This window comes from Mus musculus, chromosome 10, assembly GCF_000001635.26.
Source record: "Mus musculus strain C57BL/6J chromosome 10, GRCm38.p6 C57BL/6J".
NCBI classification, from domain to species: Eukaryota; Metazoa; Chordata; class Mammalia; order Rodentia; family Muridae; genus Mus; species Mus musculus.
This window is the reverse complement of record NC_000076.6, coordinates 46,191,238-46,263,326: the sequence shown is the minus strand read 5'-3', so window position 1 is coordinate 46,263,326 and position 72,089 is coordinate 46,191,238. Positions and strand designations below refer to the sequence as shown.

Here is a 72,089-nt window from a genome sequence, read left to right as displayed (position 1 = left end):
ACAGGGAAATTACATTGAAAGTTATTTCAAAAGATATTTAAGTAAAAATCAAAACATGACATCTTTCTTCCTTCTTTGAAAGCAACTTAAAACCTAATTGGGAAAATGAAACTGGGTATCAAATAACTGAAGGAAAAGAAACCTTGAGGTGGTAAGTCATAGTGTAATTATTTTCTAAAATTATAAATTCTAACTTTGAAATAACCAGAAAGTAAGGCATGTGATACAGGACTACTTGTGTGAGACAACCTACAGGTATAAAATAGAGAAAGTGCATCAAAGTTAATCTTCATGCACAAAACTGCTTTTAAATGTTTTGGGTCTCTGGAGAGATGGCTCAGCGATTAAGACAACTGGCTGTTCTTCTGAAGGTCCTGAGTTCAAATCCCAGCAACTGCATGGTGGCTCACAACCATCCTCATAACAAATCTGACTCCCTCTTCTGGAGTGTCTGAAAACAGCTACAGTGTACTTACATATAATAAATAAACCTTTAAAAAGTGTAAATGAAGAAAAAAATCTAATAAAAATTGTTTTTGAAAAAAAAATGTTTTGAGACTTGGAGGTCATGAGGCTTCTGGTAACTTGCAAAAAAAATTGTTGATATTAGCCAATCATCTGGACATTAAAATATTGGTTTACAGAGATCTGTGATCTGTTTTTTTTCTTTCATGCAAAGATCAAACAAGTCTGATTTGCTTACATAAAGTTGATACAATGTCTTAGATTCCCAAAACATTGACATGAGCAGGTCCTTTTCTCTGCAGAACTGAACCTGCAGGTACAGAACAAGAAGAAAAATGCATGATCTTCCCTCTAGTTATTTCTCTGACTAAAGATGTCACCCGTATGTTACACCTCCAAGCTGTCTTTGGGAAGTGTTAATACGCGGGTTATGTTTCTGTTGAGTCACATACCACATGGTTTACTGCCTAACTGAGACCAGTAATCAGCACTCCTGTATTTTCTTCCCCTCTAGCTTAAGCTGAAAGACATATTATCAAGACCCTCTCCCTGCTGATCACACTCACCTGTGTGTGCCCTACCTCATTGATCCATTTTTGAAAGAGTGATGCCCAGATTGAATAAAATGGCCAGGTGCTCAATAACAGCTCAGCATATTTATACCAAAAAATAAAAATAAAAATCCAGAAGCATCTCCTATAACTTGTCTTCCATAGTAAAAGCCTAAGTTGCCACTACCATATATTCTCCTTACTAGACCACATACCACTACAGAGTCCTTATCTTTTTCTACACTTTTGCACAGTGGCATATGACAGTGGGACATGGCCCCTCCACAGTTCAATTGCCAGTTGTCACTCATTTTTCACAATGTCTGCTGCTTTGTGTGCTAATTTAAAGAGCAGAAATGTATAAATATAGTCTCTGTTTTAGTTTGATTAGCACATTTATAAAATGGGCAACTTTGATGTAGATATGCAAATAAGAACACCACTTGAACAGAAAACCAGTGGGATGAAGAAGCCAGAATCAGATCCCTCCTTTAAGCTCCCAGAAGGAGCCTATCCCATATTTCAGCACCAATATTTCCAACATCCAGCTTCCAGAACTATAAAAAAGTTTCTCATACCTAAGTGACCTAGTCGCTAGTACTTTGTTATGACGGCCCTGGATAGCTAGAAGATCACTTTAATTACTTTCCACAACAGCATTCTATCTCCAATGAGTGAAAATATCAAGATTCATCAGCTGGGTATGGTGGTGCACACCTTTAATCCCAGCACTGGGGAGGCAGAGACAGGTGGATTTGTGTGAGATTGAGGCCATTCTGGCCTGCATAGCTAGTTCCAAGACACCCAGAACTACATAATTAAGAGACCCTGACTCAAAAAAAGAGAGGAGGAGAGGAAGAGGGGGGGGGAAGAAGGGAGAGGAGGTGTGGGGGGGAGAAGAGATAAAGAGAGGAGAGGATGAGGGAGAGGGAGAAACAGTACCCCAAATAAGCAGTTTAAAACATAACCATTTCTTTATGACAGAGTTATGCAGAGCAGAAATTGAACACAGCTCAATTTCAGCTACATGGTTCCTCAAGGCTCCTCTGTTTTCGGCAGGACTAGCCTAATGAAGTGTCAGCCAACAGGTTTACAACTTTCTCCTAGCTATGATGTCTGAGAGAGTAACACCTCTCTGTATGTATGGTCTCAGATCCCCTAACTGGCTTGTTCAAGGCCTCCAACAAGCAGGAGTGTCAATATGAGGGATTTTCTCAAGTGTGTCTTTGTGGGTTTTTGTGTGATGCTTTTGCCTGTATGCATGGGCACCTTTTGTGTGACTGGTGTCTGAGTAGGCCAGAAGGGTGCATGAGATCTCTGGAACTGAAGCTAAAAGCCAGCGTGAGCTGCTGTGTGAGTGCAGGGAACTGAAAGCAGATCTTCAGGCAGAGCATCAAGTGTTCTTAAAGACCAAGCCACCTCTCAAGCACCCTTTTATGTGTCCCTTGCTATTGCTCCATTAATCTAAGAAAGTCACAAAGCTAAGCATCTAAGCCTGATCCCAGCCAATAAAAACAGACCACCTCTTTCTGAGAGGAGCACGAGCTTACATCCCGATGTTGTGGATAAAGGGAGAGACCTGTATCCATTATTATGACTTCCAACTTGCTCCTTGTTGGATTCTTATAATTAGACCCACGTGGTCTGGGACACCCTGAGTACAGTAATTACACAAACCAACACACCTCTATCAGATATGGTCTCTGCTTCTGTTACAAGGCAAAACTAATAATTGTCTAAGATTAAGTAGTAAAATCTAAGCACCTTATGTATATAAATGTATATAGTCAACAATAGAATGTGTCAGCAAGACTGGGAAGAAAGCTACTTAAACAGATGATCTGAAAGTGTTATTTTGTCTATATCCCAAAGTATAGTAGAAAACATCTGCAAAGAATTTTGATGAGAAAGGGGAGCTGAAACTGGTACTCAAGTTAGGAAAATCTGGAGCTGTAACTAAGCACCTTCCAATTCACAGGAAAGCTCTTCATAGTGAGTTCTCCACCACAAATTAACCATCAATGGGTATCAGTATCAGTATCATAATATAGTACCAGTATCCATCAATAGGTGGATACTGAGCATCCTAGTTTTCAGCTTACCAGGCTTCCTGACGTTGACAAACCTGGGCATGAAAGTGTCCTTTTGTTTCTCTGTAATCATTCCTTTTCTTGAGACTATTAGTAGGAAAACAAAAACAAACAAACAGAAACAGGTTTTGTTCAGAGCCTCACGCAAGACATTTCTTTTGCTTGCTGCCTTCTCTTAAGCACCAGAAGGGTAAAAAGTTAAAAGGACTCTTCCTCTGAATTTTAAGAAACCAAAGTCCAGGAGACTCCATCTTTTTGTGATGCCACTAAGGCTGACACCTCCTTTAGGGATAGCTTTTGTGTAGACCCCTATTTTGTTCGTCAGATTCCCCTTGATGTATGCACATCCCTCATAGATTTCAAGCTTCTGGAGAGGAAAGATCCTGCTCAGTTCATCTGTGGAGCCTCTGGATCTGGAGGCAGTGTTGAATGAAGGACTATATCTTTCCCTCTCCTCTCCTCTCCTCTCCTCTCCTCTCCTCTCTTCTTTTTTCTTTCCATTTTTCCTTTTTCCTTCTTTCTTCCTCCCTCCCTCCCTCCCTCCCTCCCTCCCTCCCTCCCTCCCTCCCTCCCTTCCTTCCTTCCTTCCTTGTTTTCTTTCTTTCTATCTCAAATGCTGCCCCACTTCAGGTTCTCCCACTCACAGAGTTCTTCCCCCATCTCCCCCCCCCATTACTCTGTTCTGAGAGTCCCCCCTGGGTATGTTCCACCCTGGCACATCAAGTCTCTGTAGGATTAGGCACATCTTCTCCCACTGAGGCCAGACAAGGCAGCCTTGTTGAGAAAGGATACCACAGCTTTAGGGAAAGTCTCCCATTTCTGTTGTTGTTGAACCCACATGAAAACTAAGCTGTGCATCTATTACATATGTGTTGGGGCCTTAGTCCAGTGCATGTATGCTCTTTGGTTGGTAGCTAAGTCTCTGAGTATGCCCAAGTGTCCAGGTTAGTTGACACTATTGTTTTTCCTGTGGAGTGCCTATCCTCTTTGGTGCCTTGAACCATGAAGGACTAGGTCTTCAGGTTTGCTGAACACAGCTCACAAGATCTTCATAAAACGGTCATTATATGATGTATGTACCCCCCAAATATGTATAAAATAGAACAAAAGGTCCCCTAAGGCTGCACTAACTATTCTTAAAGATAATAAGAAAAGAAGGATTGTTTTCTTATTTTCAAGTAAACTGAAATGAAGGTGGTCCCTATGAGTTACAAATCCGAGAATTTGACACTTGCTCTAACTGCCCAAGGCTATTTATAGGCATAATTAATAGTTTTAGTTCATGGAGATATTTAGCTACCACTTGATAAGTGAATTTTTTAAACCGAAGCTCTTCTTTTTTTCCCCAAAGTTAATCTGCCTAAAATTATGTTGATTTTTTTACTATTTGTTTGAATGAATATTCTTCTAATATTTCACTCCCACACAGTTTAATAGACTTCTAAAAGCTGTCATTTAAAAATGCATCCTGCATGTGCAAACATCTGGCTTATCCACTTAACATTTTGAAGTAACTAGTAATTATCTAGACTCTGTTTGGCATGATATTGGGTGACAACTTCACACCCCAGCCTTCATTCCCAAACCTGCTTGCTATTTGTTACTGAACAGAACTCATTCAGTGGGAACTTTAAAGTTTAATTGAAAATGGCACTTTGCCTTCCAAAATTCATAATTAATTGCTTGATACTGCTTAACTACATGTTAAGTAAATTTGAAAAATGTAAAAATGGGCCTCGCTACTTAACAACAAAAGAAAATTTTACAGTTCAAAGTCTAAGATTGTGTCACCTTTCTAGAAATATTGCTAAGTAAAGATGTATGGTAGATAGATAGTGATGATGATTTTAATAAAGATAGATAGATAGATAGATAGATAGATAGATAGATAGATAGATGATAGAGGATAGAAGATAGATGATAGATGATAGATGATAGATGATAGATGATAATAGATAATCAGATAGACATATATAAATATATAACAGCAAAAATCAAAGAAGGAAAAATGATTATTCAATCATTAATGAAAATTCTCTTGTAAGCTGAGGTCCAGGGCATGGATGAAGCTGTCTCCTTAGTGATATATCCACATCACCCCATGGGATAGACCTTCACTGAAATGAATTTGCCTAGTTCAGCAATACTTACTCAGTTTATAAAGTTCCTGATTGAGGCAGAGACTGGTTTGTTGGTTGTCAAGCATGTTTTGCCTACCTGGGACCAACAAGAAGTGAGTTCTGTACAATAGGGTGTGGAGAGGTACTGTGCCATTACTTGTGATCTTTCCCCATCTACTGACTTATTCTCTAGAAAACTGTTTCTGAGTAAAGAAACAAATGATGAAAAGGGTAGATAAGGGCCATCAGGTAATGGTGAATACACATTGTAGATTTTTAATGAAGTCTTTTGGAAATCATTTGTGTCGACTAAGTGACATTAGGAGCTTTATCTGCTACTGCAGCTACCAACACTTTAACTAACTCTCTTAGAAAAAAATATAGCTAGAGAAGTTCATTGGTAAAGGTGTTGCAAAGTAGAGCAATAGACAACAGTTCATTCTTTCCACAAATATGACATTTCTGCTCTTTATAGTTGATACTCTTGGAAGTAAAGTTAAAGGTATGAACAAAACCAGCATCAGATCAGTTTACATGGACCCTGAAATCTGACTGAGGGAAGGGAAACCAGATGAAGTGATATGTAAGTGGTAAGTGTATGCTATGAAAGATATCAAAAGGGGAGTAAGTTCTGGTGATAGAGTGAGATAGGTAAGAAAGATGAGCAACTGTGGTAGAACAGTGTCTGTGTGGAACCCATAGGAAAGCTATTTACTTTCTAACAGACATGGTGGCAAGAAAAAGTGTCAAGACACACTCTATGGCAAGTCATGGGTGTGAGGACGGGGATGTTTTGTGAAGAAGACTTATCTTTTAGAAGCACTCAGAAACTCTAGAGCCATCACCCTAGAATTCAGGGTTTTATAAATATAATTAGACCCTTAGTAATATGAAAAATATGTAATTATATCAAACACAAAAGCTTGTAAGCAAAACAGTAAAGAGAACCAACTGAATAGAAGTTTAAAACTGAAATGTTTACATTCAACTTTTGCCCATCACCATGAAAGAAATCTAAAAAACGATGTCGAACTGGAGGGTAGAACATTTCAAAGGAAATTTTAATTAGAATTCAGAATGGCATTAAAAATAATAGTGCTGTGGTGGGGACACATTAGTCACAGTTTCTACCCAACAAAGGAAAAGAATTAAGGTCAGAAGCAAAGGAGGGAGACAAGTCATACTTAATATTCATGTCCACCTGCTTTAAGAAAGCTGAATATATAAAAACGCAGTCTAACAAATTAGATGATAAGGAATGATTTTTTGTGGTAAAATGAAAGGATTCATTACTCTCAAAAATTGCTTCAGGTTTACTTAAGGTACAGAATTCAGTGGGTGATTCTCCCAAATAAAACTTTGCCAAGACACAGACTTTTCTGAACCCAAAGGGCATGTTTCTTAGTATGAAATGCTTAATGAGAGGATTAGAAAAGCAGTAAGCAGAAACATATTGCAGAATTAATCACAAGCTTCATTTCATGAGCAGGCAGTGCTGATAGAAAGGTGTTTTCTAAATTTTTTCAGAGCAACAAAATATGATGAAAGAACTTTTATAGAATGTGTGTATCTCTGTCTCTCTCTGTCTCTCTGTCTCTCTGTCTGTCTCTCTGTCTCTCTCTGTCTCTCTGTCTTTGTCTCCACCCCCCCCCCCGCCGTGTGTGTGTGTGTGTGTGTGTGTGTGTGTGATATAACTGCTTCTGTGAACAATTTTAGGAACATTGGGAGGAAATGAGATTTGAGAAAAAAGAAGAAAGCAAAAACTTAAGAGAGAATTTCCATTTCCAAATGCAATGAGAAGTCCCTGGAGGGGTTTATTTAGTAGTGTGATGGGAACTGGATTCCATTTCAAGAGCATCCTACAACTTTGTGGACAGAGATCAAAAATAAAGAGTGGGGGGCAGGAATAGTATTAAGGACAGTTTGTATAAATCCACATTGATAAATGATTACAAAGATATGGGCAGAAGTCATTATGATGGAAAGCAGAGTAGTGGACTGGGAAAAAAATATTTGGTAACTGGACTGTATACAGCTTATTGATGTGGTAAACAAGGAAGAAAGAATTGGGGATAAGTTTTTGACATTATCCAGAGTTCACACAGAAAGAAAGACAAAAACCAAACAAACAAAAAGCAAAAAATAATGTGCTTAGGGTAAAAACACATGTCTGAAACATATCCAAATTATACAGAAAAACAAATAGTCATCACAGGAAAGACATATGTGGTTAGAGACCCAAGACAACATAATAGCCATCTTTAGAAAACCATTACATGTCTGCTATGCTTGTCTTTCAAATGATGAGTACAGACTGTGACCATGGAATTCAGATGAAAATGTTTGCAGGCAATGAATGCAAGAGCCTTTGCAGCAGTCGGAACTACAGGCATGGCTTAAGATAAAAGAAGACTTAGCTCAATCAAACCACATTGAAGCCTGTTGATTTCTATAACCATTTAATTGTATTACTTTATGGATATTATTTTGGAGGGTTTCCTTGTAGCAGATGGTACCTGTTAAATGAGTATTAGCCCCATCAAAATAATTGCTATGGAGTATAATGTGCTATCATGATGCTTCTATTGCTCAGATATTTGGGAATGAGTGCTCTATGAGGTTTACTTTCAGAGCCAACAACAAGGTCTTGGAGTAACTTAGCTGTGTCCTTTGCAGATGAAGCTGAATTCTGCCATTGTGATTATGTGGCATGCGCATTAAGGTCTCCATGTGGGAGTGTGTACTCAGTAATACTACGTTTGTCACTTGCACAGAAAAGCTCCGATGTAACAGAATTTCTACATGGTAAGCATGATCGACAGGTTAAATGATGGACCAGTTAACAGTATGGGTTGAATATTTTATAAATATGGAGATGTATATCAAAGACTCAGTCCACATTGTTCACAAAGGCCATTTTCTGCAGCTCTTTCTGCTCAGAGCAGGAATAAGCAGTATGTTCAAACTAATGGCTGCTTTTAAATCATCCTAAATATGACATGACTTGCTGCTGGTATCTGTATCTTAATATAGCACATTACCCCATCTGGATCAGGGAAGGAAAAGATTTCAGAATAACCCTTTCAGAATTTCCTTAATTTCACTTTCTTTTTTAGACTAAAATGTTAGCTACAATTCTCAAACTTGATTGTTCATTTGAATGTTCCAAATCTATAACCTTTACAAAGATTCTGTGCATTATGGTATCAATGGATGACTGCACCCAAGATTTTTGACACATTTGACTTCTGGGATGGAAAAAAAACATTGTTTGTTTTTTGTCATAAACATTTTGACACATACAATGTTTCACTTGTGCATTGTTCAGTCATACATGAAAAGAAAAAGACCAGAATTATTTGCTTTTAAATATTGACACTAGTTCATACATTATCACAGGGAAGATCTAATTCTACCCATTCCTAATGATGACACAGAAAGCCAGATATGGAATCAGCACCTCGCTTGATGAAACAGAGATCTTTATAATCCTTTGGGAAACCTTTTTAGTAGAACATATCCTGAATTTAACTTCAGAGCATAAAATATATATTTATTACCCTTTTGTCATACTTGATTTCATAGAGATTTTACTTCCCTAAAGACGACCTTTTAAGAGAATGGAAGCATTATGCTGTTTAAATGAATCTGAGAACAATCCCTCTCTAGGCATTGATTCATTGCAGATTCCTCTTCCTTCGCCAAACAAATACCACCTGCTTATGAGACTCTCCCCACTGCACGGATATCATGAAGTGCTTATGTTCATCTGAAGGCAAGATTTATTTTTGAATGCTGTAAAAGTCTAGGCTTCCACACAGGATGGGAGTTAAAATGGATGGCATTGGGGTAAAAGTGTCACAGTCCTGGGCCTCGGTGTAATCATATGTGCTCTGTAACATACAGAATTGACTCTGAAATGGATTTGTAAGATATTCTATATGTGAATGTTTCTTACACTTTTAATATATTTTAAACAATATATTCACTTACGACAAATGGGAAAAAAACAGGAGAAAAGAAGGAAACTCTTGAAGGACAATCAAAAAAATTTTTTACTTTCATTGTTAATATAAATGTATTTGTTTGATACAACTCAAAATAAATTTAAAATTCATTAAGTTGTCTTCTACTTTAAAGACAAGCAAAGCAAATTTAGAATACATTATACTATGGTTTCCAATGCTATTTCTGAAAGAAATTAATTCCAAACATAAAAATTAAGACTAGTTATAGCTTTATTTCAAACAGAATCTATTGGAGCTGGAGAAATGACTAGGTAGTTAAAAACACTGCTGTTCTTCCAGGAGATAGGCTTTGATTCCTGGCACCCACAATTTGGCTCAGAACATCTGTAACTCCAATACTAGAGAGTCCAACTGTTTCTTCTTGCCTCTGCAACTACTACATGCACACGATAGCAGACATACATGCAGGCAAAACAGCCATATGCATAAAATAAAAGCAAGCACACGAATAAAAACTGAAAAGTTTGAACCTGTCTGCAAACACAAACTAGATATTTAGATGTGGTTTTAAAAGATAAGACATCAATTGCATTCCGATATAGTCTCCCAGAGGAAAAAAAAGGATCTAGGCTAGGTATAGACAAGAAACTTTAAAATCATTAACAAAACAGGAAAATAAAACAAAAATAAAGAGGAGGAGGAGGAGAAAGTATATAGGATAAAGGCTGAGATGACAGTGATGGGACACAAGGAACAATGTACAGCAAGATACCATGGTATCAATGGAAGAGCAAGGGAAGTAAAAGGGGGTGGAGCCTGGGAGACTACTAAGGCTACTTGTTTCCTCAGATGGAGGATGCAGATGCCTTGCCTTTAGACAAGCTTTCCATTTTATATTGCACATGGAGTGAGATCAAGAAGGGCTGAGTTATTCCTCTGAGATTCAAACTGATTAGATAAGAAAAGTGATATATGCTGAGCCTTGATCTCTTCTTTCCAAGGTATGTGATATTACAACCATGGGTGGGCTTTATTCTTGCCAGTGTTTTTTGCATCTGAATCTGGCCACATGGAGAATTCTCCTTCTAGCAGTTGACTTCTAACTTCCCAGTCAGATGTGTTCTGCCAGTCACACAGAAGCTGGAAAATCCATGAATATGGTGAGTTTCCACAACATATTTCTGGTTATCATTCCCAAATTTATGGAGCAGAGGATGGTATTAAATGTCTCCAATCTGCCATTTTCCATCCTTGGCCAAACATCAGTCTTTAACCTCCTATATTCTTTACATCACACCCCAAAGTTAAACTTCACCTGAGTGTCAACACACTAACGATTATTTCTCCATTTATAACTAAGAGCATCTTGTAATCTAACTTTCTACATTTTCATATTCAGAAATTACATATTTTACTTATATTCCTAAATAACTTTCTCAATTTCATCTGCCCTGATTACTTCAGGTTATATCACTAATGCTTAATCCTTTAGTTCCATGTTCTATGTCCCTAATAACACATTGTAATGAAAACAACATAAGGGCATCAATGTCACAGCCCTTCCTGGTAGATAAATTTGGGAAACCAATAACCTTTGAAAGACCCATAAAACCAGCTACAAATATGAAAATGTATATTCACAAACCGACATAAATTCCCCTGCAGTGGTGCTGAGTGCTGTTTCTATGATTTACTGTTTCATGACTGATCTATGAGAAACTATCCATTATTTAGGTCCTGACCTGGCTGTAACAGAGCTAATGTTTTTCCTTATGAGACAGATCAAACAGTATACTCCTCAGGATGAACACAAAGCTGTATAGCAACGGTCATCATTTTTATTAAACATAAATACTATATTATTCGATGATATTGGGCTGGGAGGAGTTTTGCTTCTGTCATTGTGTGTGTGTGTGTGTGTGTGTGTGTGTGTGCCATAAATCTGTTTTTTTGAACTGTAATTTAATTACCAGATATCATAGCAGCCATTAAGTGTCAGTGGGCTAATCTGAAAGGTTTAAATTCTTCGATGTTTGCCCAATGAAAACAGCCTTTAGTGTATGTCAGGCTTCTGAACCCTAAATTCAACAAACTGTGGATTTAAAATATGCAGAATGCCCTCAGACTTAACCCTGCCCTTGCCACTCTGCTTCATAAGTGTGTGCCGCTATTCCTGGCTTGTGAACATATTAATAGACCCAGGACAAGTCACAGAAGGAACAGCTGGCCTGTCGGTCTGCACAGAGCAGCGGATATTAAGAAAATTGCTGAAGCAAGGTTAAGAGAGCATATCCCAGGTACTGGCCTGACAGACTACAATAGGATGCTATGCACAAAAGCCAAATGTGAGCTTCTGATCATTAGAAATAATTTTATTTAACTAAACAAAGGTCAAACGGAACAACTGGTACCACTGATTTACTGATTTAAAAAAACAAAACAAACAAACAAACAAAAGCAACAAGAAAGAAAGAAAGAAAGAAAGAAAGAAAGAAAGAAAGGAAGGAAGGAAGGAAGGAAGGAAGGAAGGAAGGAAGGAAGGAAGGAAGGAAGGAAGGAAGAAAGAAAGAAAGAAAGAAAGAAAGAAAGAAAGAAAGAAAGAAAGAGAGAGAGAAAGAGAGAAAGAAAAGAAAAGAAGCAATTCAGAAAGATTTTTAATGGGACAGCAAACAGGTACAGTGGATCTGTATTGGTAGACAACAGGATTTGAGGGAGACAGTAGCACAATTAGCAGAAAGCCATCAAAATATCTGTGTGGGGAACAACATAGGTCCCCATCCATAGGGTGACTGAGGCCGCAGAGAGGAATATGTCCTTGTGTCCCCTGGACTTTACATCTAATTGAAATAATATTTCCCAGCCACTTTCAATTTCAAAGTGTGCTGCCAGCTTTTATACTGGAACCAGCATTTGGCTTCTTAAAACCATTCCTTTTTCAGCAGTCTGTAGCAATGGCTGTACTGTGTTTAAAACTGGAACCTTGAAAAGGAGAAGTCTGAGGCCAGCCACCCCACTGCAGTTTCCCCATGGGGGCTTGCCCTGTCTATATGCTCATTTTATTTTGTTTTTTATTTTATTTCATTTTATTTGAAATCTACTTCACAAAACCGTTTCATTTATAATTCATCTGTATTTTCTGTAATTTTTATGGGTAGGTTAATCTATTTTCACTAGTATTTAGAATTTGCTTTGAAATTTTGTTGCTTTGTTAGAATTCTTTCATTCTGCCTAAAACACACAGCTCAAATCCTACTTTGTCATGAACACCAATGTGATTTTAGTAGTAACATATTTTTCCTACCCCTCTAATTTTTATGTTGTTTCCATGATAACTCACTTTGTTTGTTTTTGAGGACCCCATATTCCCTTCATTTTGTCTTCTGTAGCGTGTGTGTGTGTGTGTGTGTGTGTGTGTGTGTGTGTGTGTGTGTGTGTGTTTGAATTTAATACTGAAAAATAATACATTTTTTTAAAATCTCCAAACAACACACAATCATCTCTTTTATGAAAACAGGATACTTAGAAGTATGCTATTAGATTTGACCTGCTCCTTTGTTCCTTTGTTTTATATCATGCTTTGCTTAGAATTGCTAGCAATTATTCTCTTTTTATTACATGTGTTTTAAAGGATTTTTTTTTAGTCCCTGTTTTGAGGAGGCATATATAGGAAGAGGCTTTTTTGGACTCTTTTCTTTTAACTGTTATTGGGAGGCAGTTGGTTGATCCTTCAGGTGTCCTTTCTAGGTCCTGAGAGTTGTGGCAGCTCCTGTGCCTCTCTACTCCTAACTTCAAGTACAAAAGAATGTTCCTTCATCTTCTGAGCCACAGTCTCACTGATTGTTTATTTCAGATAAAGATTTCATTGTGTTTCCTAGGATTTATTGTTTGTTGTTGTTGATAACGATGATGATGAATGATACTTTAAGGTAGTTTCCACATGGTAAGGATAAAATGATATCTTTCAATTCTCAATTTTATATCAAAAGCATTCACTTTTCCCACGTTTGCTTGGTAAACTAAAGAATCTTTTACCACCTGTGTCAGAATCATCTCTCTTCTTTAATCTTTCTTCTGACTATTCGAATTACCCTTGTCTTTGACTCTCTTTAACAATTTTATTATTTTTAATTTTGTGTTTATGTGTATTGCATGTATGTATGTATATATATTCATGCATGTGCATGCAGGTGAACACAGAATTCAGGAATGGGTATAAGATGCCCTGAAGCTGGAGTTGGAGTCAGTTTTGAACTACCTGACTTGGTTGCTGGAGTTCTCTGTAAAAGGAATTTATGCTTTCAACCATTGAACCTGATCTCCACCTTCATCATTCTCAAGAAATTTCAGTGGTCACCTTTCTTCCAACCAGAGAACGAGTCTGTTACTATTATGACGTCATGTCAACTTCTCCAGGTTTTTCCCAAGAAGATGGAGTCAGCACCTACCTTTCTGGAGTAATGTATCTACCCATGTTCTGAGATTTGCATGTTTGCTCTACTTTTCCATATTTCCCTTTAAAAATACTTCACAAAATCTTTTCCTAAAGTCAATTTAATTCACATGAATATGATCTTTGAACATACCATAACAAGAGCCTTCTTCCAAGGAACCTCATTTGCAATAGCTGTTTGAAGTTTCTTCAGGAGAACATTTTATGGAGACTTTTGTTATGTGTGCTGTCAATAATACCATATGTCTATCAAGTGATATTTATATTTAGTGTCCAGGAAACTAGATAATTTAGTTATTTAACAAATCTCACAATCAATAAGCTTTACTATTTTCTTACATGGTCAATAACCTAATGCCACATTATGCCATGCTGATCTTCTACCATTTTCCGTATCCACATTTGTAATCCAAGTCTGTTCTGCCTAGCCAATTTTGCCTTAATGCTTGTTGTTTTATACATCTATCAACTTTTGCAAGCAAGCCTTCTTTCATAGTACAGTTCAAATGGTACCACATCTGTAAAGATGTTTCTGTTATTCTCTCAGTATAGGAGAGATGTTAGAGTTCAATGCTAACATTTCAGTTTGAAATTCCTTTGTTTTTCACCTTCACGTTCATTAAGAATGGAGAGAAGAGGGCTATGTCATTAACCCAGGTTTGTTTTGTAGCTATAAAGATTTGTCATAGGTCTATCTGTTTCTACCTCTTTGTGTTGTTATCCAAGCATACCTTGGATAAAATGATCATTACTAAAACTGCAAATGCCGACAACACTGTGGCTTCCTGTCTGAGTTACTAATGGAAGAAAGCTAATAGTGCTCACAAGGAGCCTATTTCACACTAGGAAGGTGTTAATAGATAAAAACTGTGCAATTTGCTGAAATCAGTATGATATCTTTATTATACCCTGTGAGCTCAATTGGGCCAAATCTGACACTCTAAATTGCTATAATTTGGAGCTCTCTGGCTTTATTATTAAATATAAGCCTAAAATTGTATATATATGCAACAGGAAAAGATAACTTTCCTAATATTTTCTAGTAATTAGTTATAATATAAGTGGTGCTTGCAGTATCATTAGCTTCGTTGGAAACTAACTGACAGAGGTAGCTTTTCAAAATGGCTGGAGCAGAAGGCACAGAGGAACCAGCTTGATAACACCTAGAGATGGAGAGGTCAAAGTATGCTCAGGGCAGTGGCAAACATACGTTAGCAGAATCAGGGAAAGCTAGAGATAAGATTGGAAAGATAGGTTGGTTCCAATTATGAAAGTCTTTGAGTGGCAGGCCGAGGAAATTGTATTGTATTCTGCAAGCAATGAGGAGATATTAAAGGTTAAGACAGGGGAGCGACAGAAGAGCAGCAGTTTTCAAACTCTCAAAGCAACGAGGCATCAGAAATCCAAAAGCTAATAATAAAGGTAGAAAAGCCATTCAGGAAGCAATTGTGAGTCAGTAAACATTATAAATATATACTCTAAAACTATAAATGCTATGGGTGGCTTGTTTTGTTTTCTACAAAGAAGCAGGTCACTCATGGTTTAAGGTGTGATGTGACTGATGACTACAGAGCCTCACTCAATATAGGTGAGGAACTATATTAACCAAGCATTGCCTTTCTTCACTCCATTTACCCAAATACCCATACTATAATTTTATAGAAATTGTTCTGTAAGAAATCAGGTAAATCTGTCATCAGCTAGTTGAGAGAATCATTCATGTGGCTTATGTGTAATCTTGCTTCTACTCTATGATAATGAAATGGATGATCGCAACAGGGAGAGTGATGATCCGCCTGCACTTTTCCTCACTGGTCCTTCATAGAAACAGGTTGCTAGCCTGACTATTCTCTGTTTCTAATGGGTCTTCTTCCTTAGACTCTGGAGAAGCCACCCTAGAGACATCTCACATTGTCTTGCTAGTTCATGCCTCTTTAAGTTTCTAAATCCTAGTTCCAATCAGTCTTAGGGCAACTGTTACTCCCCAGGCCACTGCTATCCTGCCATCTAGGATTGGCCACTAAGCATGGCATCCTACATTACTACTGTAGTTAGTTACCTGTGAACATAAATCAAAGGGCACACAGATGTGTGGGTGAAGCAGAGGAACATTCATGACCACAAAACTGTGTGATGAGAAGGCATGTTGTCTAAGCCCCACATTTGCAGCACTCTTTCATGCTGCCCACTTGACACTACTCTAGAATGTTCCATGTTCCTTCTTTAAAGCAGTACAGCAAAGCCTTTGATGAAATTCCCAATAAGACAGAAAAATATTAATAATTCTATAAACACCGTTCAAAACTAATTATAAAAATACAAGAAAAACAGTATGTGTGTGGTCAAAAGACTTGTAATTGCCATTGGTACAACTTCATGTTCTAACAAATGACCTAGTGAAATCGATGCTTTATGACAAAGTCCCAGAAGCTGCAGTGTTCTCCCCTCCTTGCACAATGAAGACATAAACAAAGCACTCTCATCGAGCCTGAGCTGACAGCTAGGCTGCAGTTTATTGCCATAAGCAGGCAGAGAGTTTCAGCAGTGTGCAGTCATTGGTAAACTGAATACTCATCGTGATTGTGTACTTAAAGATGATCTTGGCTCATGTCATTGCATGTTTAAAGTATAAAGTCGGCATGTGAAATTTGAATCTCCCCCCCTCCCACTTTCCCACTGTCAGACAGGCAGTGAGGCCAGACACTCCTGAGGTCTGCATTCAGCGTCACTATGAGCACCTCAGTTTAAACCATGATTTGAATAAGCAGCAATAAGCACATGATATGTAGGCCACATGCCATGCATGTGGGAAGGCTCTGGATCCAGGAAAAACTGAGGAAATGTTACAATAACTGGTTTCAGCATTTCTTCATATGTTCATAATGTTCCCTTTGAAATGCAATAGAGGGAAAACATAAGCCAATATGCTTTCTGAAACTCTAAAGGCAACAGATAGATTGAATGGCACTTGACAGCATGTTCACAGCACAGTAGATCTGCATATAGTACAAGAGATTACGTGGACTACACCTTATCCAATGGCTCTGGCTGGAGGTCTGAGAAAAAAAAAAAGGCTGCATGACTAGACAGAGTAAGTTGAACACAAAATTTCTAATGGAATGCTTTCACTCAAAAGAGATAGACTTTAGATGGTTGTCGAATGTTCACGCTGCTCAGAGTGTAACCTGTTGATTGTTTCTCTGGAAGGAGCTATCTTAATTTAAAGATGTATAATTCTTAAAACTGTTCTCCAGAATTTGTATAGCCTATAGTGTATTTACTGATTAATAATCTTTGCACATCCATAGGTATCTAGGCAACATAGAAGGGACATTGGTTTTGAACAGGAACAGTAGGAATTCTGGCCATTCCACTCACTTTAGATAGAGTCCCTGGCAAGCCACCTGGCCTCTCTCAGCTTCACGTTTTCACCTGGATTTAAAACCATTGTTGAGACTATGGTCAGATACCAGGAAGAGTAGAAACAGGTCACAAAAGTCTCATCTGCCTAAAATAAATGCAGAGCCAACTGTCAGCAGGAGACATAGTAAGGAAGTCGTATTTTACAAATGGCTAGCAAAGGATATATAGTCAAAATGCACAGAGAAGAGTTTGACGAGAAACGCAAACTGCAAAAGGAAGCCTAATATGTTAAAATTTAAATAAGGAAGCTATAATGCCATTTACAATTAGTCTATTATTTGATCGTCTGAAAAATCTAGCTAGCTAGAGGGGTCATTTTATTTTGTTTGGTTTTTACTCTATGTCATGTGTCTATTCAAAGATAGAAGTAAGAAGCAACTGAAAATGAGCCTTCCACAACTTCTCCCCACTCCCTTGACATGTTCCCTGCCACACAAATACTCACATACTGTAACACTAAGATTACATCACTAAAATGGCTGTAAAATATACTACCAGGTAAGGAGTAAGCAGATTAGCCATGGGTTTTTCATGAGTTCACCAAGTGGCCACATATGTTCATGATACCAATTATTACTATATGTATATATATATATATATATATATATGTATATATATATATCTGTGTGTATGATATGTTAATTAAATAATTGTGATGTCTCAGTACAGAAGAAGGGATGTTTTTTGCTAAATATTAATATGTTTACTGAGATACACAACATAGAAAGAGGACTATGGTCAGATACCAGGAAGAGTAGAAACAGGTCACAAACGTCTCATCTGCCTAAAATAAATGCAGAGCCAACTGTCAGCAGGAGACATAGTAAGGAAGTAGTATTTTACAAATGGCAAGCAAAGGATATATAGTCAAAACGCACAGAGAAGAGTTTGATAGGAAACACAAACTGCAAAAGGAAGCCTGGCTGAAAGTAAAGGGACAAAATTGTTTGGAGTGGTTGCCAAACACATTATTAATTTAGAAAGTTCACCATCTTGGCCTTCAACAATACTCTTTACTCACTGAAAAGATGTAGGGCTTTGAAGATAGAATTAGGCATAACTACAGATGTTTCAAACACAGGACACTGGACATAGGAAATTGGTTATCCAGTAAAACCAGATGTGGAAGAAGGCAGCCAAAGACCAGCAGCAAGAAGAATGTCATCTCCACACAGGGAGACAGAGTAAGGGGCAGAAGAGCCAGACTCCTCAAGTCAGTGTCATTCAGAAAGATTTACAACCACACAGCGCAGTGTGCAGAAGCTGAGACATTGGCACCACCTGATTCAGAAGATGGTCTCTAGCTGCAGCAGCTACAGGAAACAACTTGAAGTGCCACACTCTGTCACTGCCCAACCCACCAGATTTTCTTTACTTGCTTCCATTAACTGAAGCCAGATACAAACCAAATGACTGTGATACAGAGACTCAGACAAGCCAGGTCCTCACGGTGTATAACAGTCTACAATTGGGAACTGATAAGTATATTGAAGCAACTAGCCAACACAGCATCATCGTGAAAGTTTCTGTCCACCGAGCTGTCCCTTCTTACTCTCATCTCTTAAGTTAAAAGTACATTAATTACATCTAAGTCAGTATTTAACAAAAAGAGTTAAGCAATTCATACCCTACATCTCTATAACATTTTGTTAATATTTGTACCCATTGTTCTGTTTTGATTCTTTTCTTTGTTTTTTCTTAGGTAATTCTCAACTTAAAGCAGCTGACAAACATTCTATTTGTTTTTTTTTGTGTGTGTGGGGGGTCAGGTGCAGTCTCAACATGTTTTATGAATTTAAAGAGGTAGAAATGTTGTGTGTAATTCTTTAAGTTTATTCAAAGTAAATACAAAGGGTTTATTCATAGTGCCTCTAAGGTCATTTAAAATAAAAATAATGAGTAAGGTAAAGACATTTAATAATAAAGCTTCCAGGAACATCTTAAAATCCTAAAAATTTTCAGAGAATATCTATGTAAAATACAAAACTAATTAAATCCAAAAACAAATCAAGTTCCTCTTTGTTCACATTGGACCTCTCCTAGTCATCTTGAAGCGCCAGGCATTTGAAACTTGGTTTCTAGTCTGACTTAGTTCTCAACTGTCTTTCTCCCAACTCTGCATCTTGAAATGCATCCATGTAGAGAAGGGAGAGACTATAAAAGTAATTGACTGTTGACAAGACTTTGATATCTTCTTGAGCACTGCAGTGAACAGTGGGGAAAGAGCCACTACTCACCTCTGCTCTCCCATGAGCAGAAAGGTCACTAACCCTCCTCGACCAAATGAGGTTCAGCAGAATTATCAAACCAAGAAGAATGGCAGAGATGCTACACCCAGATTCTCCCAGTTCTGACTGCTCCTTCAGCCCTGATGAGTTCCTGAAAAGATACTGCAAGATTCACTGTGTGAAATGCTACTTGTACAACACTGGTGAGATTAGTTAGGGGAGCTTAAGGAAATTCTGTTTCCCTCAGATTCCTGCCTGCTCATTCATGGGTGCTGTCTTAGTACATATATGTTTTATGTATGCATATGTATACATAAAATGAATAAAATGTATACATATATATTGTACTCAACTGTCAGCTCTATGGGGACAAGGGTGGGATGTTTCATTTACCTATCAAAATGATGCTTAGAAACTACAGTTAAACAAATGTGGCAAAGAGTCCTATACTCAGGAAGAACTTCTAGACTCTTCTTACTCTATATTGGCATAAATGTTTATGCTATGTGTTGTTAAGAATAATCATGAGGATCTAGGGGCTTAGCTCAGTTCAGTTCATGAAGGACTTGGCATACAACCATAAGGATCTAGTTCAGATTTTCTGTACTCAGGAAGAGGACATGGTAGTACACATCTGATAGCCCCTGAGGAAGCAGAGACAAGACTATCCTTGAAAACCCCAAACCAGCTAACCTAGCTGAGTAGGTGCACTTCAGGTTCACCAAGAGTCTGTATCTCCAAAACTGAGGGCGAGAGCAATGAAGACAGCTGATCTCTAGATGCACACTCATTCACATTCGTGTGCTCATCTACAAGAATGCATCACATAGATACCCATATACAAAAACATACAAACACACAGACACAGACACATGGGGTAGGATGGACAGAGAGAAATATATATGGGTTATCTATAGATCTTTTCACTAACCTCCATATGTTCCTCTCTACTAAAATATTGCTCATTCCATCAGTGCCCTTATATCTATTCATCCAGACTTTTGAATTAAATGTTTACATTTACTGTAAATATTATTCAATGTATGTGTGCTTGTTCATGTGTGTGTGTGTGTGTGTGTGTGTGTGTGTGTGTGTGCGCTTATGGGTTTCAATGCAGGTGGATGCATGGCATGAATTATAGGAGGGAAGTCAAGACAAATTTGAGTGTCAGTCCTCATTATCCACCTTCTATGAGAATGCATCTTGTTCTTCACCACTATGTAAGTCAGGCTAGCTGGCATGTGATCTTCCCAGAATGCTGTTGTCTCAGGCTCTCCTATCATTGTAGAAGCATTAGAGTTACAGATGTATACTACTCTGTCCAGTTTCTATGTGAATTTGGGGTGTCTGTATTCAGGTCTTCTCATTTGTGTGACAAGTGCTTTCACCATCTGAGCAAACTCTCCAGCTCTGTATTCCTTTACCTTAAGAAATGTTCTCAGCTCTCTACACTATCACACAGGTGTTCTCAAATACTCTGGCTGCCTTCACCACAAACAGCTCAACTCTGTGCTCTGTCCCACGGAACTCCCACTGTTCACAGTACTCTGTGTGCTACTGTTTGCTGTGATGTATGCTGCTTTCCGCCTTTTGCTTTCTCTGCATGTAACTTAGAAAAAGTTATGTGAAGATTTCCCAACTTCTCTCCTCAAACACACACACAATCCCAAAGCAAGCATGGAGCCATTACATTTTATTGAAAAAAAAAAAAAAAAGAAAAAGCATCTCCACTGAGTAATTGGCAGAAAAAACTAAAAGTGTGGGGTTTTCCATGAGTATTACTGCATTTCATGTAGCATGTCATGGCAAATATTCACATATACATATACATATACATATACATATACATATACATATACATATACATATACATATACATATACATATACATATACATATACATATACATACATACATACATACATACACACACACACACACACACACACACATATATATATATATATATATATATATATATATATATATATTAGCATGGATGCATACACATATACACATCCGTATGAAGATTGGAGATCAGTGTCAAGTGCCTTCTTCACCTGGACCCTATTTTACATTTTGAGACAAAGCCTTATCCTTCACTAGCTTATCCATTGGGCTAGAGTGGCTGGCAGTGAGCTCTGAGATGCACCTGTCTCTGCCCATCAGTGCTGGACTGACAGATGTGCAGAATCATGCCTGGCTTTACCGGAGTGTGGGGGCTCTGGTCCTGATATTTGCAAAGAAAACACTTTACTGACTGAGTTCTGTTCCTAGCCACTATAAATTAGTTTTAATTTACACACTCATATAACATGAATATCAACTTTAATGATCACATGAGTTTATTTAATGCCACAGGACTTTTTACATTACATGAAAACCGTTACACAATACTGAATACTAAAGATATGTCCGAGTACTGCACTTAAAAGAAGAAAAAGGCAAACTTGACTAAACAAAGGAATATTTGAGATACTAATAAAGAAATATTCCAATGATGATATCTACACATAAAAGTCAATCAATTTTGAGTCTTTAATTGGTCTCTACTAAGTCTATACATAAGATAATCACAAAATATGCTAAGTGAAGTAAGTGTTCTTATTTTAACATTTGGTCTATTGAAACAGAAGTCCTGAAGAGCTTTCTACAAATGTAGAAAATATGTGTTATCCTGATGGAGCAGTTGCCACTGAAAGGTAGCAACAACATTTGCTATTTGACTTCTGTCATCTCTTACAATTTCTTGACATAGCACACATTCTACCCTTCCCATGTTTGTGTGGTTGACAGAACCCATCACAGAGTGATGCAGCATTTCATGCCAGGTTAGATGAGGTATATACATGGGATAGCCCAGATTTCTGATAAACACTGGTTCCTGCTGCCTCTGAGTAAGCCACCATGCTCACTTAAGTTGGAAAGAGAGACAGTTGTCCGGAGGCAGAAACCCTGAACATTTCACCTTTGTTAAAGATGACAGCAGAGGAAGCCAAGACATAAAAGGCATCAATCCCAACTATCTGCTCTCTGTGTCTAAATGTGGGCCAGTCCTGACAGTAGCAAGGACTTCACTGAAAAACTTAGGGGTTACTGGAGAGCTATTCCTCAAAAGAGTGGCCTCTGACTATATCCTAATTCTCCTAGCAATGCTATAAACATCCTTGATGCCCATTGAGGAAATTATTGCCTGATTCAGTGGGAGTAGGCTCTACTGAAAGACAAAAACATCTCTGTGATAAAATATTCTCTCCACTTCTTTTAACTTTCTCTATTTCATAAAACATGGAGTATTTTTGAGACTGTCCTTAGTTACATTCAGTATTTGTGACAGTACTTTAATAAAAATAAACTTTCTGTCAATGCCTACTCTCTCCCATGCATTCTCTAGTCTCCCTCTTAACTACAACTTTTAAAAGAGCAAATCCCAGTAGTTATTTCCAGAATACAAGTCAGTTTGGCTTCCACATTCCCTCTTCACTAAAACTGTTCTGTGTAAGGTTGTACTGTGTTGTTGATTTAAATGGCTGTACTAATAGCCTCTCAGATAAAGATGCAATCAGTCTCCCTTTCCAAAACATCTCAACCATCCTGGCTTCCTGACTATACTACTCTGATATATTCTCCTTTGTCTTTCCTTCCTGTCTTCTTCCCCTCTTCCCTCTCTCCCTCCCTTCTCTACTTCCCACTTTCCTTCCTTCCCTTTTTTATTGGGCGGGGGCGGGGGGCAGAGTTTACTGTATTTCCCTGGCTGACCTGAATTCACTATGTAGACCAAACTGGCCTCAAACTCAAAGAGATCCACCTGCCTTTGGCCTACCCAGTGCTGGGATTAAAGGTATATAACAGTATGCCTGGATCCTCTTGATTGTGTTTTGGGGGTTGTTTGTTTGTTTGTTTGTTTAAAACTGCTTTGGTGATTACACATGGAGAGACTCATGGCACCAGCTGCATATGTAGCTGAGGATGGCCTTGTAGGTCATCAATGGGAGGAGAGGCCCTTGGTCCTGTGAAGACTCTATGCCCCAGTATAGGGAAATACCAGGGCCAGGAAGTGGGAGTGGGTGGGTTGGTGAGCAGGGGGAGTGGGGAGGGGATAGAGGATTTTCGGAGGGGAAACAAGGAAAGAGGATAACATTTAAAGTGTAAATAAAAAATCTAATAAACAAATAATATAAAGCTACTTCAGCTTTTACTTTCTAAGCATCATGCTTCTGTGTGGCCCAGTCTGGCTTCTCTTCACACAGCCCCACAAGTACTCAAACATACTTTATTATCATTAAATTCCATCATTGTATAGATAGTACACAGATTATCTAGATCACAAATTCAATAGCCTGGGAGATAGAAGATGGTTAGATCTAAAATGGGTCTCTTACCTTTATGTTTTTCTGATTGTTGAATATTGCCTAGTAAGACACAACTAAAACCACATTGTTCTTTTGCTCAAAAACACTTAACATGCTAGTGTTGAACACTGAACAAAATCCAATTTTCCTGCCTGTTCTGGCCCAGCATCTGCCTCCTTCCTTATTCCCTTATGACAGTCTTCACCACCACTCCACAGCTACAGTGAGGTCCTTTCAGCTTCTGTCTTTTAGCTACAGTGGTACCTGGATTATCTGAATGAAACTCCCTTTTAAATGGGAGCAGCAGCAGCAGTAGTAGAAGTGGCAGTGGTGGCGGTGGTAGTAGTAGTAGCAATAATTACATACAGATCAATAAAAAGATGTCACATGAATCCTACCATACCACATACTGTCCCTGTACCCTCCCTGTACCCTGCACTGCCACTTAAAACCAAGCATCATTTCTACTGAGGCTGAAATTGCATGTTGCATTCACTTTAATTATGCCATCGAAATTTATTTCTCAACTACTTATATGTCATATCATGGGGCTAACTTTGCAGAGAAAATTCTGTTTGCTTGAACAATTACTCTTTTGACAAAAGAATAGAAATTTTGCTTCTAAAGGAACACAGATGAACAAAGTCACAGAATGATCGCATTCTTTGCGTACATATTCTATGTCTATCTAACCCTTATTAGGAAACTTTTCCCTCCTCCCAAAGGGAAGTAATTCAAGGCTCAATCCCTACCACTGTTCGGTCACAGGACCATGATGGCAATAGCCCACCATGGGGGATGGTACACAGTGGTTGCTAAGTCATATGGTCCTGCCACCAATTTATAGTAAACACTAGGAGTCACACAGCAGAAGAGACACAATTTTAAAGATGTCATTCCAAACAGAGCCATGTAAAGCTGTTGGATTCCAGGATGCCGCCGTGAAATTGGTTGTCCTCTAAATAGTCTCGTCTAAAAATGTAATTGCTTTGCTCTGGGTCCTGAAAGGCAAGGGAGGAGAGCGTGATTTCCATCTCCTACTGCTGCTGCCACAGCCGCCAACCACAAGTACAGGGCTGGTAAAACAATAAAGTTGTCTTCTTTTATCTCAATGCCAGATAGATTTTCTCTCCTTGGCTTCCAGACAAAATTCACTTATTGTAATTGTCTTTGGAGCTGGCAGGGACCACTCTCTAAAGCCTTGCAAATGCTCTTCTAGTGAAACCCTATTGAGTTGCCACTTACATCAAGCTGGGCAGGTGACCTATCCTTCACCATTGCAATGCTGCTGTGCCCGTAGAAGCAGGCACAAACATTAAGCATAGGCATGGTGGGGAAGAGCTCAAGTGGAAACTGGCATATTGTAAGCACTTCTGAAGGTACCCATCCACACCTACCACAAAACCTATGTCTCAACTTTAAGAACCTACAAGAAGAGTTGTATGCTATGTGTTCTTTAAAGATAACTACTGGTATTCTGCTGGTATTTCTCAGTGGTTTCCACTTTAGTCCCTACACTAACTTCTTTTAATAATGGGTTGTGACCTGAAAGTGTGAGCTGAAATAAACCTTTCATTCCCTTAAGCTATTGTTGGTCATGGTGTTTGTCATAGCAACACAAAGCACACTAGAATATCTTTTCACTGAAAACATGAATGTATTAAAGCTATTCAAACACATATGTATATGAACATATATATGTTGTTTATATAAGGTTACGTATTTATTTTTGCATGAACACATGAGTATAAGAACACACATATATACACTGTATATGTATGCATATAAATGCATGTACATGTGAGTGGATGTGTATCTGAACTTAATAAACTTTGGAATGATAATGCTGTCTAAAACAAAAACAAAACATGAATTGAGTGACATAAGTCTATTTGTTTAATAAATGCTAAAAAATTTAAAAAGAATAAAGAAGACTGCCAGGTACTAACCCCTTTAAGTTCTATTGCAATCTGTAATTTAATTATTCTCAGATATATTAGCTATGTACAATTCTGCAAACAAATATTTACAGAAGACCTTCTCAAAACCTACAAACATTTGTAACAGTTTTATTCAGTGTTTTCAAATTTTTAAATTCATTATGTTTAAATTCATCCATATTTTCTTCATCCGGATTCTGATTTTTCAAAGCCTTAAGAAAGAAATGGAAATTAGTAATATTCCCACATGCATTCAAAAACTATATGGTTTTCAACATAAAATGTTACGATGTTAATTAATTTTGGGTGGAGAACAATATAGGACATCCTTGAATTCATTTACACATGTTTGGACTTGGACCATTCACAATGAGTGTATTAAATATCCCTCTGTCAAACTGTGGAGCTTCTGTACTGAAACTGATTAAACAAAGCTACTGAAACTCGTGCTTTAAGTCCTTTTCTCTTGAGTTTTATGTAACACAATTTAGGAAGAGAAAGCTTTACAATGCAATAGTTTACAAATGTATGTCCTGCACATCTTACATAATTCTCATTAGATGGTTTCCAGCTCCTAAATTAGGGAATATGGTTTTTAGGGGGTTGAATGACTTGTCCATGTTCTCATACATCTAATAGCTGGAGGATTCTGGAGTCATGTGGGCTGGCATTGATAATTTCTAATATTTCCCCCCAAATTCTACATTCACAAAATTCACCAGCTATTTCCCAGAACATTAGCGCAGACACATCAATTTAACACCCATTTTCGTGTGTCTCAAATTTGAATTTTCTTGGTTGCAAATCAAAAGCTGGTAGTGATATGCAGATCTCACAGAAAACGAGTCCATGCAGTGAAAAACAGGGGAAAGAGGGATCATACAAGACAAAGAATCATAGTCATCTTTATTTCTGAGGTTTGAGCCTCAAGTTCTCAGATGGAGACGATGAAGGCAGGACCCAACACACGTAGTAGCAAATATGCAGGTTGGAGAACAGACAATTCATAGTGCACATTACAGTGAGCTGACCAAACAGAGCATGCCCAACCTGGAAAGTGTCCTTTGAGAGATCTCTAAGTCCCATGGAATGACATTCAAGTTTTCTGTACCAATGGGAATTCAAGAAGACTGGCTATGAAGGAAGGGCTGTCCAATAGGCAGCCCGGTCCAGGGAGACTTGTGGTCACCATGACGGGATGCCACCTCAGGAAGGAGATAATGATTTGTGTGATGATAAAATCAGGAAGAAGCATGATTTTCAGTGAACATCCACACCAATGTCAGTACGAATGATAGAGAATAGGTTAATAAAGAAACAATAAATGCCCCTATGTACATTTCCTGGGTTGTATAACCTCTTTTCAAAGAGAAAAAAATCATTAATTTCTTTTATGAAAAGTGAGGAAAGCATTTTTAGTCTCTGAATTTTAAGTTGAATGCATTCCATGTAAAACACAAGTGTTTAATTTTCTTTTACTGCCTTAAGAACCAATGCCTACTTAAGAGTATGTGCAAAACATGTGCTCCCATACTTGTTTGACCTAAATCCTTATTTACTATTGCTTAAAGGATCACTTAAATTTCTAACTGACTTTCTTCTCTAACAACACATTTTAGCAGTATCTCCCACACCAGAGCTTAGCAATGTCCACTTTCTGACTTCTAAAGCATGGAGAACTCTTTCATGTTCTGTGAGCTTCCCATGAAGATCAATGTTCCAGAGTCGAGTTACAAGAGTAAGAAGGGATATTTGCTACCTTAATACAGTAACATGCTTCTCCCAGCTGAACGAAATAATATGTTTAAAAAACCTATAAGTGGAGATGGAGGTTTGAGGAAATATAACTCATCCACAGATAATATAATACAAAATCTGACAGTGAAACATAAGTCACGCTCTTTATTTTTTCCTCCAAAGTGTAAACTTTATGGATATTTTTATTGAGAAAGCAAAAATTGGAGTCAACCTGTGATTGCCATCTTGTGGAGAGATTCAGTACTACTGGACAGACCATTTGTCCCCTGGGTGTTCAATTTTTTTAAAAATTAAAAAATAAAAATAGAAACCAGGAGATTCCTCTTGCCTCCTTCCATCACTTGGGGATCAGCTGTGTCTCATCACTGCCCTGATCTCCTGTGGATATAGGATATTCAACTTATACCCAAGTCTTTCCTAGTTTAAAAAAGCCCTATGTTCTATTCCACTTATACTATAATCCTATGATGAAGTTCTTACTAAGTTTCTAAAATTCTTAAAATGCATTTAATGTGTCTTTTTGTCTTGTCTTGTTTAGTCCATTCCATTGGGTACCTGTTAAAATGGTTCTTTTGTGAATACCCTAAGACTTCTGCAGGGGTAGAATTTGGGTCCAAGGGTGCTGCTGAAGTTGTCTTTCATAAGAAAGCCCATTCCATGCAGAAATCATTAAGCTCTATATCTGCCCTATACCCACATAATCTCTCTCTCTCTCTCTCTCTCTCTCTCTCTCTCTGTGTGTGTGTGTGTGTGTGTGTGTGTGTGTGTGTGTGTGTGTGTGTTAAATCACCCAAAAAGTTCACCAAATACACATAATTACTAGGGATTGTGAGTTTGAAGTTCATGAAGCAATGAAATAATTTTTCTTTTCCCTTAGGCACATTCTCCACTGACCATCACTGAGCACATCTGTATTCTATCAGCCTCACTCTCAAAATGAATCAAACACAACCATTCATCGTGTCCCCCACCTAAGATCTAAGTCCAACTCACAATGCTAATACTTTTATACTTACAGAAGCCACTCCCTCCTGCTTTGGTTCTCTCTAAGCAGGCTTGACTCTGAAGCCTGTTCTCAACATAGATGACGGCATGACCCTGCCAAAACACAAGACATCACTATTGCTTTCCCTGGCTCAAGCTCTCCCTTGGTTTAGAATGAATATTAAAGTCTTTGCTACATGTAAGAGGACTCCAAAGCAGTTCTCATTATTCCCATCTCCTCTCTCACACTCTGCCCAAAGCTCATTTTGCCTTAAGCATACAGGCTTGTGTGGCCACTCTGATAGGCAAATGTGCTTTCACATCAACGCTGTGCTTATTGATCCCTCTACAGGAAATCCTTTACCCACACATCGCCATGATTATGTCCCTCATGGCTTCCAGCTCTTTTCTCAAAGATACCCTTCTCACTGAGACAGTCTCAGTAAATCCTAAATAAAACTCCATTCCTTCTCCCAGTGATGTCTTCCCTTCTTGCTATGGTCCTATTCTTTGGCATTCACAGCCTACCAGCAAACAGTTCACCATTTCTCTCCATACTTATCTACTAGCTTACCATTGTTAACATGGGCAGTCTACCGAAGCATACATCAATCCTCTCAGCATTCTAGAAGTAAAAGGCACAAGTGGTCTTGGTTGGTTTTCTCCTGAGGCTAACATCAAGGCGTGAGATAAATGACTTGGCTAGCCTAGGTTTCTCAATATGTCCAGAGTCCAATGGATGTTTAAATCCTTGTGATCTATATAGACTTTTATGTAGGAGTATATGTGTATATATAAATATATATGAACAGATGTCCTTCATTGTATAAGCATTATAGCATACCCATAGGACATTTATAGTTATTATAAGCACAAGAAGTCCACACTGGCCCTTAAAACCTAACAGCTGTCCATATCACCAGTCTGACTCTGTCATGAGACAAGTATGTGGCACTGAGAATTTGGCTACACTACTTTAGATGTGATGATGTGAACATCCTCTTAGTGTGGTACCAGAATGTCCACATGCCTGAATTTTCACAGGGAAGCTTATACTAAAGAGTGCCTGGCTTAAATGGTGTTTGTGACAAGGAGACCTCAATCATTTTTCCAAACATTGGATGCATAATTTCAAAATTTAAAACATTTTGTAACAGTAGTACAGGGAATATACAGAATATATTTCTGTCGTCTAAAAGGCTAATCATTTCCCATAGTTTTGCTTTGTGGCAAATAAACAGGATTATCTTATAAGTATCTCCTTTGTCATTTTTCCTTCATTTTCCGATGTTTCTTTTCTTTTATTGTGTCTTATTCACTTTCTTCTAATGAAAACAATTTTTGTGTGGTCTTATTCTGTAGTCACCAACTATATTTACAATCTTAAGACAAAGTGGCTTGTGCTGAGCGAATTGATTACCTGTTCAAATGATTGAAGACTTAGAAGACATTGCATGATGTTAGAAATATGTCTGCCTATTTTCCTCCTTAAAATAATAATAATAATAATAATAATAATAATAATAATAAAATTAATAAATAAAGGCTTTGTTTAGACACTGGATTTTTCTCACTTTGATTAAATTCGAGTGATTTTTAAAATCAGCCGCTTGAAACAAAGGCTTTATATGTGTATTATGTTCTTTAAAATGTGTATCTACTGAAATTATAAACTGAATTCAACTTTCACTGATAAGGCAAGATACTGCAGAAAGGAATTCAGGATGAAACAATCATGTCACCAACCAGGTTGCTACAGTAGCTCCTTTCTCCTTAGTACCATTTGCCACCTGTTCCTATCCACAGCATTTTCACAGTGATAATTAAGACAGGATCTACAGGAAAACGCAGATGAGCAAACACCAACTTTCAATTTTGATGCATTCATTAGTGTCTGTAGCTCTCCAACTTCTGGGATTGTGAAGACAAACGATTCAGGGGGTGGGCGGGGGGTGGGGGAGAAACCTCTCCTAACCACCCCCCCAAAAAAGTCCCACGATGGAGAATCCTAACTATGCTAAATCCACAGCCAAAGCACACCACTTTGAATTTAGTACCAGCTCTAGCCTTTTCTGAAGGTGACCTGCAGCTGATTTAGAGCACAAAGGAGCTGACAGAGAATAATTCAGAAGGTTTTCGTCTATGCCTCAATATATCTTCTTCAAAAGCAGCTACTCAAAGAATAATAACATCACAGCAGAAGCAAAACATTGTCAGCCTGGTGAGCCGTGGGTGGTGAATCTGGACAAGATGAATTGCTGACCAACAGACCAGTTAGCAATGCCTAAGTCAAGACTAGCCCAACATGAGGTTTTCCTCTTTGCTTTTCTCCTGACCACACACTTTCTTTAAAGTTGTGGCCATATAAACAGGTAATAAAATCTACCCTTTTACTTAACCTTTGTAAATTCACAATTATATGCTCTACTACTATAATTCCTATCCAGACATGAAATGCTTATTTTAAAGAGTTAGTTTATGTGTATGTGTATGTGTGTGCGTATTGCTTGGTGTATGTCAGCACACCATATGTGTGTAGGTGCCCATAGAGAGCAGAAGACGATGTCAGATCCTCTGGAATGAGTGTTACAGGTGATCACAGACTACATGATGTAGGGTTGAGAACTGAACCCCAGTCTTCTGCAAGAAGAGGACATAGTTTTCATTGCACAGCCTTTTCTCCAGCCCCCCAGAACTCCTAATAGCTGGTGAAAATAAAGTTGTACAAATTAAACACTTGCTTCCCATTCCAGCCTCTGTTTTTAATTACCTTTATAGATGAAGTTACTGGAATTAATCGTGTAGCTCAGTGGTAGAGCTCTTCTGTAGCATGTGCTAAGTAAGGTTCTGGGTTTAAATCCTCAGTGCTAGAGAGCTGGGAAACATAGCAGTTAAAATTCATTATTAATTTCCTGGGTCAGTGAGATAGCTCACAGGGCAAGATTTTTAATGTACAAACCTGACTACCTGAATTCAATTCCTGAAACCCACATAAAGATGGAAAAATAAATAACCACAAAATTATCCTCTGACTGACTCATGTGTAACACAGTTCCTGCACCCATCCCTGTCATAATGCATATCATGAACATTCACACACACACACACACACACACACACACACACAAAGTGGGATTTAAAAATTTATAAGACAATATCTGTAAGAAACTGTGACATTGATAGCGCCTCTCTCCCGGAGGGTTCTATTTCTCTCTGCTCTAGAAGACATGGCTAGAACACAGTGTTCTTGGGGGTATTTATCAATTCCTGAAAGCATTTTTGTTGCCACAACTGGGGAATACTGGTAGGATTGTGTAGGTAGAGGCTATGAGCATTGTTAAACATATAAAGAATTTTACCCACATTCCAGCAGCACTGAGACTGAGAAATTCCCATCTGTACCAGACTAAGTCCTTCCAAACATTTAAAACCAGAGTCTCATTCCTTTCTAAGCCAATCATCTAGATGCCTCACCATTAGAACAGAACTGAATGAAATGTCCCTTAATTTCATTTTATAAAAACTCTCTCAGAACGAATTAAATTTGACTTATTTGAGTCAATTGGCAAACAACACAACTCTGAGCAGAGAGAGGCCTCCTGAGAGACTTTTTCTTATAGTGTTCCATGCACAGACAGAGGAAGCTGCACAAACCTAGAGGAGAATTCTAAACAGCATGTACTGCAAAACTCGACCTTGGTGCCTATTTTTTTTTAACTGTCTTTGTGCTTTGCCTTTTCTCAGCAAGTTCTCTGAAACAGAAAAGCCGATAGCTGAAGTAGGTGCTAGAACTGCTTAGACGCTTCTTGTAACCAGTTAAAATGTTTAATCGTCTACTTTTAAGCAGTAATCATTTGTTTAAAGCATAAATTAGCTCAAGTAATGAGATACGCAAAGCATAGGGGGCAAACACAGATATTTATAAGGCTCACTTTTGAAAGTGGCAAAAGTAATGAATCTTCACGTCTGTGGTGATAACGTTGGACTCCTCTCCGCTTAGTATCTCCATCTTCTGCAAGATTGCGTGCAGATCCACTGAAATTAGATGTCACTGTAAATTATGGTGCCTGCTGACTTACTAGCCAAGGCTATGAAGGGTAGACACATAAAAATAAGGTGCTATTGAATATTATTGCTTCTGATCTTAAACTTCTTTTTTTTCTTTTCCATTTTTTATTAGGTATTTAGCTCATTTACATTTCCAATGCTATACCAAAAGTCCCCCATAGCCACCCACCCCCACTCCCCTACCCACCCACTCCCCCTTTTTGGCCCTGGCGTTCCCCTGTACTGGGGCATATAAAGTTTGCGTGTCCAATGGGCCTCTCTTTCCAGTGATGGCTGACTAGGCCATCTTTTGATATATATGCAGCTAGAGACAAGAGCTCCGGGGGGTACTGGTTAGTTCATAATGTTGTTCCACCTATAGGGTTGCAGGTCCCTTTAGCTCCTTGGGTACTTTCTCTAGCTCCTCCATTGGGAGCCCTGTGATCCATCCATTAGCTGACTGTGAGCATCCACTTCTGTGTTTGCTAGGTCCCGGCATAGTCTCACAAGAGACAGCTAAGCTACATCTGGGTCCTTTCGATAAAATCTTGCTAGTGTATGCAATGGTGTCAGCATTTGGATGCTGATTATGGGGTGGATCCTCTTAATGACAAAATTGCTGCCGATGTGATGTTTGCACTGGATAGACCCTTTAATTGACAGTCTCACTTGGGCTCATTTTTCCCAGGTGGTTTTATTATTTTTTTTCCTTTCTAATTCTGATGTTCTAGAAGAGGAAAATTAGTAATTAATAACCAGGGTATAGCACAGTGAAGGGAGACAGCATGAGAGTGGAGGGAGCAGGGTTCTGGAGACTTAGACATTTCTTCCCCAGCCTCCTTCCCTACAAAGTATGAAGTAAAAAGATAAATCAAAGAGCATTATGAGATGGCATTTACAAAGAAGTTAGCACTTTCTTGAACCTTACTAAATTAGGACAAAAGTCCCATTTGCAAACATTTCCATTCTTGTCTATTTCAATAAGGAGAAAAATGAAAAAAGCGTGACCCACAGGACTCTGGGAGGAAGGAGATACATGGCTCTGTCTGCTCATTTAAATACTTAACAAGCCACAGGGAAAAGGGAAGACATCCTATTCCACTGCCCATAACATATGTCAGTAAGTCATAAAAATAAATCATCCTGTGGATGGCTTGTGAGCATTGCTCAGCCTCCTGAGAGGCATCAACGTTTGTTCTGGAGCCAAAACAGCAACCAATCCAACTGTCTGTCTAACATGTGTTCATCCTCTCCACGGTAGGCAATTTCTAGAAAACACACGTGATAATTTGTTAATTCTTACCCTGCTTTGATGGCAAAGTTATAATATTCTCACTAACTAATAATTCTATCTTACAGAACTTCTTTTAATTAAATGAGAATATTCCAGTAATATATTTTTGGTTTAGCAAAGCTATAATTTCAGCAAGTAGAGATAAGCTGTCTGTGTGCTTTATATGGATCAAATTAATGTTGTCTGAGATGAAGGTCCCCAGACACTTAATACCTAGCAGTAGGCCATTCTTTGAGTTAAAAAAAAAAAGCCTAAAAAATATTTTTCATCTGCCCTTTTGTATCTAAAAAACTGCAGATCAGTGTGTTTTAAAGTATTTCCCAAGACTATCTAAAAGTGCTTATTTAGGAAAATCCTTGTCAGAAATGAGTTATTAGGAAGAAACAGAAAATTTCAAAGCAACTGATTGTCTAACTCTGACACTGTAGTTCAATTGTATGGCCTTTCCTTCCCATAGTACGTGTCACCTCAAGTGATCAGTGTTACTCATGGCACATCCCATGGGGTCTCTCCAGTCTGATGCAGGTGCAGGTGAAGGAGCAGAGATGAGTATGCAGAGCCAATTTGGCCCTAATACTTTCTCACTGATTCACATGCCACACCCTCTGCCCATCTAACCCCTTCCAATTACTCTAACAGCTTCCAGGAAAAATCCCAAATGTTTAAAAATTAACTTTTCAGAGCACTACCTGCCATGTGCCTTTCCTTCCTTCAGCCACTCTACCTTCCCCAATAATACCTGTTTCTATGGTTCATGAGGCCCAGATTAGCACTTAACATACCTGACAGAGGACACATGCCAGAGCCTCAGAGACCCACAGGTTGCTATAGCAACAACTGACCTGACTGTCTGATGCACTATTTTCAGATAAGGACTATCTAAACCACGGTTGCATCCTATGACCTCTGTGGACAAGGAGGGCTCTTGATCTGAGAACGTGGACACAGTAGTGTTTTGTGGACCGCTGGAAGCAACAAGCACATCCTTATAGATAGTACTACCTCCCCAGTGCAGCTATTCTGATCCTGGAGACTGACTGCTACTGTAGCCTTCCAGGGGCTGCATTGTTTCTGGAACCAGGAAACAAGCCATAGCCCGTTGTTTTTCAGAATGACAGGATGTGTAGCACTATGCTTATACCCAAAGAGGAAAAGATGTTCCTTCCCCAGCCTGTGATGATGATATATCCATATCAGTTGTTTTATATTCTGATATTTGATTTGCAGAGATAATAAGGAAAAATCAAACAGATGACTCATAGCTTGTTATCCTTCATAACCAGACATGAGTCATGAGAGCCACCTACTAGAGCAAAACAAATTGAGATCTCCAGGTCAAATGCTGTGGAACACAATGTCTGCAGCCCACTGGAAAGCACAGCTTGAATTTCATTGGTTGAAACAGAAAGCAGATGTTCCCTGCTCCCAACCTTGAATTCAGTCTTTTATAATTTTCAACAACAACAACAAACAAAAACAGAAACAAAAAAAAAAACATATTTCAAGCATATCCTCATCACTGTACTTTTGCTAAAGAACACAAACAAGGAACTTAAAGGAAACTGGCTTTTTAATGCAACGTGGGGGCGGGGGGGGCATAAACAAAAAGAGGAAAAGGGGAGGCTCTAGAGGTCTCAGTGGAGAAAGAATAGTACACAAACAACATCCTCACAATCTCTCTCTCTCTCTCTCTCTCTCTCTCTTTCTCCCATACAAAGAGAGAGAGAGACAGAGACAGAGAGAGACAGAGACAGAGACAGAGAGATAGCGATAGAGAGACAGAGAGATCCATTTCACTGTGACTATAGCATATTTTGTATTTATGTCCTTATATTTTTTCTAGTTATTAAATCATCTTTGACTCAAAAATTAGGGGAAATGCTGTGTATTTCTTCCTCTCCCATTTTTCCCCTTTGCTCATACAAAGATAACACCATTCACTTCATTAGCTTGTAATCTTACAAGTGCCCTATGGAATGTTAGAAAACAGAATATAAAATGATTTAACTAAACATCACCTATGGCATCAAAACCAAAGGACAATCACAAAAAAAAAAAAAAAAAAAAAAAAAAAGAAAGAAAGAAAAAAAAGAAATTCAACTTGAATGCATTAGGGTGGGGGCTGAGCCAGGATGGGGAACCAGTCCAGACATAAGAACAACTGAATTTCAAGAAAAATATGTTTTAAGATACAGGTGTAAACAGATTGTGACGTTAATACTCATTTCTTTAGACCAGCTATTTTCCCCCCTGACATCCATGCAAGGCTGAAATCTTAACAGCTTGTACTCATCTCCACATTCATGTTCTGAAAATGCCTGTCTGCCATCAGCAATGTCATTTAAACCAGCCATGCATTTGCCACACAAGATGGTTCTAATACAACGAAAGACTGAGCATTCAATGACCCAAGAGCTGTGCCCTCTTCCTGCAACATATAATACGGTTGCTTCAAACTGATAATTGTCACCACAAGGAATTCGTATTAAAACCTTAATCTCGCATCAAAATTCTTTCACTAAAAGCCTACCATTTGTACAACCTGATGTATTCAACTGTCAAAACAGATATATTAGCCTCAGCCCCTCACGGCGTGCAGGACCATTCACCTCTTCTGCTGTTTTGTCTCCTGTCTTAATGATTAGAAAGATTCCCATCATCATCTTCCACTCTGCTTCAAACATCTTACGGCTGTCATTTTTCTGAGAGCTGAATACTAACAAGGAAATGTGCTTCCTGCTGAATTTGAGTTTCCTTGGGGGTTTTCACTGTGAAAGCAGGGATCTCTCTTCTTTTTTTTTTTCCACTTTTTTTTTTAATCTTACCATCTCAGTTATATTAATATTTCCCACAGAGCTTGGCGATCACAGTGATAAAACTGATACCAAGAGGTAAATAAACAAAGATATCCCAGGGTTGTCTGTGGCAGAGGACTCTGTGCTTGATGACAATTTAATTCCAATTGGAACAGTGGCCTCTGTGTACTATGAAAATGTGAAATAAGTCTGCGGGGTCGAGTCCACACCCAATTACCCACCAACCTACTAACATTTTTCATACTGCAATTTACTATCTGTCATGGACCTCTGCCAAAGGGTGAACTAAAAAATGGAGAAAAACAACAAACTTGAAAAACCCAGTGGGGGTGGGGAGCAAAACCTTCCCAGTATTGTTTATGTTCTATTTCCCCGTCAGTGATAAAGTGTATTGTTGCAGAGAAGGTAAGGACTATGGCTTCAAGAAAAGAGGGAGAGGAAAAAGGAAAAACAGATAAAGAAAAATTATGCTTTTAACCAGGCTGAGAAGATCCACCTGAGGATAGTCAGAGTTGACTAAAAACAGAACAGGAAAAATACTTCCAGAGTCAGTGGTGAAAACGAACCCAAGTGTTACATCAGTACTTAATGTTTCAACAGAGTCAGTCAGATGTATGCAATGCAGAAAAATTGAAATTTGATGCAAACGCCCTAATTCCTTTCTCATAAACTTTATATTTTATTTGTTTCCAGTTACAGAAATTTAAAATAATTTCTCACGCATTGTTATTACATTCCTCCCTGCCCACCACACCCCCATATCTCTGCAAGGCAGGGAGAATTCAAATTCTCAGGGAAATTAATTTACTCAAAACATAAAGCATGTATTTGTTAATAAGCTGTCAAAGTATACATTTGTTAATCATTTGTATCATGTCAAACATGATACAAAGGTGGTTGAACAAACAATATATAATATCAACTCTTCATAAAAGCTGCCACATTGGAATCTGTAAGACAACCATGAAGGACCTTTGGCAGCCACAATAACAAGATTTTCAGTGATGGCCCCAGGAATGAAGGAATGACTATGCGTCTTTTTTTTTCCCTAAGAGATTAATTCTCCTCGCATGGAAATCACTCCACTATCTAAATGTCACTCAATGGTATATATGCTTCACTGGCCCATAAAAATATCACTTCCCTAAGAATGAAAAACAGGATTAAGATCAAAGAATAAAAGACACATTTTTAGAAGTTAGAGATAAATTTATTTTTGAAATGTGTGAGTTGGATAAGCTGAAGCAAAATACAAAGGAAAGCATGTCTCTATTTTTCTGCTCTATTCTATAAAATGATACCCTGGTAGATGCTTTTGCAATCCAAATTTCAATTTAATTTTTATGTTTTAACTATGTAAAACTTAACAATTTTATGTATGTTATTTTTTTTTCTGGTTCTTTGGTCTTGATATCACATTGAAAAAAATAATAAAATGAGGACTTTTGTAAATATCCTCAGACCTTCTAGGATAGGGGTTTTGTGCCATGTAAAACATAAGAGTGTCACTCTTGATATCTGAAAGTGTTGCTGTAAAAGGAAGAGTCTCCGGACCTGGACCTCTGTGTGAGCTTTGCATTCCTATTTTTTCATGGCAGTCCAGCATGGCCAAGAAAGCACAAGCTTTCCAGTAGCCTTTCTCATCTGCAGAGCCAGAATAGTAATTTACCATGCAAGATGATTTTACAATTGCAGATAACATGCCCTATGGCCAAAACCACACCAATCACCAAGCAGAGTCTTAAATAATAATGAAGAATGATTGTTTTCTCCCATTATCCCTCCTCGTTTGTAATAGTTCTTCTGTTTCACAAAATGAAAGAAAAGTTATGCTTTCTTGACATTATTAACTATGAAATAAAGCAGAGGAAGCCTAACTCATATTCTTGGAATATTAGCAGCACGGCACCTTCCATTCAAAACCATTAAAACTGTATATTTATGACCATTTCAAGCACCAGCACGCCATACTGACAAATCTGTTTAATAGAGACAAATCTCAAGCAAGTAATCAGGACATCATGATTCCTCTCAAGATTCACCAGTAAGTGTTCCAATATGCCGAGCAATAAATTGAGCTCACTAAATCTAGATTCTGTAAATTGTTTAGCTGAGTCCTCAAAATTTCCTGCACCTTCTATCACACTTAGAAGGTATTTAATAAATATTCATTCTTCAGTCAGTCAGAAGAATAAACTAAAAAACTGATAGACCAAAGACCACTTGTTTTTTTCTTTCATACAAATGAAGCTCTCTATTTTTAGTAATTCACTTACTCAACAATCATCAAATACTTATCAATATGTAAGACACTAAGTCCAGTCCTGAAAAAAGACAGATAGGTAGTCCTAGATAAAATAGAACAATTCGAGAAATGAAATCTTCCATCCTTAGCACACATTAAACTTACTATGTCTAATAATGAGTAATAGTAATAAAACTCACACAATAGGCATATGGTCATTTTGCCCTCTCCCTCTTCTCTCTCTCTTTCTCTCTCTTCTCCCACTTCTGTGAAAGAGAAAGGAGCTAAGAAATTTTAAAGAGTTAGACACCATCCTCCCAGAAAATAAAAAGAAAAATATATACCTTTGTCAAGGTAATTTTCATTTTATACTATTTTTCTTAAAACTGTCAGCTATCCATAAAATAAACATTCAAATTAATGAACAAGTAGTCTCTGTCATCAAAGACTCTCCAAGAATCTTCAAATTCTCAATAAATTGGCAGCACTCTGTTCAAGCTGTTTAGTTCCCACAGAAGTGAGGCTTTGAAGTTGACAAGGTATTCGTGAACCAAGCAGTTGTCTGTTTTAAAATATTTGTATTACTTTTGTTTTACTCTAGTTAAGGCTGATTTGGAAGAAACAAAGCATGAGTTTCCACACCACTGCTGGGACATTGTTCGTTGGGGTTCTTCCCACTGAGCAATGGCTAAAGGCTCCCTGTGCAGCCCTTGAAAGATAACAGCCCACATTGTATATTTCTGCCTCTTATTTGCCCTGTCTTACATCTTAGCATGAGCAAAAGCTACCCTTCTTGAAAGATCACTAGCTAAAATTCCATTAAATCCTGCTCTTCTCCGACAATCACACCTTGGGAAACAATGCAAAGAATAATGTATGAGCTAAAAGTCAGAAAAACTTCAGTCTTAGTCTGAGAAACAGTTTAATATCGATAATGTAGCTATTTTATGTTGTATGCCTCCAATGTCTAGGTGCTGTGCTGAGCCCTGTGTGTTCATTATCTTGCTGGCCTATAGAAGGGAATGCAGCTTACATCCAGCAGAGCTACCTCACAGGGAAGTGGCTTGTAAAAGGAACCTTGGTCAGTCATGCCCTGGCATACACAGGCATTCATGAAGACAGGTCTGACCAGACTCAAACAGCTAGTCCCGAGATTGTTCACAGAAGGTTCAATTACTTTAGAAATTAATTTTATTTATTAATCATGTTTAAGCCGGTATTTAAAAATCATATTGAAGCAACTCACTCTCTGAGATTAAAAGAATAAAATAGTTATAGTAAGTATATCTACATCACAAGATTGACTAGAGAATAATATGAGAAAATGTTTCTTTAGCACCTACCACAGGGACAAGAATCTACATATTTAATAATTACTAATATGATTTGATTTTTATTATATCTCATTTGATTCCTTCACCCTCATCTTTATCTTGTCAATGTGAATAGTATTTAATCTGCTCCCTTATAAGTGGCTTGTGATTTTTTCTTTCCTTCTTTTTAGATCATGGTTAGAACATTTTAGTAAATAACAGAGGAACATACACAACTGATTTAAAATATTTGAGTAATACTATACTACTCCCTTTTTCTTGTTCATCTTCTTGTGTTGAAAAAATATTTCCTCGTACAATATATCTTGATTATAGCTTCCTCTCCCTTTATTCCAAGTTCCTCTCCACCTCTCATCCCCTCCAGATCAGTTGCCTTTCTGCATCTCATTAGAAAAGATCAGTCTTTTTTTTTTTTTTTTTACATGTATAAAGAACAATGTTCAATTAGGCTGGCTTATAGGTTCAGAGGTTCAGTCCATTATCATCATGGTGGGAAGCACGGCAGTGTCCAAGCAGGCATGGGAAGATGTCTTCTAAGAGATAACAACCAAACCTAGCAAAATAAAATATAATAAGACAAAGCAAAAACTTTTGTCAAAATTGAACAAGTCAATCCAACAGGAGGAAGAGAATTCCAAGAGCAGGCAATAGATTCAGAGACCCGCTTCTCAAAATTGGGACACTCAAAAATAATAAGCTTATAAGTATAATATATACACAGAGGATCTTGTGTAGAACAATGTAGGCCCCGTGCTTGCCACTTCAATGTCTGTGAGCTCCTCTATGTCTGGTTTAGTCGGTTCAGATGGCCTTGTTCTCCCGGTGTCCTCCATCCCCTATAACTCTTAAAATCTTCCCGCTTCCATTTCTGCAGGATTCCCTGAGCTCTGAGGGGAGGGATTTGATGGAGATCTCTCATTTAAACTCTTTCTCCGAGTAATGCCTGGCTGTGGGTTTCTGAATCTGTTCCCATTTGCCACCTGAGGAAGCCTCTCTGATGATGACTAGATAAAGCACTGATGTGTGATTTATTTAAAAATAGCAGAATATTAAGAAACATTTTATTGATTTTTTTTTTCAACCGGGCATGTTTGATTTTAGCCTAAATCTCTTTGCTATCCAGCCTCTGGTTCTTAGTTACCCAAGCAGCATCTGGCATGAGTTCATTCTCCCAGAGAAGGCTTTATGTCAATGAGACACTGGTTGGTTACTCTCACAAGTTCTGTGCCACCATTGTCCTAGCATATTTTGCATGCAGAACAGATCAAAGGTTTTGTGGATGGGTTTTTGCCCATGTTTCTCTTTCAGAAGCAGGCAGAGTAAATTCCTGCACCAAAGAGACTAGAATATGTGAATGAAGGGCCCATGTAGACACCAGCTCAACTTCTCCATGTTTAATGAGTTTTGTAGATGTCGTCATAGGCAATGGAGCCCTACTATCACTTTATAGAGAACAACCCTTTTTCTTACTATCAGCCTGGGTCTTTGGGGATTTCCATGAGACTCCTTTGTCCAGCAAGTTAATTAAATGCAACCCATTCCTTTCACTGGAATCCTTGTCTGGCTACAAAGGCAGCCAGCTGAGAGTCTCTGTTCCCCATTACTAAAAGTTCTCATTAGGATCATCACCTTCACAGAATCCAGGAAGCTACCACTGCATGAGGTTTCCACACTACTTCCCACATGGCCCCCAGCTTCAGCCAAATCTCCCTACACTCTTTCCCTTCTGTGCCCACCACCTAGCCACAGTCTACCCACACATAATATCATAAGTTATAGAATAGAATTATATAAATTCTTTTATATTTTTCATTTCCAGATCCACATATTCCCCACTGGAGCCTACTTCTTTTCTGGGTCTACAAATTGTGCCTTGGTTAACATTTACTTAATGACTAATATCCCCTATTAAGTGGATATGTGCAATATTTGTCTTTCTGGGTCTGGGTTACCTAACTTAGGATGACTTTTTCTAGTTCCATCTATTTGCCTAAAACTATCAGGATATCATTTTTAGCAACTGAGTAATACCACACTATGTAAATGTACAACATTTTGTTTATCCATTCTTTTGCTGAGGGATACTTACGTTGTTTCCAGTTTGACTATTATGAGTAAAGCCTCAATGAACATAGTTGAACAAGTGTCCACAAGGTAGAAATGAGCATCCTTTGGGTACATGCCCAGAAGTAATATAGCTGGGTCTTATGGTAAATCAATTCCCAGTTTTCTGAGGAGCTGTCATTGATTTCCAAAGTGCCTGTGCAAGTTCACATTCCCACCCGCAATGGAGAAGTATTCCCTTTGTTCCATATCCTTGCCAGCATGAGCTATGCAGTTTGTTATCAATCTTAGCCATTCTGACAGGTGTTGCAAGATGGAATTGCAAAGAAGGTTTGATTTACTGTAACCTGATGGCTGAGATGTTGAACATTCCCTTAAGTGCTTCTCAGCCATTCGATATTCCTCTAATGAGAATTCCCTGTTTTGATGTGTACTCCATTTTCGTTGGATTCATTAGAGGAGGTTATATCTAGTTTCTTGAATTCTTTATATATTTTGGACATTAGAGTTTTATTAGATGTGGAGTTGGTAAGAAGTCTTTTCCCATTCTGCAGGCTGCCGCTTTATCTCATTGACGATGTCCTTTACCTGACAGAAGTTTTCAGTCTCATGGGTCTCATTTATTAATTGTTGATATTAATGTCTGCGGTATCAGCGTTCTATCTAGAAAATCATCTCCTGTGCCAGTACAATCAAGGCTATTTCCCACTTTTTTCTTCTATTGGGTTCAATGTATATGGTTTTGTGTAGAGGTATTTGATCTGCTTGCATGTTAGTTTTGTAAATTTTGATAAATATAGAACTATTGCCATTCTTCTACATGCAGTCATTCATTTCGACCAGAACCATTTGATGAAGATGCTGCCTTTTTTTTTTTAGCATGTTTTCCTGGATTTGATATAAAAATCATCTGTCCTCATGTGTTTAAATTTATGTCTGGGTCTTCAAATTTATTCCATTTGTGAACCTGTCTGTTTTTTATGACAATACCATGTGGTTATTGTTACTATAGCTCTGTAGTACAATGAAATCAGGGATGGTGATACCTCCATCAGTTCTTTTATTGTTCATGATTGTTTTATTCTGTTTTTCTCCATATGAAATTAAGAATTGTCCTTTCAAGGTCTATAAGGAATTGTGTTGGGATATTTATAGCAACTGTTGTGAATTTGTATGTAGCTTTTGGTAGAATTGCCATTTTTACTTTGTCTTACTGGTCTGTGAGCATGGGAGATCTTTCCATATCTGACATCTTCTCCAATTTCTTTCTTCAATGGTATGAGGTTTTTATTATACAAGATTTTTCTTTAGTTTCTTAGAGTTACACAAAGATAATTTATATCACTTGAGGCAATTGGAAAAGGTATTATTTCTTTGATTTCTTTCTCAATCCATTTGTCATTTTTATATAGGAGGGCTACTGATTTTTTTGAGTTAATCTTGTTTCCAGCCACTTCATTGACAGTTCTTATTGGCTATAGAAGTTCCCAAGTGTGACTTTTAGGGTCACTTGCACATACTATCATATCAACTACAACTAATGATACATTGACTTCTTTCTTTATAATTTGTAACTCTTTGATCTCCTACAGTCCTCTTATTGCTCTAAATAAAGCTACAAGTGTTATATTGTACACATATGGAGATAGTGGAAAGCCTTGTCTTGGTCCTATTTTTGGTAGAACTGCATTGAATTTCTCTCCATTTAATTTGATGTTGGCTATGGGCTTGCTGTAAATTGCCTTTATTATGTTTGTGTATGTCCCCTGTATCCTTAATCTTTTCAGAATTTTTATCATGAAGGGTGTTGGAATTTTTGAAAGCCTTTTTCTGCATGTAATAAGACCATCATGTGTTTTTCTTTTTCATTCAGTTTGCTATTTGGTGGATTACAATTTCTGACTTTTGTAGATTAAACCACCCCTGCATCCCTGGAATGAAGTCTGCATAATTATGTTAGATGATCTCTTTGATGTGTTCTTAGATTTAGTTTGCAAGTATTTTATTGAATATTTTTGTGCCTATGTTCATAAGGGAAATTATTCTGTAAGTCTTTTTCTTTGTTGAGTCCTTATGTGGTTTGAGTATCAGAGTAACTATGGCCTCATAAAAATCAATTAGTCCGTGTTCCTTCTGTTTCTATTTTGTTGAATAATTTGAGGAGTATTGGAGTTAAGTCTTCTTAGAAAGTATGGTAGAATTCTGTGCTAAAACCGTCTGGCCCTGGGCTTTTTTTGCTTGGGAGACTTTTAATGATTGCTTCTATTTCCTCTGGGGTTACAGACCTATTTAACTTGTTTATCTTATCTTGGTTTAAATATTTTCAAGTCTCACTGTGGTCACTCTAAGTGGTAACTGGTAAACACACACACACACACACACACACACGAAGCGTGTTCTCTCTAAATTGACTTGCACTTGACGGACATGTATAGATTTTAAGAGATCTGTAGAATCTTCACTGAATCTTCAAAACACAAAATGGGGGGGGGGGATCCTATCAATCATGACTATGAAAGGGGTTTAAGTTCAAAAGGAAGGCTTTCTTGGGACTTCAAGAATATAAACTTGAGTTAGTTGTCAATGGTGTATGTTTAAATGGTGATCACTTTTGCCTGACATTTCCACTGAAATTAGACACCATGAACAAGTTTTAAGAGTTTTCTATGGTCATTATAGAAATACATTGATGGAGTGTTGTGTGCATTTGCATTAGGAAAGAGTGAATTTACACATATTCCCAATAAATCTTCCATGGAATATAACCTCTATCACACATTTTATTGGAGGAATCTCTACCTTGTCCTGGTAAGTTGCACCAGGCAGCTATCATAGAATGTTCATTCCAATTTAGTTAGAACTCTTTTGAAAAGCATGATTCACCAATCTGAGAGAGAAAGAGAGAGAAGGAGGAGGAGAGGGAGAGAGAGAAGGAGAAGGAGAGGGAGAGAGAGAGGGAGAGGGAGAGGGAGAGGGAGAGGGGGAGGGAGAGGGAGAGGGAGAGGGAGAGGGAGAGGGAGAGGGAGAGGGAGAGGGGGAGGGGGAGGGGGAGGGAGAGGGAGAGGGAGAGGGAGAGGGAGAGGGAGAGGGAGAGGGAGAGGGAGAGGGAGAGGGAAATTAGAAATGATTGGCTTCCTCCATATGTATAGAAGCTGAGAAATTCCAAAAGTTAATGGTGTTACTGGGTGAATTCTCAATTGCTCAGCATTCATTTGTGTTGAGGCCTCCACACCACTGAATGAATTTGGAAGCATGGGGGAAAGCTGTTTCATTCAGCCCACTGACAAAAATGTTAGTCTCATTCAGAAACACCCTGACAGAAAGACCTGGAATGTTTAATTAAATACGTCAGGATCCTGAACTCTGCTCAAGCTAATGAAATTAGTCTTTCCAAATAAGAGACTTTCCTGAAAATAAGAATATTAATATGTTTCTACATATAAATATTTAAAATTATTTTGAATACAATGGTAGTTAGATATAACACTGTACTTGTTTATTGTTTGGTCCTATAAGGAAGCTAGCAAAACTGTCTCTTATGGTTCATGGAAATAACTTTAGTTAGGATACTGTTTCTGTGGTCCAGAGAACAACTGCTCAGAAGTGATCATGAAATTTTCCTTTTCTGTCTTGCATTCAATACAACAATAAAACCTTATGTTACTATTTGAAGTTCTGCTGATCATGGAGGGCCACTGAAGGTTGACACTGTGTATCTAGACCGAAGGCCTTGGAGAGATGTCAAGGGAACCTATTAGTAAAAGTATAACCCAATTGTAGCAGAAAACCCAGCATTTTGGAAATGCCAATAATTTTGGGAAAAAATAAAACAAAACACATGAGCAGCAGCAGCGGTGAAATGAAGCTGGCCCAGAATACAATCTCTGTGGGCATCTTAAAATTTGAAGTAGCCTCTATGAAAGAGCCTACAGATCATGAATATACCCTAGACATGAGATAGTGAGTTATGCATACTGTTAAGGTTTGGATTTGCTATGATTTGATTGTGAGTGTGCCATACATAACTGTTTTCAATAACGTTTATAAAATCTTTGAAAAAAATAATTGTACTTCACATTTATTTAAGTGTTAAACAATATACCCTAAACACCAGGATGGGGTTTTCTTTAATGTTATCAAATAATCACATAAAGTTTATTTGCATATACAAAACTCAGTCAATGACAAAGTATGAAAACAAACAAGTTAAAAGATAAACAAAGTATGTGACGAAAAGTTTCTTAAAATATCCAAACAAGTAAATTCAAAATTAAAAGTAAGTAATTATTAGAGAAATGTAAAACAAACCCACAAATAGATATTGCCATACACCTATTAGGAAGACTGTTTAAAATATTGAAAATACCAAATATTGACAAGGATATGACGAAACAGAATCCTTCACCTCTTTGTCAGGAATGTGAATTACCACAACCATTATGAAAAATAGTAGAAAAAATAGCATTGAATCCAAAAATAGAAAAACTTTATTACCCAGGTCCTTCTCCTGAGCATATAAACAGAGGACGTGAAATTGGTATGACCATGTCAAACAGATATCTACATTCCCATGTTTAATGCAACGTTATGCATCATAGACATTATATTGGGTCAATATAAGTATCTGCCATGAGATTTAAAAAGTGTAATATATGTCATTGTGTTACACACATGCATGCCTCTGTTCATATACTGAAATACTGGGACATCCTGCTAGTCCAGGAATGGTGCTTTGAGACTCTCAGAATATTCTATTCTTTGACATACTCTCACAGAATTTTCAACAGGGCAGCCTCTAACCAAATTATGCTGCCACCAACTCCTGACAGTAGCATTGTTTTCCTGTGGAGAAGGTACCCAAATCCTCCTGTGGGGTGTGCCTAGCCAGCCCTCAAGGGGTTCATACTGTGAGACCTATAGTCTTTATGAGTTGTCTAAAATACAAACAAGCAGACAACAAAAACCAGCCCACAGTAATTCCCAGTGTACTATGTCCCTGACAGGATCAAGCATGCTGCTTTCTTTGACAATCAGCATGTAAGTGTTGAGGCCACAAGCACACAGTCTAAGTAAATACAAAGCTTTAAAATACAAAGAAGAAGTTCTGGCAATCACAGTATTCCCTGCTCTCTGCAGTGAGAACTAGATAACTTCCTTTGTTTTGTTTCCAGTCTCTAGCCAGTTGCTCAGTTTACTTCTTCAGCTCATTGTGCTGTGTTTTCTTTCTTTCTTTGCTTTTGATTTTAATTGTTTTTCTTTTTTTTTTCAATTTTAAAAATTGTGCTCCTCCTTTTCTATCTTTCTTCTATTTCGTTGTTGAGAATTTTCTTCATTTTACATACCTGTTTAAACCACATCTATAGCGGTTCTTTAAAGCATTATTATAAAGACTTTTAAAAGTCCTTGCTATGAAATGTGAAAATATTTAGCTATTTGTTTTTTTTGTTTGTTTGGGTTTTTTTTTTTTTTTAGTCTAACTTGTTGAGTTTTTGGTATATTTTGGATATTAGCCCTCTAACAGATGTAGGGCTAATGACGATCTTTTCCCAATCTGTAGGTTGCTGTTTTGTCTTAGTGACAGTGTCCTTTATCATATAGAAGCTTTTCACTCTCACAAGGTCTCATTTGTCAATTGCCGATCTTGGAACCTTGAGCCAGTGGTGATCTGTTCAGGAAATTTCCCCCTGTGCCAATACATTCAGGATTATTTCCCACTTTCTCTTCTATTAAATTCAATGTATCTGGTTTAATGTGGAGGTCCTTGATTCAAATAGACTTGAGCTTCTTACAGGTGATAAATATGGATCAATTCTTCTACATACAGACTACCAGTCAAACCAGCACCGTTTGATTTTGCTATCTTGTTTTTGTTTGTGTGTGTGTGGGGGGGTTGTTTGTTTGTTTGTTATTCCATATGGAGCTGAGGAATGCTCTTTCTATCTTTGTGAAAAATTAATTTGGAATTTTGATGGGGATTGTATTGAATCTGTAGATTGCTTTAGGTAAGTTAGCCATTTTTACTATGCTAATCCTGCCTATTCATGAATGTAGGAAATCTTCCCATGTTCTGAAGTTTGAGATTTCTTTCTTCAGGAGCTTGAAGTTATTTTCATACAGAACTTTCACTTGCTTGCTTAGAGTTACACCAAGTTATTTTATATTATTTGTGACTATTATGAATGGTGTTGTTTCCCTAATTTCTTTCTTAGCCCATTTATCCTTTGTATAGAAGGAGGCTATTGATTTGTTTTAGTTAATTTTATATCCAGTCACTTAGCTGAAGTTGTCTACCAGATGTTGGAATTTTCTGGTGGAATATTAGGGGTCACTTATGTACACTGTCATATCATCTTTAACGGCGATACCTTGACTTCTTCCCTTCTGAATGTATTCCTTTGTATCTCTTTGGCCTCTTTTTGTTCTCTAATTGCTCTAGCTAGAACTTCAAGTTATATATTGAATAAATAGGAAAGAGAGTGAGCAGCTTTGTCCTGTCCCTGATTTTAGTGAGATTGCATAAATAACCCAGTTAAAGAATGGAGTGTTCATCATTCTTAGTCATAAGGGAAATGCAAATCAAAATGACCCTGAGATTCCACATCACACCAGTCAGAATGGCTAAGATTAAAAACAAAACAAAACAAAACACCTCAGGTGACAGCAGATGCTGGTGAGGATGTGGAGAAAGAGAAACATTCTTCCACTGCTAGTGGTATTGCAAACTGGTACAACCACTCTGGACCTCAATCTGCTAGTTCCTCGGATTATTGGAAATAGTTCTAGCTGAAAACCCAGCTATTCCACTCCTGGGCATATACCCAAAAATGTTCCACCATATCACGAGGACACATGCTCCACTACATTCATAGCAGCCTTACTTATAATAGCCAGAAGCTGGAAACAACTTAGATGTCCCTCAACTGAAGAATGGATACAGAGATTGTGGTACATTTATATAATGAAGTACTACCCAGTTATTAAAAATGAGAATTTCACAAATTTTGCAGGAAAATGTATGGAACTAGAAATTTTCATTCTGAGTGAGGTAACCCATACCAAAGGGCATGCATAGTATGTACTTACTAATAAGTGGATATTAGCCAAAAAGCTCAGAATACCCAGGATATAACTCACAAACTTAACAAGAAGGAAGGCCCAAGTGTGGATGCTTCAATCCCATTTGGAAGGGGGAACAAAATAATTACATGAGGCAGAGGGATGGAGAAGCCTGGTTGAGAGGCAGGAGGGAGAGGGAAAAATGGGTGCTGGGTGGGGGGAGACAGGAGAGAAGCCCAGAGGATCAGGAGAATGAATACAATTATACAGCAGTGTGGGGCAGGGAAGAGGGGGAACCTCTAGAAAGTTCCAGACACCAGTCATCAGAGAGACTACCAGGACTCAAAGGAGATGACATTAGCCAAAATGCCCATCAGTGGGGAGATGGAACATGAAGAGACCACTTCCAGTTGGTAGACATGGCCCACATTTGAGGTATGGGGTCCACCCTATCTCAAAATTTTGGACCCTGAATTTTTCCTGTCTAAAGGAAATACAGGCACAAAAATATGGAGCAGAGGCTGAAGGAAAAGCTATCCAGAGTCTGCCCTACCTGGGGATCCATCCCATGCATAAGCACCAAACTCTGACACGATTGCTGATGTCAGCACAAGCTTGCAGACAGGAGTCTGACATGGCTGTCTTCTGAGAGGCTCTATCAGCAGCTGACTGAAACAGATGTAGATACATATATCCAACCATTGGACTGAACCCAGCGATCCCTATGGAAGAGTTAGAGGAAGGAATGAAGGAGCTGAAGCAGATGGCAACACTATAGGAAGAACAACAGTATCAACTAGCTGGATACCTCAGAGTTCCCAGGGAATGAGATACCAACCAAAGAGCATACGTGGGCTGGTCAGTGGCTCCCACTACATATGTGGTAGTAGGCTGCCTTCTGGCCTCAGAGGGAGGGAGAGTGCTTGATCCTCTGTAGACTTTAGGCCCCAGAGAAGTGAGATGCTAGAGGGGTGAGATGGAAGTAGATGGGTGGATGAGGAGCACATTTTTAGAGGTGAAGGAGAGGGTAGAGAGGGTGGGGAGCTCATGGAAGTTAGACTGGGAAGGGGAACAACATGTGAAATATAAATAAATGGTGAAGTGAGTAGCATTCTAGAACCTGGCCATGTGGTTATGACCATGAGGCCCTTGACTTTACTTATAGTTCCATCTAGATGGATTGCTTTGACACAAGTTGGGTGAGAGTGGATCATACACTTTCCTCACTGACAGTTGAGACTAGAGTCCATTTTCTTTTTTTTTCTTCTTTTTTTAATTTATTTTTTATTATATGTTTTCCTCAATTACATTTCCAATGCTATCCCAAAAGTCCCCCATACCCTCCCCCCCACTTCCCTACCCACTCATTCCCATTTTTTTGGCCCTGGCGTTCCCCTGTACTGGGGCATATAAAGTTTGCGTGTCCAATGGGCCTCTCTTTCCAGTGATGGCCGACTAGGTCATCTTTTGATACATTTGCAGGTAGAGTCAAGAGCTCCGGGGTACTGGTTAGTTCATAATGTTGTTTCACCTATAGGGTTGCAGATCCCTTTAGCTCCTTGGGTACTTTCTCTAGCTCCTCCATTGGGAGCCCTGTGATCCATCCAATAGCTGACTGTAAGCATCCACTTCTGTGTTTGCTAGGCCCCAGCATAATCTCACAAGAGACAGCTACATCTGGGTCCTTTCGATAAAATCTTGCTAGTGTATGCAATGGTGTCAGCATTTGGAAGCTGATTATGGGGTGGATCCCTGGATATGGCAGTCTCTAGATGGTCCATTCTTTCGTCTCAGCTCCAAACTTTGTCTCTGTAACTCCTTCCATGGGTGTTTTGTTCCCAATTCTAAGGAGGGGCATAGTGTCCACACTTCAGTCTTCATTCTTCTTGAGTTTCATGTGTTTAGCAAATTGTATCTTATATCTTGGGTATCCTAGGTTTTGGGCTAATATCCACTTATCAGTGAGTACATATTGTGTGAGTTCCTTTGTGAATGTGTTACCTCACTCAGGATGATGCCCTCCAGGTCCATCCATTTGGCTAGGAATTTCATAAATTCATTCTTTTTAATAGCTGAGTAGTACTCCATTGTGTAAATGTACCACATTTTCTGTATCCATTCCTCTGTTGAGGGGCATCTGGGTTCTTTGATTCTCTTTGTTGATGTAGACTGGGAAAAGTTTCCTGTGTCAACCAAGAGTGGTGGTGCATGCCCCAGCACCTGGAGGTAGAGGCAGTAGGATTTCTGTGAGTTTGTGGCCAGCCTGGTCTATAGAGTAAGTTCCAGGACAGCCAAGGATACACAGAGAAATCCTGTCTGGAGAAACCATAAAATGAAAGAAAGAAAGAAAGAAAGAAAGAAAGAAAGAAAGAAAGAAAGAAAGAAAGAAAGAAAGAAAGGAAAGAAGGAAGGAAGGACGGAAGGAAGGAAGGAAGGAAAGAAGGAAGGAAGGAAGGAAAAAAGGAAGAAAGGAAGGACTGAAAAAGGGAGAGAGGGAGGGAAGGAGGGAGAGAGGAAGAGAGACAGAGAGAGAGAGACAGAGAAAGAATGCCTGCTCTCCACAGACAATAGAATATGATAAATGCTAGGAGGGATAGAAAGTCTGGATTCTTTACCAAGTTTCCTCTGACATCTCTCCATTAGTGAAAGGAATAGATCCATCATTACTTCTGAGTGGAACATCCAACACTTTCCCCTTGGCATAGCAAGGGGATGGGTAGTTGGCTTTTTTCCTTCATACAAGGAATGCAATTTTGGCTCCTTATTGGCCCTTTTTGATCATGGTTCAGGGAAGATGAAACCATATACTTAAATTTGAGTCTCCCTACTAGTCTTTTTTACATTCTTGGAGAGGTAGTGAGTCCTTTCATAGTATTTGCTGGAGCAGGGCACTCAGCACTAGGCATACCTTCACCGCATGTGCTGGAGATATAGATAAATATAAACAAATACAACACTCGGGAAATTCAGCTTGAACTTAAGATCTCTAGCCAGTGTACTCTTCCTCCTCTTTTCAATGTCTTCTTATATTTGTTTTCTATAACCAAAGTCTGGGTTTTTGGATCATACTTAATGGAAAGATTAAAGAAAACTACATCTACTCCATCTTCTTAGGATTGAAAAATCTTCAATATTAATCTTTAAAAAATAAATTCAAAATGGCACACTAGCTGTTAGGATAGATTGTTTTAAAACCATTATAATGAAGACAGAATGGCTACAGTGTAAAGGTAGACGTAGTCTATCAGTGGAACAGACTGAGGGCCATAAGTCAATGTCTATGTATTCCATAAATTGACTTTGACAAACACAAGAAGCTAAAATAGAAAAGGAAAATTTGGTGAATAATAATAGAGCAGTCAACAAATAAAAACTAGCTTAACCTAACACTTGCCTCATGTCTTGCACAAAATTAATTTACATTGGATCCTAGAATTAGTATTAGTGCTAAAGCTAAATTAGTTATAAAAAAGTAAGAGAAAATCGATACTACATTGTGAAAATAAACATCTCTTAGCCATAAAAAGTTAGGATGATTGAGAGAGAAAAATGAAATTCATAAAAATTAATAACTTCTGACATTAAAAGTCACAATGAAGAAAATAAAAATCATGCCAGAAACTGAGAGATCAAGTTCACAGAAACAAGTAATTGACAATTTGAGTCTAGAATGTTTGAAAGACTCCTGCAAATTAATAATGAAAATAGCCAATTAAAAATGTACTAAAGATTCAAACAGACACTTGTCACAACAAGATTTATGACAAATAACACATGAAAAGTGTTTAAAGTCATTATGCATCAGAAAATGCAAATTGGTCCTACATGGAGATGCAGATTTTCATATGCTAGAGTGACTAAAATAAGGGGAAAAAATGAACTTACCAGTTATGTATGAGATAAAGAAAAACTGAGGGGCATAAATGATTTAAGAACACAGAAAACTAACTTGATAACTTCATATAACATCAAACATCTACTGAAGCTCACTGATTTCATTTCAGTTGTTCAAAAAAATGAAAACACAGACCTACACACAAAGGGATCTCTTCAAAATTACTTACAGACCTGCTATTCAGAGCAAAGAAATGGAGGCAACTCCTATGTCCATCAGTGAGTGTAAACCAACAACATTTAGTGCATAACACAACACTTTCAGCAAAGGAGAACTAATTTTAACACTTATAAAAATGTAAAAAACATAAATAAGTTAACCAAGAGAAGCCAGAAACAAAATTTAGTTACTCCAGGAAAAATTTACCACAATAAGCTATATGACACAATGTTCCTGTATCAGTCCACTGGCCATGAACAAACTGGGTTACCTGAAAGGGAAGCTGGAAATGGAAAAGGACAGGATTCGAGAGAAGGATGAAGCCAAGACAAAGGTTCTAATCAAGGCTCCAAGTTTAATATTTAGCACTGTGTTTATATAGGGAGAGCCCACAGACCCCCTCCTTTGTTTCAGCTGGATTATGTTGCAAAGCAAGCTGGGGGTGGGGACCTGGGGTGTCAATTCCTCAAAGCTCCTGTAGGAAGCTGCAGTGCAGCAAGGCAGAACACTCCACCTGGGTCTTTAAGGTCCAACTGTGGCTAGCACTTAAGGTCTATTTAGCCTACTCAAGACTGGGGGAAGGGCACATTTTTCAAAAAGGGTTTGGCTAAAACCTATAGATCAAGTAGATAAAATCACAGAACATATGTTAATTGTGACTATTGAAAATATCCAGAGATCCATCCCATAATTAGCCTCCAAACGATGACACCATTGCATACACTAGCAAGATTTTGCTGAAAGGACCCTGATATAGCTGTCTCTTGTGAGACTATGCCGGGGCCTAGCAAACACATAAGTCGATGCTCACAGTCAGCTATTGGATGGAGCACAGCGCTCCCAATGGAGGAGCTAGAGAAAGTATCCAAGGAGCTAAAGAGATCTGCAACCCTGTAGGTGCAACAACATTATGAACTAACCAGTACCCCGGAGCTCTTGACTCTAGCTGCATATGTATCAAAAGATGGCCTAGTTGGCCATCACTGGAAAGAGAGGCCCATTGGACATGCAAACTTTATATGCCCCAGTACAGGGGAATGCCAGGGCCAAAAAGTGGGAGTGGGTGGGTAGGGAAGTGGGGGGGGGGAGGGTATGGGGGACTTTTGGGATAGCATTCTAAATGTAATTGAGGAAATATGTAATAATAAAAAATATTTTTAAAAAAGAAAAGAAAAGTAGTATGTAAATGTAATTTGAAAAAACAAAACAGAACATGAAAATTAACTAAAATAATAGCATTCAAAATTGTCATATGAAAAGTTACCAGATAATTCTGTAAAGATCTAACACCAATCAATTACAAAAGGAAAAACATATAGTATCAAATATGAGCAGTTTTGTTCTCCTTTTAAACTATTGTCTCTTACTTGTTTAAACTCATATGACACTTTCCCAACTTCCCTTGCAGGTACTGGTGGCTCCAAAACATCATTTTCCTTAAGAAAAATTTATTTTTCCCAGTATTTTCCTGCCTTCCTTCCTTCCTTCCTTCCTTTTATTTCTAAGGCAGAATGGGAATTGACCTAGTAGTACAGTTAGGATCATAAAGGCATCAAGTAAGAAGTAGAGTTGCGATGCGTAGAATCACAAAATGCAACTGCATAACAAATCTTTTTTTTTTTTTTTTTTTTGGCTGTCTGAGCAGTTAAATTGATTGTCAGTCTGTCAGTTCTGTTTAGGAAAAATAAGGTTAGTATTTGTAAAAAACAAAAGCAAAACAAAAAAAACGACACAGTTATCAAGCCTTAATAATCCACTAATCAATGTTGCAAAACATTCAGGATCAAATAACAGCAAGGCTATGCAACAAAAGTATGTCTTTTTTTTTCAAATTAAAATTTTGAATGTGTTTAATATTAAGTCCCACTAAACAATATAAATTGCAATATGTACAGTTTTGTGCTTTCCACTACAGGGAACACAAATTTAGAGGCCAGTTTTGGAGACTGTTGCGATAATATATAGAGGTAACAACTGCTTTTATCTAATCTAATTTTAAGGAATATTTTGTCATTTTAATAAATGCTTTAGATTATTAGTAATCTTAAGCAACTTTGCTGTTTCCTTCTGTTCTCTGTTCCAACAATAGCTATGCCTTGCTGGTCTCATCTGCACCACTAAATGCTACTACTAAACACATAAACTCATCACTAATATTCTGGAGCTCTTGAAGCTTTTTCTATACACCACACTCCTTACTAAAAACCTTTCCCAGTCTCCATCATGGAAGCTTTCATTATCTTGATTTTGTCATCTGTTTTGCCTAATGAGCACATGGACAGCTGAAAACACTGGTTTTGTGTGTGAATTGTAGAGTTGGAGGTAATCCTGGCTTCTGTGCTTAGAATACTGAACATCACTTAAATCATGTGAAAAATTAATACGTGTTATATACATGCACTCTGAGTGCTAGAGACATGACAAGATTTTCAGGGACATGTTAACTGTGATCACAAGCAAACTTTAAGATGGAAGGAGTGACAGAAACAAAGTTCGGAGCAGAGTCTGAAGGGACGACCATCCAGAGACTGCCCCACTTAAGGATCCATCCTATAAACAACCACCAAACCCAGACACTAGGCAGATACTAACAAGAGCCTGCTGACAGGGGCCTGATATAGCTGTCTCCTGTGAGGCTCTGACAGTGCCTGGCAAATACAGAAGTGGATGCTCACAGTCATCCATTGGATGGAGCACAAGGTCCCCAGTGAAGGAGCTAGAGAAAGGACCCAAGGAGCTGAAGGCTCTTTTCACAATGTCATTGTTGATGACATTTTGTGCCCTTCTCCCAGACTTGAGCAGGCTAAATAGACCTTCAGTGTTTGTCACAGTTGGACCTTAATGACCCAGGTGGAGTCATCCTCCTTGCTGCACATGCAGCCTACAGGAACTTAGAAGAGTGGATTGCCTGCTGAGCTTTCTTTGCAACATAATCCAGCTGATACAAAGCAGCATAATCCAGTTGAAACAAAGGATGGTGTCTGTGGGCTCTCCCTATATAAGTGCATATAGATTGAACTTATTAACCTGTATGGTGGCTTCAATATGCTTGGCCAAGGGAGTTGCACTACTAGGGGTTTTGGCTTTATTGGAGTAGTTGTGAGCTACTTAGTGGAGGAAGAATGTCACTGTTTAATGGGACATTCCTCCTAGCTACATAAGGGCCACCAGTCATTCCTGCTTGCTTTCAATTCCAGATATAGAAATCACAGCTCCTCTAGCACCATGACTGCCTGGACAATGTCATGCCTCATGCCATGATTATAATGGACTGAATCTCTGAACATGTAAGCCAGGCACAAGGAAAGGTTGTGAGATTAAGACCTGTCTTGATCATGGTTTCTTTTCACAGCAATGGAAAATCTCCTTACACAGGCTCAGTGGTCAGATGTGGCTCATATTTCATGTTTTTGCCAGAGGCTTGGTGCTGTGTTCCAAGTTTAAAGGGGACTCTGGGACTTGTTGGTTGAGTGTCTCTAGGACTGTGCTGTACTGGATGTCACTATACACAATTGAGGAAGAAGATCTACATCTATTTAACAACCAGGCTGCTTTTCCTAATCCAAACTGCTACATCTACTCCAGTAGTGACATGTGTGACAGGACTAGAAACCCGGACACAGTCCTGAAACTTAGTCTGCTGGAGCCGTGGCATCCGGTATAACGAATGTTCCAAAGTTGTCCTTGCAAATGGATCTGTGTGCTTTCTCAAAGTCCTTGAGCAGACCATGGGCTTTGAATTCAGTAAGAATGTTACTTATTCAGTGACATTCAGAATTGCCTCTAGTATTGTAAGAGAGATAGTGAAAGAAATTAGGCATTACTATCTACTATATACATTTAGAAATCTCAGGGCAAGCTTAGCAAAGTAAGTTTAGAATTCTTATTATAGTTATGTATGGCAGACTGCATTACTTATTAGTAGAAAGTCCCCCTACACTATCACTTAGAATAAAAGTCAAGTTGCTCCCATATACAGGAATTTACAATGGTTTAGGAATTAGATTGGGCTGTGGTTTTAGAGTATTGCATTATTCATTAGAACATTAGTTAGAGCAGAACTCCCTAATTAGAACTATGATTTGGGCATGAAAGCCCTTGCCCCCGGAGTGTAAAGACCTCACACCTGGCTTCTAAGAATATAGCTGACCTTAGATAGAGTTGACTTTGTCTCAGTTGCTTTATTGCCCAGTTCCTGCCAGTCTTTGTGTTTGCATTCCTCTGTTTTGTGTAAGAATAATTAAGCATCCGGTAACCTCATTGTACCTTGCTGATGTGTCACCTAACTTCCCTATTTTCTTCTGTATTAAAAGTTTGATGCTCGATTTGACAAATTACATTCAGATACAGCAAACTCCCTTGTGGCTGTATTTGTTTGTCATTTCTTGCCAACTCTTTGCCCACTCTCTGGTACCCTGATTTCTCCCGTGGATTGAAGGGGGCCAACTAAGGCCGGTCTGCAGCACCAAACTCCATGTTTGGGGAGGCAGGGGGCACTGCTCCACCATTTTAATCCTCAGTGGGTGACTGATAATATGTAAGGTGCTTCAAATTTTTCCAGACCCTGGAATCCAGCAAAGAAAAGCATGCAAAATTCACAACTCTGTGATTGGACTGATGGCTGAGCTTTGAAAGAGCTGTGAACCTGAATTCATTTCCATGCATCATCAAAGGGCCACTCAAAACCTCCTGTTAATACACCTGCAAGGGAGTAGATTGCTATCCTCTGGATTGCAAAGGCATCTCCAATTGATTGGCATGTACTACAGACTCACAAACATACACAGAAATAAAAACTAAAATTAACCATTAAAAAAAAAAGAAGCTCTGTGAAGAAGAATTATAAAGTAACGTTCAATATATATGTCAGAGACAGTTATCAAGCTAGGGCTGGCATTTGAAATGGAAAACCAAGGAGTAGAAAACAGTGTTATCGGTATGTTCTGGTATGGCTATTATCAGTTCTTATTGAACATATAACTTTATTGCTCCAATTCTGGATTATAATTTTATCATTTTTTTTGTTCTTTTCTTCTTTTGCTTTACTGGGAATCAAACAGGGCCACATTCATGCTAGGGAAAAACTCTACTAACCCAGCTACATCTGTGTCCTATTTTTTTTTCGATACTTTATATGAAAATACTGACCATAAATCAACTTCTAATAAAAGCCCATTTTTTGCCTTAATTTATCCATCTAAAAATGCTCTCTTGGTTATTTAATTAATGATTTAATGACTATAATGGATAATCTCAATTATTAACTTGAGATTTAGAATTACCTAGGAGATGGGCCTCTAGGGTGGTTATGAGAAATTAACTTGATTAAAGTAATTGAGTTGAGGAGCTCTAACTTCTGTGACAGATACTAATTTCTGAGCATACATATTCATTGTTCGTTGCTTCTACACTATACAGTTGTCATGAGACCAGCTGCCTCAAGCTCTTGATACTATGACTTCCTCATCAAGCTGGACTAGGTTCTCAAACATGATCCAAAATAAATTCTTCTTTCTTTAAGCTGCCTTTCTAGAGGCATTTTACCACAGCAACATGAAAAGTGACTAAAGCAATTATTTAAACTATTTCTCTGTCAATTGGTTCAGTGTAGTTATTTGGCCTTTTTTATTACAGTTTGTATTTTAGACATTATAGTCAAAAAAATTTTTGGTTGACAATAGAAAAAAGTTTAATATTTAGATATTGTAATTACATGTAAAATTAGAAATTGTTCTTTTTACTTTTTTAACTTATTATTGTCTCTTTTAAAAATTAATTTATTTATTTTACATCCCAACCACAGTTTTCTCTCCTTTCACAGTCCTGTTACCCTTCTCCCCATCCACTCCTCCAACCTTTCTTCTTTGAAAAGGGGAGGTATCCGATGGATTCATTCAAACAACTTTGGCATATCAAGTTGCAGTAAGACTGGGTGCATCTTCTTCTATTGAAAATAGAAGAGGCAGCTCAGTAGGGTAAAAGGGTCTTAAAGATACACAACTAAGTCTGAGGCAGACCCTTTTCCTACTGCTAAAAATCCCACATGAAGACCAAGCTGCACAACTGTTATATATGTGCAGAGGACCTTGGTTAGTGCAATGAATGCTCCCTGGTTGGCAGTTCATTCTCTGAGGGCCCCTATGGATCCACGGCCATTGATTCTATAGGTTTTCTTGTGGTATTCTTGACTATGAGGCCAGCAACATTTGGCTCCAATGAACCTTCTTTCCCCTCTTCCACAAGACTCCTCAAGCTCTCTCTAATGTTTGTCTATGGGTCTCTGAATCTGTTTCCATCAGTTGTTGGATGAAGCCTCTCTGATGACAGTTATGCTAAGCTCCTGTCAGGAACTATAGAAGAATATCATTAACAGTGACAGGATGGGCTCCCTCTCATGGCCTGTGTCTCAAGCTGGACAAGTCATTGATTGGCCATTCCATCAATTTCTGCTTTGTCATTACTCCTGCACACCTTGTGGGCAGAACCAATTGTAGGTCAAAGGTTTTGTACCTGGATTGGTGTCTCAATCCCTCTATTGAAAATCTTGCCTGATTATAGGAGATGGACAGTTCAGACACCATATCCCCCATTGCTATGAGTCTTAGCTAGGATCATCCTATACATTCCTCAGAGGTTCTCATTGCTCTAAGTTTCTAACTCATCCCAGAGATTCCCCCAACCAAATTCCAGTTGACTTTTCTAGTACTATTTCCATCCTCTCTCCACTGGATCCTTTTAAATCCTATTTCCTTATTTGACCCTTTCTTGGCTTTGATTTGACTGTTGCTCACAATCATGTCAAATCTCTTCCTAGGTTGCTCTCCCTTCTCAAAGATGCCTGCTCATGCTCACTGCTACTAAGGCTTAATCTTGATCCAGAAACACCTCAGTAAAGAAATGTTCCCTGTCTCATTGGTTCTCTCCCCTCTGAAGTGACAGAAACTCTGTCATAACAAATATTCATTCCTTCTTTCAAATTCACTCATTTGCTCAAAAACAACCTCACTGCTAGGCAAGAAGCTTGAAGGCATTGGAAATATGGTAGTGGATAAGGAAAACAATGTCCCTTTTTAGTGATGTGTCCAGTCTACCCAAGGTATGAATTTTATAGTATTACTGATAACTCTCTTAGAAAAGCAGCTTTTAATAAGTGTGTAGAGTCAACTAAAGTGACCCAAACATAGTTATAATATATATAGTAAATAAATGTATGTTACAATATATTTTATAAAACACTGTATATCTGAAAGTATTATAAAATACTTTAATATTCATGTAATGTATTTCTATTTCTAAATGGGTGTTCTGCTCAATTAAATTTGGCTTGACAAGGGTTAGACAGCAGTGAGTAGGTTTCATAATGTGACTTTCTGAGTAATAGGTATGGCATTCCTTTTACCTCGGCTATGGAACGCTAGGCTTCAGGGTCTGTTCATAGCTTCTGAATTGCATTTGCATTCATAATTCACTCAACCATTTCCATGTTAGATAGAGCTGACTATTTTCAATTCAGTAACTTAGGAACTATAATTCCCAGAATTTCTGACCACCAGGGCACAATTAATGGTCAGCTCAATTGGATCAGAGGTGAGAGACATGAGAGGTAGATGACAAATAGGATGCCATTATTTTCTTAGTAGTAAACATGTGGCTGATGGCATTATGTAATCCCACTAAGTTCAGGCTAGAAGTCATGATTTAGAGAGTGTAGTCCCAAAACCAGGACTCTGGAAAAGAGAGTCAACTGATGTAACAGAGTACAGTGCTCCATCCGGATGTGACTCTGTATACCTCACATATGTGAGTCTGTCACCCCAGTGTTCCATCTAAGCTGACTTGTATTATGCTTTGTTTGTTTTGATTTTTCCTGAGTCTTGTTGTTTTATTTTATTTTATTTTATTTTATTTTATGTATATGAGTACATTGTTGCTCTTTTCAGACACACCAGAAGAGGGCATCAGATCCCATTATAGATGGTTGTGAGCTACCATATGGTTGCTGGGAATTAAACTCAGAACCTCTGAAAGAGCAGTCAGTGCTTTTAACCTCTGAGCTATCTCTCCAACCCCTGTATTACATTTTTTAACACTTGCTTAGGAATGATTTTGACTACCCCCTTTCTCACCAGGATGTGAAAAGTATCAACTGATAAAACTAGTGGGAAAGAAACACTAAATATTTTTTCACATAAGTATTTTTTATTGTATGTATATTCATTAGTCTTCATGATTCACCAAGTTGTGAATTCCAACACTATATTACACTGGCTGGGTAAAAGCTATGTGAAAAGTAGTTTCACACCTACACAAAGCCAGTCCTATCAAGCCAGGGGATGATAAAAATATCCTTGGTGTTCTGCACATAAATAGTTTGTAAGAAAGACCTACACAAAAGCATTTTGTTCTCATTAGTGAAAGTCTATTTACTGACACTCCCCAGCATACCACTTAAACACTACATGTGTTTATCAAATGAACAGGATATCTGAAGATTTCCTTATTCTCTGAACACATTATCCATTTAAGGTAAGATTTCCCCAATTCTGATGAATCACTGATGGGCTTACCACAATGCTTCACGTGTGGTCTGACCAATGCCAATGCTTTCTTATGTTACATTCAGACTATTTGGGATATGTATAAATAACTAAAGATAGAATAAAAGGTTGAAATATGAGTCTACACAGGTAAGAGTGTGGAATACAAAAGCTAACAGCTTCTAGGACAGGCAGAAGCAACACAGCTTCAGGGGCAGACCCTGTTTCGGGCTCCAGACATCCGGGCACCTTCCCTGCCAGAGGAGTGGTGTCTGCCCCGCCCAGGAGGGCTTTGCCAGAGCACGTGGGAAAAATTCCTGAATAGAACAGCAATGGCTTGTGCTGTAAGATTGAGAATCGACAAATGGGACCTCATAAAATTGCAAAGCTTCTGTAAGGCAAAGGACACCATCAATAAGACAAAAAGGCCACCAACAGATTGGGAAAGGATCTTTACCTATCCTAAATCAGATAGGGGACTAATACCCAATATATATAAAGAACTCAAGAAGGTGGACTCTAGAAAAATCAAATAACTCCATTAAAAAATGGGGCTCAGAGCTGAACAAAGAATTCTCACCTGAGGAATACTGAATGGCTGAGAATCACCTGAAAAAATGTTCAGCATTCTTAATCATCAGGGAAATACAAATCAAAAAGTCCCTGAGATTCTACCTCACACCAGTCAGAATGGCTAAGATCAAAAATTCAGGTGACAACAGATGCTGGCGAGGATGTGGAGAAGCAGGAACTCTCCTAAATTGTTGGTGGAATTGCAAGCTTGTACAACCACTCTGGAAATCAGTCTGGCGGTTCCTCAGAAAATTGGACATAGTACTACCAGAGGATCCTGCAATACCTCTCCTGGGCATATATCCAGAAGATGTTCCAACTGGTAAGAAGGACACATGCTCCACTATGTTTATAGCAGCCTTATTTATAATAGCCAGAAGCTGGAAAGAACCCAGATGCCCCTCAACAGAGGAATGGATACAGAAAATGTGGTCCATTTACACAATGGAGTACTACTCAGCTATTAAAAAGAATGAATTTATGATATTCCTAGGTAAATGGATGGACCTGGAGGGCATCATCCTGAGTGAGGTAACCCAATCACAAAAGAACTCACATGATATGTACTCACTGATAAGTGGATATTAGTCCAGAAACTTAGAATACCCAAGATACATGATACAATTTGCAAAACACATGATACTTAAGAAGAACGAAGACCAAAGTGTGGACACTTTGCCCCTTCTTAGAATTGGGAACAAAACACCCATGGAAGGGGTTACAGAGACAAAGTTTGGAGCTGAGATGAAAGGATGGACCATCTACAGACTGCCATACCTGGGGATCCATCTCATTCAGCCTCCAAATGCTGACACCATTGCATACACCAGCAAGATTTTGCTGAAAGTACCTTGATATAGCTGTCTCTTATGAGGCTATGCCCGGGCCTAGCAAACACAGAAATGGATGCTCACAGTCAGCTATTAGATGGATCACAGGGCCCCCAATGGAGGAGCTAGAGAAAGTACCCAAGGAGCTAATGGGGTCTGCAACCCTATAGGAGGAACAACAATATGAACTAACCAGTACCTCCGGAGCTAGTGTCTCTAGCTGCATATGTATCAGAAGATGGCCTAGTTGGCCATCATTGGAAAGAGATGCCCCTTGGTCTTGCAAACTTTATATGCCTCAGTACAGGGGAACTCCAGGGCCAAGAAGTGGGAGTGGGTGGGTAGGGGAGTGGGGGGGGGGGACTTTTGGGATAGCAATGGAAATGTAAATGAGCTAAATACCTAATAAATAAAAAAATGTTGAAATATCCTTTAAGTGCCAGTATTGAAGAGGAAATCATGATATGTTCTAATTGGAAAAATAGAGAAATATGACTTGTTAACTATAAACAACCCATGGAGGTTTAGTTTCCCAATGATACCTACTTGTTTTTCACTACTTCTAATGTGTGTGATTTTCTGTAATACATAGTACATAGGTTGCCAACCTCAGCAGAGTTAACACGTAGTTCATCTGCTTTATTCTGTTCTCTCATTGGTAGTCATTCTACTGAACATCTATCTATACATGGTGGTGATTTCAAATTTACCCTGTGTAGTTTTTCACCAAAGGTGAATCTAATTCTATAACTAGTTATTGTAATGGTTAGTCTTACTGACAACTTGACACAACCTAGACCCACCCCAGAAGGAAGTCACAGAGAAGAGTTGTCTACTTCAGGTTGAAGTGTGTGCTTAGGATGAGGTTCTTGGTTATGCTAATAGAAGGGGGAAAGACTCCACAGTATTTCTTGATTTGGGTCCTAAACTGTAATAAAGAGAGGAAAGTGAACTGGGTGTAAGCATGTGCCCATTCATTCTCTCTGTCCTGCTAACTGTAGAGTTGTCTAGCTGCTCTGTGTCCCCACTGTCTTGACATACCTGTTATGATAGACTGTAACTTGAAATTGTGAGCTAAAATTAACCCTTTCTGAGTTGTTTCTGTCAGGGTATTTTGTCACAGCAATAAGCAAAGAAACTGACCCAACCACTAAACACTTGTGATTTAATCACAGGCTTCTTACTCATCATCTTGAAGTGATTTCTGAATTAGCATTACCTTTAGAGTGCCTGAATTTTATGCACTGTCTAACATAATTGTCTCATCCTTTGCTGACCAAACAGGGAGGCATTCAAGTTGAGTGATCAGTAACAATGTCAACAGACTTTATTCTTTTTATGACACAAAGATAAATGCTCCCAAAGACACACCATTTGATCAGGAAGACAACAAAAGGCATTCCAATCTTTCATCACAATGCCCTTCAGAAACATCAGCATGTGTGCATGCATATACGCTTTATCTTTTGACACTAATAAAAATCATCCACTGGGGAAATGTACAAGCATCCATCAAAGGCAGAGTTGTTTGCTGTCTTTGCTGCTCACCATGAGCACAGATTACGGTGAGGAAAAACCAACCAGGCAGAACCCAAGGACCATATAATCTCCACAAAACCTGGAAAAAAAAACTGTTTTTGTACAATGTGACATTTTATAGAACACATTAAAGCTAGAACTCTCAGGAGGGGAAAAGCCTATAAGCCAAAGGTTTCAGTGGAGCATGAATTGGGAAGGACAGAGAATAGTAAGATGCTTTCTGCTGGGTCTGGTAACATTTCTACTGACAGGAAATTCTCCCTCTGTTAGTGAATGAAGAATAATCCAAGGGAGAGCCAAAGTTTATTAGGTTAAGAAAAACAGAATTGACTTTATACTTTTCCCAATAAAATGTGAATTATTAAAAAGTCCCTGGAGTTATTAATGTCTTTATCTGAATGTCAGATACCAAGAAAATCAGAGGCAATATTTCTTCAATAAATTTCACTTTTCTGGAAAGTTCACTAAGTACGGATGGATGTTTATCTGTGTCCTCTTTGTTCCTGCTCTAATAGGCCACAATGTACCTCATGTAACAAAGGTTAACATGCAGATGTGAGAATGATTGAACTTCAGATGTCCACTTTGTGCGGAAGTCCTGGCTGGTTCAACCATCTTCACTTCAGAAACACCATAGCATATTTCTTGTTTCTAACACTGAATATGGCCTAGGGATCCAGTCTAAACAGTTTTTCTTTCTCCTCTTTGCATTGCTGCAACGTTTCCTACACTGTAGGTGCAGGCTCTGCTTCTATAGTAACAAGAGAACAGTGGAAAAATAACCCCAACCCTAGTCTACTTTTATTTAAATGTCAATTTCTATTTTCTAAGTTGATATTTGCAGTGCTTCTGAAAGACATTCCTGTAAGTGAGAAATGGTTTACTAGAGTAAAGCGAGCGTCATGCTGGAACCCCTGCTCATCACTTGCACAAGCTGGGAAACCCAGTCTACCCTCCTTTCTCGAACCCTGCCTGGCACAGAGAAAACTCCCCTATCTACTTGGAGAAACTTCAGGCCAACATGCCACCACTCCTTCTCTTCCTGTTTCTGGCCCACCCAGGGGCTCAGTTTTTGGCCATGCATGAACACCATCCCAGCTCCTAGCTGGCACATCATCATTCCTCAGCTAAACTCTGTAAACTCCCCTTGCTTTAACCTAGATGTGTGACTTCACTGACCTCCACCTGTGAGATCTGTGAACCCACACAGGAGCTGCCTATTACACCTGACTTTATCTATCTTGAATCTTTGGTCTAATCTAGCCTGTATCTGCATCACTGAGGGATAAAAAATACCCATCAGAGAACACTACAGTAAAAATCCTCCACAGGCACCATCTTCACCAGCCTTCTCCTTTTCCAGATAAATAGAGGGTCAAAACAGGGATTCAGCACATAGCAGTTATGGTGGAATATGCTGGTTTTTTATTGCTTTTCTTTTCTTTATTAATTTTTTTTTACCTTAAGTATGTGTATATATCCTTTCTGACTTGCTCTTTCTCCTGGCCACATGCTCATGGTCCATCTCATCTCATGAAAGCTCCACCCTCCCTTGGTCTCCTTTTTTCTTCTCCTCCCTGTCTCTCTGTGATTCCCAGCCAGGTAAATGAAAACCTGCCTGCCTACCTTTATCAATTGCCCAATCACAGGCTTTAGGCTTTTATTGACCAGTTAACTTGGGGAGCAAGGTTACATAGGATCATTTGCTGTAGAGGGGGACCTCCTTGTCAGGAGCAACCAGATTTGGGGTACAGAATTTAGCACCTGTGTACAAGTAGCACCAGACTAAGCCCCTACACTAAGCCTTAGGTGCAAGAGTTGTAGATGTATCAATATTGACTAGGGTGCACAGTTCTGCATTTAAATGTTTGTGATTTTCTGTAATCATCTCCATCTGCTGCAAAGAGAAGTTTTCTTGATGAGGGATGAGGACTATACTTATCTATAAATATAAAGACAAGTATTTAGAATGCAGTTAGGGATTATTCTGGTTTAGTTAAGTGATGTTTGTGGATTCTTCAACAAGGTCATTTCTTCACTAGCCCTTTGTAGTTAGGTAATTTTCCAATATAAGGTGTAATGTTCCCTTTGTTAAACCAATCTGAAGTCCGATTGGAGAGGTGTTTGTTACCCTATGCCATTATGGCTATCTTGCTATGCTGATTATTATTCATAGAGGTCAGAGCTAGGTAGGCCTCATGGATGCTACCCTCTGTGGAACCTTGCATATCATCTTCTATTAGCATGGAAGCTAGTTCTAAGAAACAAGGCTTTTGGGTCTGGTCCATCTCAGGTCCTCTGAATCTTATGTCTGAAGTGTGTGGTGTCAACCAAGGATAATAGCAATAGACTATTTGGGGTTTTGGGGGAGTCCCTAGGACAACTCTGACCAACAACTCAAAGAGGGTTTTTCATACCTGGTGTTATAAATTTTGATAGTCCATAACTTCTAGAGGGAGCACTCCTAGAGGGAGCACTGCCAGCCCAGATGGTATTTGTTAAACTATATGTGTATATGTATTGTGCCTAGTTAAGTTTAGGTGGGTAGATAATAGTACGCTTTGTTCCAATTTTTTCAGACATCCTCACTGTTAATTTACCTTCCTTCCCATTTCTTCAGTATTCATCTTCACTATTTAGTGAACTAGTGGTTTTAGATTCTCCTCAAATAACCATGAGTTCACTAGGACTAAATAGTTACTGAGCTGGTAACTGAAATGGTACTGAGCTGGGTTTCTATTACCAGACGTAGTTTCCCTTTTTTGAGCTAATATTAAGTCCAATTAAAGAGCTGTTAGTAACCACCAAGGTATGTGTGCACTACTACACCCTTTGTGTTACCATACCCTTCTCACCATTAAAGTGGTACATAGTCACCACATCTGGGTAGGACCTCTGGTTACCTCTCTCCTCTCAAAGCTTTCATGGTGGTTTCTAATAGCATGAAAGCTAGTTCTAAAGAGGGGGCATTCAGTTCAGTTCCAGCTTAGAGACCTCTGGGCTGTATTTCTGAACTACATGTTGTCTTTAGTAACAGGGTCTTACCTTCCACCCCTGTGAGCTAACCAAGTGCAGTGTTACTCCCATACCTAAGCTCAAGGAACATTGCCAAAGAGGGGGGCAGAAAGATCAGAAGAGTCAAAGGTCAAAATAGTGTGCTGTGAGATTGTGTCTCCTAGTAATCTCAGAACCCCAAAAGCCTTGCCAACATGACTGCTCCAATTTGAGCTGAACATAGATGACATTATAAGATGCACCAAACTGGGAAGGGAAAAATCCCACAAGACTCCAACCTTTCACAGAGAATTACAGCCAACTGAGGAAATCGAGGAGCAGGATAAGTGGTCTTTCCAAAGGAAGAGTACAAAAGTTGGTTGTCTAGCATCAAATGATCAGCCATGAAAACATACATACAAGTAACATTATATGGACTAAAATGCTATACTTAGGAATAGATATGTACACACATATATTAGTTAAAAGGAAGGCCCTTAATATTGATGTGGATGGGAATATAGGAGTGTTTGAAGGGGAAAAAAAAGAAGAGAGAAAAGTTGTAATTATTTTCATCTCAAAAATAAAATTAAAAAAGATAATGTTTAGAAAGGTTCATTTCCCACCTTCTAAAAAAATTTACATTTTTAACAAATTGAGGTTCCATCTTTGAAGAGAAAAAAAAATCAGTCTTAAAACTGATGTAAAGAATAATGTTGCCATAATTATGTACTCTGATTAAAGCCCTTGGTGTATGAAATTGTTTCATTTATATACAACTGAAATCAGAAAGAGATATCATGGGAGAGGGGAAGATATCAGTTATGACCAGAGATATTTCTACAAGGTGGTAAAATAATCAGGGACATTGATATTAGCAAAATACAGTTTGAAGAGAAAAATTCTATGTATCACAGGGAATATTTAATTATAGAAATTATTTTTATTGCTAGAAAATATATGTTTGTAGAAATAATTTGCAGTCATAATTAATCATTTTAAGGCTATATTTATTTTTAATAGACATTGGCAAAGGAAGCGAAGAAATAAATGGAAAATTGTGGTATCTGGTGGTAATCCACACATCTGCCCTTCCCTTCCCCAATTTTCTTTAGAGGGAAGCTTAAAATAAACAAAATGAATGAATAAAATTGTCCCATATGTTTTAACTTGGATTTGCAAATTCAGTTTTTGAAAAGCCAATTCTAAGCCAACATTTTAGAAATCACATCACTCACTTTCAAGTGAGCCACTCCTATACACCCAGCTATCTTGACACTTTTCACAGTCAGCAAATGTTCCCACAGAAAGGCTGTGAACAGTCATTGGCTGTATCCCTCACCCCTAACAGTGAAGTTGTTTTAAACAACAAAGTATTTCAATTTAAGGGTGAGTGATCTATAGGGTTTGGTTTGTATAAACCCAGGATGCCACTGTTTAGTATTCTAAACTAACTTCATCTTCTAGCACAAATGGACATGTTTTTCTCACACATTAATGCATTTTTAGAGTAGCAATATGGCAAGTCCAGGTGGTATGGTTATCCATAGATGATCATCCCCAACAGAATGCCTCCGCCCTCAGAGGTGATGATGGCCAAACCCTGCCATGCCTTCCTGCTCGCATAGATGCTAATGGCAGTAATCAAAAAGACTTCTAAGGCATAAGGCACATGCAGAATTTATGAGCTTTGTCCATTTGCTAATTATATAAGCTACTAACACTGCTGGCAAGGCTGTGTACACTTCTACACTGTCATCGTAATTAAAAAGTTTTAGTATGTGGTTTTGTGTTGCGACACCATCTATCAAAGTCCATTTTCTGACATGATTAGCAGATGTGATGTGTTCCATATAGGTTATTTCTGCAATTGTACTACTTACTATAATATAGCCTTGTCATGTAACTTTATTTTACCAAATTTACCTGCCCTGCTGTGGCTACCTGTGCTATATACCTTTATAACTCATGGAGCATGCACAAATCAAGAGAGACAAGGTCAAGAGAAATATATTTTAAGAATTATATTTTGTTGATACTGGGGAAATGGCTCGGTTAGTAAAGTGCCTGCCATGCAAGCAAGACAACCTAAGTTCAGATACTCACATCCACATAAAAGCTTAGCACAGTGGCTTACTTCTCTAACTCCAGGACTGGGGGAGCTAGAGACAGGCAGATTCCTGAAGCTCATTAGTAAACTACATAGTTAAAGTGAGAGTTCTAGATTCCATGAGAAGTCCTGTCTCAAAAATTAAGGGAGAAAGCAAATGGAAGGAAGGAAGGAAGGAAGGAAGGAAGGAAGGAAGGAAGGAAGGAAGGAAGGAAGGAAGGAAGGAAGGAATCTAGTAGCTACTTCTGGCATCCAAACTCTGTAGCACACATATACATATAAACAAATACAGACATACACCACACACATGCACACATAGAAAAAGTGTTATTGACAAATAAATCTAAATTTGTTCCCCAGATATACTTTAAATTCTAACCTCCCCAAACTTCTATATTTGTTTATTAATTTTTTTCCTGATATGCATGCCCTTCTGAAGAGGAAATTTATTTAAGTAGTTTCCCTCAGTGTTTAATAATTAACGACACCCTCTAGGAAATATAAAATGTTTTCTGTTTTAAAGAACTTCTGGTCTATTTTATGTTGCTTGCTGCTACAAAATGTGCTTCAGGCAGCAGATAGTTCTTGTGTTAAAAAAAAAAGTCTCTAAAATAGGACAGAAAGTGGAAAACGGTTTCTTTCATGCATTTGATTCCATGTTGGGTTGCACAAGTGTTTCAAGGGCAAGAAAGAGGGTTGAAAATGGAAACTGAAAACATGATAAAATAGGTCGGCTGAAATCTGACAGGAAATTAGAGTATCTCTAAGTGACACTAAAGAAAGCAATGTGTATATCGTGAGGAGAGCCTGCTTTAATTGTAAGGAGAAGAAAATCCCAAATGTTGCCAAATTTAATTCCTTTCCTAGAACTGAACTAACTGCATAAGCGTTGACACACTACACCAGTGCATTATGAAAATCAGTCACAATTACTGTCAAATGCACAATGTTCTGCTCTAAAAAGCTTTTGAATTATACCCACTTGGAAAAATAGTGTGGAAACTGTCCTATTCCTTAATACCCAGGGCCATATCATTTGAAATATATCTGGTATGATTATAGTCTTCATATTTGAGAAATTGGAGGACTGAATTGCAAATTTGTTCATTTTTAATCATCAGCAATCCAAACAAAAATCTCAAAATTAGAAAAGAGGCAAGGTCAAAAAGATAGTCCAACAGAAAAGCAACTGAATATTGTCATTTAGACTTATTTATTTTAATGTTATCATAACTTATGGGTTCAAATGGGCACATGCAAAATTCTTTGCAATGTATAGTCGAGATAACATAGAAAAACAAAAAGAAAGAAGTAAAGGAAGAAGAGGAGAGAGAGAGAGAGAGAGAGAGAGAGAGAGAGAGAGAGAGAGAGAGAGAGAGAGGAAGAAAGAAAGAAAGAAAGAAAGAAAGAAAGAAAGAAAGAAAGAAAGAAAGAAAGAAAGAAAGGAAGAAAGAAAGAATAAAAGCTTGTATCTCAAGGGAAACCTAACAACTAGTAGTTGGACCTGCAATGAAATCATCCAGGAAAGAATTTTGCAGACATTTAGACTATGAATAGATTGAACTGTGTTTTTTTCTATTGTAAAAATCAAACTTATCATCAATTCTGGTTATTTTCTAAAGTTAATCAAAACAACATGATTTTTATTATATATATATGCATATATATAATAAAAGAAGGCATAATAAATAATATATAAATATAAAATAATATATATATCTTCTCCATATTACTCCAAAATTTCCATCTTTAATTAAAAGTTTCTAAGTGCTTGCTAATATTTTTGAGAATGTGCCAGAGGTTCATTCTGTAAAAAGAATGTTTCATCTGCCAGAAATATAGAATGACAAAATCAAGATGTTATAACTGAAAATAAGGGTATCTCTTATTCACATTAATAGAACCATTAACTCATAGATGACTTTAAGGTGTATTATTGCAAAATCTACATACTTCACAATTTCAGATAGGAAACAAGATCTTAAAACATACCTCCTGCAGAGTACATGACAATAAATTTGTGTGAAACAATAGTTCTTCTATGTCATGGTTGAGAAAAATTTGGTATCCATGGTTCTAGACTCAGAAAGTGACATTGACACTCTCAATACCCATATTTGCCCATCAGAACAAAATTGAAACCTATATTAAAGCAGCCACATTGACCTTAAGTGTGGCAACAAGTTCATGGCTTGAATCCATTTCCAGTGGCTTCCAACACAGCATAAACGTTTTTATTAATTAGGACCTTTATTTGTAGAGTGACC

The 72,089-nt window shown here is 38.2% G+C and overlaps 1 long non-coding RNA gene across 2 annotated transcripts; it reads right to left on the bottom strand.

Moving 5' to 3' along the window:
• Window positions 1-25,709: 25,709 nt before the first annotated feature.
• Window positions 25,710-34,496, bottom strand: Gm35430. Of its 2 annotated transcripts, none has more exons than XR_380298.2 (6): window positions 34,453-34,496; window positions 32,262-32,364; window positions 31,100-31,204; window positions 28,904-28,954; window positions 28,362-28,443; window positions 25,710-25,799 (listed from the first exon to the last, which is right to left on the bottom strand). It is a non-coding gene; the product is annotated as a predicted gene, 35430 (long non-coding RNA). The 2 variants fall into 2 exon arrangements; XR_871630.1 differs by lacking the exon at window positions 34,453-34,496 and adding an exon at window positions 34,138-34,172.
• Window positions 34,497-72,089: the final 37,593 nt, after the last annotated feature.